The sequence below is a fragment of the Porites lutea genome, chromosome 6, assembly GCF_958299795.1.
Source record: "Porites lutea chromosome 6, jaPorLute2.1, whole genome shotgun sequence".
Classification (NCBI taxonomy): Eukaryota; Metazoa; Cnidaria; class Anthozoa; order Scleractinia; family Poritidae; genus Porites; species Porites lutea.
In genome coordinates, this window is record NC_133206.1 from 6,658,653 (window position 1) to 6,730,410 (window position 71,758).

The 71,758-nt window shown below is 40.4% G+C and overlaps 2 protein-coding genes, 1 long non-coding RNA gene and 2 pseudogenes across 4 annotated transcripts in view; 3 read left to right on the top strand and 2 right to left on the bottom strand.

Annotated features, from left to right (window-relative positions):
* Positions 1-9,240: 9,240 nt before the first annotated feature.
* On the top strand, positions 9,241-11,677 carry LOC140940504 (uncharacterized). 2 transcript variants are annotated; one of them, XR_012166355.1, is made up of 2 exons: positions 9,241-9,483; positions 10,315-11,677. It is a non-coding gene; the product is annotated as an uncharacterized lncRNA (long non-coding RNA). The 2 variants fall into 2 exon arrangements; XR_012166354.1 differs by having other exon boundaries at positions 9,241-9,469.
* On the bottom strand, positions 9,472-11,602 carry LOC140940503 (uncharacterized). The gene is made up of 3 exons (XM_073389484.1): positions 11,463-11,602; positions 11,207-11,353; positions 9,472-10,563 (listed from the first exon to the last, which is right to left on the bottom strand). Exons 1-3 carry the CDS (start codon positions 11,523-11,525, stop codon positions 9,880-9,882), a joined length of 894 nt encoding a protein of 297 aa, XP_073245585.1. The 5' UTR covers positions 11,526-11,602; the 3' UTR covers positions 9,472-9,879.
* Positions 11,678-16,336: 4,659 nt separating the features above from the next.
* On the top strand, positions 16,337-28,999 carry LOC140941565 (lipase maturation factor 1-like; annotated as a pseudogene).
* Positions 29,000-31,989: 2,990 nt separating this feature from the next.
* Positions 31,990-37,972, top strand: LOC140941818 (enoyl-CoA delta isomerase 1, mitochondrial-like; annotated as a pseudogene).
* Positions 37,973-39,479: 1,507 nt separating this feature from the next.
* The window catches only part of LOC140941819 (uncharacterized), a 62,070-nt gene continuing 29,791 nt past the window's right edge, over positions 39,480-71,758 (bottom strand). The window contains exons 13-26 of the mRNA XM_073390829.1: positions 69,394-71,758; positions 66,276-66,493; positions 63,931-64,319; positions 58,856-59,044; positions 58,437-58,574; positions 54,358-54,501; positions 53,857-54,102; positions 51,374-52,009; positions 49,254-49,478; positions 48,292-48,475; positions 46,708-47,927; positions 45,277-45,448; positions 44,161-44,391; positions 39,480-43,990 (exon numbers count right to left, since the gene is read on the bottom strand). The exon at positions 69,394-71,758 is cut by the window's right edge and continues 3,991 nt beyond it. Coding sequence (XP_073246930.1) covers positions 41,244-43,990; positions 44,161-44,391; positions 45,277-45,448; positions 46,708-47,927; positions 48,292-48,475; positions 49,254-49,478; positions 51,374-52,009; positions 53,857-54,102; positions 54,358-54,501; positions 58,437-58,574; positions 58,856-59,044; positions 63,931-64,319; positions 66,276-66,493; positions 69,394-71,758 — 9,104 coding nt within the window. The 3' untranslated portion in view covers positions 39,480-41,243. The remainder of the gene's footprint in view (positions 43,991-44,160; positions 44,392-45,276; positions 45,449-46,707; positions 47,928-48,291; positions 48,476-49,253; positions 49,479-51,373; positions 52,010-53,856; positions 54,103-54,357; positions 54,502-58,436; positions 58,575-58,855; positions 59,045-63,930; positions 64,320-66,275; positions 66,494-69,393) is intronic.

Below are 71,758 nucleotides of genomic sequence, written 5' to 3' on the forward strand. Positions count from 1 at the left end.
TAGTAATTGTTTTTTTTTTTTTTTTTGCGCAATATCAGAAATGCAGTACGTATTTTGGCAGTATCACAGGCTGGTGATTTTTTAATATATCCTGCAGCACGGATGCAAATTTAGTAGCTGACTGATGGTGAACAGTTATTTTGATCACCCTCGGTTAGCTACTAAATTTGTATCCATGCTGCAAGATACGTGCGACTAAATGTGTGCAACGGACGATAGCTTTGTATCAGTAAAAACTGTTTAACCTGTTCCCATTTTCTGTAATCGAGTTTTGTGAGGTAGTTATGTTCAAACCTTGGACACAGTATGTGTGATCGAAATAAGGGACTCTTTTTTTTTCCTGCGACATGCGCAACCTCCTTTGAGATTATGACTCCGTGCTTTACAATGTGTGTGAATAAATATTCTGCCAAGGACTCCGTCGATTTGGTTTATGCTAGATCGTAACGCGCTGCGCTTTAATTTCATTCTGTTGTAAGGGAAATCCAGGAAGCCAAGCGCAGTGTTATTGTTCTTTTTTTATCTTCTTCTTGTAGCGAGTCTCAGATTTAGTTTAGTGTATCTGTGTATTCAGTTTGTATTTTCTGCAACAGCCCTTCCTTTCCTAGTAAGATGAATAAGTAGATCAATCGCTCTGTGGTCTAAAGGCGCTTATATTCCCTCCTTGCATTTCTTTTGTGAGAAAAACCCTGAACCTTGACCAGTTTTTTTTTCGTCAATTGGCAAATGAAGACCTCTTTTTCTATAACGATCATGGGATCCTAGACGTCTGAAAATAATTGCAGTGGTCAATGAAGGTGCGAAAGTACTGGACACATGTACGACATTAATGGCTTGCCTGACTTAGGTTCTGCATGGTGGCTCGCCTCTTTTTGCGGAACCAATGTTTCCCTTCGGATGAGCGTTGTGTAACACTTCAACTTAGTGCATGTTAACCTCCTGACTGAGTTGCGTGAATTATGCTCTGGGTGGGGAATTTCCATTACTCCATAGACTTTTACAAGATATTTTCACATACGCATTGTTTTGCGGGCTACCCAGAGTTAATCTTTCCCTTAAAAACAAGATTCCCCATTATACTATTTCGTTTTCTTGAAACAAACGTTTGCTGGAACCAAAGTTCTTATGCGATGAATGTTCCGTTAACCCTTCTAGTTTTTTTTGCGAAGCTAACAACACTATTCCTCAAATGAAAACGCATTTCTCTCTTATCAAGCTCATAGGCATTGGAGCTTAACCTGTTCAAAAACTTTGCATTGTTCTGCATCGTAAAGAATTAGTAAAACTATCCTCCCCTCTTCACCAATTCACTTTTAACAAGAAGAAAACAAAAAGCTTCAAAAAAGTGAAAATTGTATATTTGACGATGTCGATACGTTAACGAAAATTAATGTAAAGGTAACCGTAAAAGCCAAAGCATTATCTTTCTGGATATTTGAAAAGGTACCGAACGAAAATTGCAGTCTTTTGACTGAGAAAAAGACCAAAAGCCGAAGGCAAAATAAGTCCGAAAATCCTGCTAGAAAAGAACGAGGAAAGGGAAAATAAAAAGAGCGAGGAGAAAGAAAGGAGGAGAAGAAAAAATGCAATGGCTGCACTCCTAGTTTTTATCTTGACTTTTTTGGAGATGGTTTTTGAAAGAAAAAGACTGTTTGAGGGGAGAGGACTATTTTGGCTGTAAGGTTATTAAAAAATCCAGTTCTAATATATATAAATTTTTCTTTCCCTTCGGGCTAACAGAAATCTGATAAAAAAAAAAGATATATTTTAAAAGCTAATGATTAAGTAACTGCTTTCATTTTTCAGGTTTAAAGCCTTACGACTAAATTTACGACTAGTTTTACAGCCAACAGTTCACTCTATTACTCTGTAAGCTTCCTGTTATGTCGGGGTTCCTTGAGTGGAACATGGGCTTCCTGTGCAAAAGCCAACCGTGTTTAATATCTATTTTATTTGAAAAAAAGAAGCTCTTCGTTTTAAATGTTTTTATCACCGAAAACTAGGTAGCAGTTATTCTTTCTTCTTTCACTTTTCCATAAAAGTAACAAACACATTTTGTGCCTTTTTTGTTAGAACGTGTAATTTCAACTAACGTGGGTGCCCTCTGTTAAAAGCTCAAAATGTTTAACGATTAATTTTGACATGTTGCACCTAACGGATTTTGGCGGGTTTTTAGTATGTTGCTAGATACGTCACCCGTACTTAAATGGCATTGAAAACATCAAAAATGCCTAGATTGACTGGACTATTGTTGATGTTGTTGTGAAGAGATCTAGAAAGGAGTGTCAGATACATAATCCAGAAATGAAAGGAAGTATTTTTTTCTCAGCGAAACCCACTAAAGGTAATTTGTTGTGGTAAGAAGGTTTAATTTCGTATTCCTGGCGGCAGGTCCAAACTCACTCACTTGACAATGTATGAAAACAAGTTATACATTTATTTAAGTAGGACATCTTGGAAAACAGCATGAATCAAAAACGAATCATATAACAAGAAAGCGCTTGTCCCTCATAACTGCGGTCAAAGCTACTATTTTTGTTATTTGCCACAATAGTTAGTTTGCTTCTTTTTAGGTGGTTTCGGTGTCCATGGTTTCTTTTGAGCTGCTCCTTCGCGTAGTTTCTCTTGACGTAACCAGTCACATTTTTTCTCTACCCAGCGTTTGCGAATTTCACAGTGGAATCTGTAAGTCAAACGTTAGATACAACAGAATAACTAACGGAATTAGCGAAAGAGAAAAGCATAGATTGTGAGAAATAAATAAGACCTGAAAATAAATTGTTTTGAAAACCACCGGTTGTTGGGCTACTGTTAGCTTGCAGTGCCGGGAACGCAGTGCCTGCGTGGCAGGCGTTTGAAAGGGAAGGGAAAGGGAGTTTTAGGCGCGAGAGAAACGCGAGGGGCGCGCGAGGAGGGAGGGAAGGTCTTGTGTCTGCATTACAGAGTCGTTAGCCTGGGTCACCGACGTAATCTAATCTCGGTAAGGACCGGTCATTATTTATCGCCTGGGCGAAGGGCGGAGGACTTTAGGGGGGATCACTTGATTTTTGGGGGAACAAAAGAGGGGATCAGCTAGTCGTGACTGATATCCCAAAAGGGGGGATCGCTGAAAACTTTGGAAGGATTCAGAGGAGGAACCACTAAAATTTGCTTGGAAAATTAAGGCATGGGGTGGGATGGGGGAACCGCGAAAGTCATCAAACGTTATTAGATGGATCACTTCAGTGAAGTAACATTCAAAGGGGGGATCGGCTAAATCAGTTTCACCTTGTTTAGCCTAAAATCCTCCCTTCCCGCCCCCCCCCCCCCCCCCCCCCAGGCGATACATAATAACCGGTCCCCATGAGCCATAATAGGACAGGTTTTATTATGATCTCTTGCCGGTGCCTTAGTAACGTCCTCCAGGCAGAGCCGATATCCTTGTTATTAGCCCCTACGGACTAAATGGGCGCTTTCTATTGAACAAAATTCCGGTTTGAAATTCAATTTCGGAAATTCCACGTGCCCAATGGAACGGTACTGTGACTCCGGTTGCACGGACCCGACCCAAGCCACCACGCGTTTGGTTATTGTTCTTGTAAGCAGGATACAAAAGAGCGGTACGGGGGACAACAGTTTGGTCAAATGGAAAGGAACATTTCGTTCCGACCGGTCACTACGAGCCTCAGCGCTCCGGAAGTTAAAAAATTTGTACCGTCTGGTTGCTATGAAGTGACGTAATCATCCAGTTGAGTATCCATCACCGTAACACTTTTGCGGTCAACTACCGCAGCGCTCGTAAAGTACTTTAATTAAAACCGTGTTCAAAACCCTGTAGGAAGTCTGTTTATTTTTGAGTCGATTGATGCACTGCTGACTTTCACGAGGTCAACTTTTGCATAAATTATCAAACATTCTGTTAAGCGGGAAATCTACCTATGGTTCGCGGGAGAAGCAACTTCTATAGCGGCGCAAGACAAATGTTTTGAGAGTCGAGGATGTGCTCACAAACTATTCACTATGCGACGAAAGGAGAAATCACTGGCATGATAGCTGCATGTAATGGTAATTTTATCAATCCAGGTCGCGCCGTGTTCGCTCGAGAACACTGTGACAACCTCATTTGGCGCGCTTCTCAATACTTCCAAAACATGTTGTAATCGGTAAGTAGACTTAAGCACTTAGTATCGCCAAGTCATTCGAATCAGTGTATACCCAATTCTTTGTCTGAAGATTCTCACAAACACATATACCAAGTAAATCTGGATGGAAGAGGAAATTGTCTCCCTAAACGCAGCCAAATTATATTTTGAAGGTTGGCGGCACAATTCAACGCGTCTTCCAGGTCAGCCCTAATTTACAGTTCGTAAGAGTATAAATTGCGATCTCCCTATTTTCGCTTAAGCTTTTTTTGATAAAACTTCAGTAGAAACAAAACAACGCAGACATGACATTCTCCTGCATGAGACACAATCGGCTGAAGGAAATATCTGTTTACAAGTCCGGTAAATTATCCATTCTTGCGCACCGCAAAATCAGCTAAAATCAGTCGCTGGAAACCTGGCATATTATTAAGCCTGAGCGCTTCTAAGAATAACACGTTTAGAACTTCGACGCGTAGAAAAAAAAGGCAGTTGTTCTATATCCTTTCTGGTTCATCCAGGTAGAAGTCCTGGCATATTATTATGCCTGAGCGCTTCTAGGATATATAACACGTTTAGTATTTCAACCCGTAGCCGTAAAAAACAATTAGGAAGTTGTTCTATATCCTTTCTGGTTCATCCAGGTAGAAGTCCTGGCATGATATAATTATGCCTGAGCGCTTCTAGGATATATAACACGTTTAGTATTTCAACCCGTAGCCGTAAAAAACAATTAGGAAGTTGTTCTATATCTTTTCTGGTTCATCCAGGTAGAAGTCCTGGCATGATATAATTATGCCTGAGCGCTTCTAGGATATATAACACGTTTAGTATTTCAACCCGTAGCCGTAAAAAAACAATTAGGAAGTTGTTCTATATCCTTTCTGGTTCATCCAGGTAGAAGTCCTGGCATATTATTATGCCTGAGCGCTTCTAGGATATATAACACGTTTAGTATTTCAACCCGTAGCCGTAAAAAAAAAATTAGGCAGTTGTTCTATATCCTTTCTGGTTCATCCAGGTAGAAGTCCTGGCATATTATTATGCCTGAGCGCTTCTAGGATATATAACACGTTTAGTATTTCAACCCGTAGCCGTAAAAAAACAATTAGGAAGTTGTTCTATATCCTTTCTGGTTCATCCAGGTAGAAGTCCTGGCATGATATAATTATGCCTGAGCGCTTCTAGGATATATTACACGTTTAGTATTTCAACCCGTAGCCGTAAAAAACAACAAGGTAGTTGTTCTATATCCTTTCTGGTTCATCCAGGTAGAAGTCCTGGCATGATATCATTATGCCTGAGCGCTTCTAGGATATATAACACGTTTAGTATTTCAACCCGTAGCCGTAAAAAAAAAAATTAGGCAGTTGTTCTATATCCTTTCTGGTTCATCCAGGTAGAAGTCCTGGCATATTATTATGCCTGAGCGCTTCTAGGATATATAACACGTTTAGTATTTCAACCCGTAGCCGTAAAAAACAATTAGGAAGTTGTTCTATATCCTTTCTGGTTCATCCAGGTAGAAGTCCTGGCATGATATAATTATGCCTGAGCGCTTCTGGGATATATAGTAGCAGTTTGACCCGTAGAAAAAACAAACTCAGCCGTTCATTTTGTAGGAGATATTTAAGCGTTTTTGTCTGTGTTAGCAATGTGATCGACTTTATACGCTGACCTTAATAACATGTTTTTTTCTTTGACGGCACCGAATAATTTTAGCCGAAACCTGAGCCGTACATTTGTTGAATGCCGCGCTTTTAATTAAATTTCTCGCCCTAGAATGATGACATGATGGCGCGAAAATTGACGCCTCTATCGTGTTAGATGCGAAATATGATCAGAGATAAATGGAATAGTGAATGTTACAAGCTTCTGAGTATCCAGCTGAGATAGGGGACTTTTAGTCCCCTATCTCAGCTGGATAAACAAAATTTTTTTGGTTGCTAAGGCGGTGCGGCTCGTTATGGTGAAAGTGGACCATGCACCTTCAAATTCCGGTCGGAGCAAACCAAAGCGGTCCGTTCCATTGGATGTACCAACCGAAATTTCCGGAATTTTGGGTCGATTGGGAAGTGCCCAATGAATTATTGGAAATGCGTTTCGAGTTTCCCTTCACCTGATTGGCACTATTGGCGATGGCTTTTTTAACTTTTCAATTATAGCGCGTTCTCAAATCTTGGTAAACATTTTTTAAGCCCAGAACACTTTTTCGGTACTTTTTCGCAGACTGACTTAACAAGAGGTTATTTCCGTCTGTGGCGCAAGCTGCAGAGTTGCTCGTATTCAGGTTTTAAGGATTCAATGAAATTTCAAATTTTTTGAACGAAAAGAGGTGTCTGTAATATAAATGTGTCGTTTTTAAAGAATGGCCGCAAGGAGAGACGGACAAGGCTAGCTCGTAATCTACTTCCCCCAGTGAAAAAACCTGGGAATGAAATGGTTGTAAGAGCCTATTTCTGCGGCGGCCCCCTCTTCCCCAAGCAATGTTGATTGTTATGAAAAAGACTCGAATTCATGACGTCGACACTGCACCGTAGAAGAAGAAGGGAAAATGCATTATTTAGACGATAGCTATTGCGTTAGCGTCCCAAGAGTTTTGAACAGGGTTGTAGTAACTTTTTAATAGCTGTAAATGGATATTTTTAAAGCGTGTGCACCTTCACCTGCATTTGGTGATGATATTTGTAACGTACTGAATGGTGAGGTATAAAGCCATGCAGCAATAATCAGTCAACCAAATAACACTCATCACATCAAACGTGTCCTGCCATGTCCAGTTCATTAATGCAGAGAGGAATCTTGCGCAAAAATGTAGTAAACGCAAACAGTAAGAGATAAATTCTGCAGCGGGAGATATACTGAGGTGGCCGATGGCCGTTTATCTGAACAGTGCTAAAGAATGTTGTTTCTAACATAACATTCGCGTTTATGTTTAACCTCCGATAATGCGTTTGGGTTTGAAACTGTGGCTGAGCGATTCAACAAAGAGATTGTCATTCAAGATTATCAGTGCTTAACTTGTCCATTTATTCATTGACATTTCTCCCGTTATAATGTCTAATTGACGCAAAGCTTGATAGATGACCTTCTATACCGTCAATAGCATACATGCCAACCCTCCCGGATTATCCTGGAGTCTCCCGGATACGACACCAATCTCCCGGTCTCCCGTACGGGTCGCTTTATCTCCCGGATAAAATCATCTTTTGAGCTTTTCTGTGCCTTAGTTTGAAATTTGGCCCATTTTTAGTTCAAAACTTGAATTTTTCTTGTTCGTAATACTGTTTCTGAGGCATTTTACACCTATTTAATCACTGACAAAGATTATTTCTGGCATCAAAACGATGATCGCGAATTTTTATGGTATCTACTTCATGTAAGACTTGATAATTATAATGTCCTAAATGTCCGGGGGTAGTGGGCTAATGGAAAACAGAGAGTCTCCAGATTTTAAATCTCCAGAGGTTGGCATCTCTGCAATAGTAGAGACCTTTAGATTAGCGGGAGTGGATCAGTACGAGGACGTGATTTGCGTTTTCGCAAAAAAAAAAATAGACATCCCAAAAAGCTTCAGTTTCCCTTTTGTCACTAGAAAAGTAACCACAATTATTTTTATTGAGGGAGGCCAAGCTCTCTCCCGGTTTTAAAGTGATAAAACTTCCAACAATTGATAACTTGTTTCCGTCACTAGGACATTTTGGGCGCTTTCCATTTAGAAAAAAACCCCGGAAATTTCGGTGGTAGCTAAAGTGGAATTTCCGATTGGTAAAAAGTTGTTCCATTTGGTCGTAAACCCCGGTACATGGCGGTGCCCGACCGTGGACCTGGAACTGGTACAAACTACGAGAAACGTAAATGGAACACGAGATTCCGTTCGGAAATTCCAACCGGGAAAACGGGACCACCTTTTTAGATTTTCCACTTTTTCTGGGAATTTTCCAGTGGGACGAACCGACGAAACGTGTTCCATTTACGGCCGAACCGGAAATTCCGGAAATTTTGAGTAAATGGAAAGCGCCCTTTGGCTATCAAAAACCCGAAGTAGAATGACGACGGCTATCTCGTTTTCCCGCCCAAATGACGCTAGTTCACGCGCAAGCGCTACGTTATACTATTATAGGAAAATCTGTAGCCTAGTCCTTAGGCGATCTCTCTTGCCTTGTTGTCCGCGCGAACCAGAGTTCAGGACGCCTAGGGACTAAGCTGATTAAACTGCTAAGGACCAGTTTAATGAGGTTTATCATTTACAAACATTTTCCGGGAAATCCAGTTGGAAAGTATTAAAATGGAACACGGCTATTTGGGTCAGTTCGGGAGCAACGGAACATCGTTGAAGGTAGTCCTGTTTTTCCGAATGGAACATTCAAACGGAAATTCGTGTTCCATTCACTTCAAAGCCATCTTTGATACCAGTTTCAGGGCTTCGCGGCCGTTTTTCGGTTATGCGAAAGCTCACAATTGTTATCACCGCTGTTTGTGGTTTATTTCTGAACATCACATTTGGGGAACACGCGTACGTTTAATTGGCATGGAAGACTGAGTCTACATGGGCAAACCGGTCGGTTCATGGTGTGGGTAAATGGTTCGCAAAGTTCAGGACTGGTAAATTTCGCCCCGGAATCGCGTTTACCATTTGTACAAATCAGTTGACGTTCCGTATGCTTGTCAAAATGCATTTTCAAAAGTGATCGATCTGAAGTGACAATTTGTCTTGTCATAATCTGTATACCCTAACGGTCACTTGAAAATGTATGTTGACTAGCATACGAAACGTCAAGTTTTTATGAAAATGTGAAAGCTCACAATGTTGAGCACCGCTGTTTGTGTTTTATTTCTTATTGATTTGCCACTATTACCCTGCGCCGAGCCTCCTTTTGTCTTCTTTTAAGTCTTTGCTAGCAGGGTGAATCCTCATTACAAACCTTTCAAGTTCACACCCAGTGATAACTCCCACCCTCCTCCAGGATTGGTCGGGAATACATTTGTCTTTGTGCGCCCGGCACTAACAAAGTGAATTTTCGCGGGAACGAACTTCGGTCCGCTCCTACAATCACCTCGCGCCATTTGTCGTGGCGCCATATTGTAAACCGGTCAGTGTAAGGGCCTCTTGGTCGTCACTTGTTTCCATCCGCCAAACTGACGTGACGTCATCTGATCTCCGGTGAACATCTTCGGTTTACGCGTCGGCTTCTTATCGTAAAAACAAATATGGCGGCCACTGTCTGGTCTAGACTGCTTGTCAGTATACCACTCAAACTAGCGAATGAAGTGAGATTATGTTTGCCAGGATTTACCTAACCGATCTACCTTGTGTTGTTTGGTTAAAAGGCAAATCTTAAGAGAAGGTAGGCCCGAGAAGGTATGATGCGAAAGCTACTATTGACATTTATAGTTTACGTTCAGAAAGTGGCAAGGAAAGACTTAAGCTTAAATTACTTTCTATCGAGCTCACTTCTAAAAGCGTTTCATATGGAGAGTATTCTATATAGAAAAAGATATTTCTGATTTATCAGCTTAATTCTCAAGCGACGTCATTTTGCTGGATGGACAAGGTTCCATCTATCAAACTGACGTGACAAATGTTGAAATTAACAAACCTCACTATCATTGTGTCGTTACAGAGTTTTCATTGAAATAGTCTATGGCATTACACGCCCAATTACTGCAGATTCTGTTAATTTTTCATTTATTTGGAGCTACATGTAATAAGAAACTTACACTTTAAGTACTGACTGCGTTTATTTGGCTATTAAGTTTAGTCAGGGGCACCCAACGACAATTTTTGGAAAAAATCTGTCATGAAAAATTGGGGCTTCCAGCTGGCATTCCAATCATGGAAGATTCCTAGTGCTTCCTGTATGGAGGCTGTAGTTTTCCGTTGAATTATGAAAGACCCCACAACTATGTAATTTACATTTGTCTTTACCACTAGGAAAAATAGAGGGAGCTCATATCTCATTGTCTTGTAGGTTGCATCAAGCAGGGTGATCTCATTTCCGTAATGGATCATGAGTTGCTTTTGCCAGGCTGTTTGATGAGCAAACAAAAGATCATCTCGCACACAATTTTGATCTGTTTCCTCATTGTTCATGCTTTCAGAAGCTGTTGATGAGGCTGATAGGGCACAGGGTCTAAAATAGAAAGAGTCTTGTGGGTTCTCCTGACACCAATTTTCAATTTTCTTTTCAAGGTTTTCCTGATCAGATTTGGACAGGATTTTTTTTACTGATGCCTGATACATGTGGTTCCTGATGTCCACATCTGTTGGATAATAGCGCCTGTTTGTTGATGCTGGTGGAGATTGCCCTGGAAATAGTTCAGTTTTTAGGAATTGCCTAAGATGTCTTTTCATTTCGTCCACAGTTTTCACACCTTCGCCAACAAGCTCTCCAATCTTGTCCACAAGCCGTTTGTCGATGGGCTGCAGAATGCCACCAATCTGGTTGTTTGATACATGAGGAGAAAAATGAAAATGGAATTACATTTTTGACAGAAATATTTTGACAGCCATGCTGATAGTTGTAGGCACTGCTGGTACAATGTACACTTACATGTAATGAATGAAATGTCACTTCTGGCAACAACAACATTCAAAAAACAAATTATTTGGATAGAATAGCAACGAATCAGTTGAAATAATAATTCCTAGACAATTTTGTTTATTTTTTATCAGCTTCTATTTTAGTCCTAGACACTACTTGGACCTTTTTTCATGATCATTACTTCATTTACAGACCTAGGCTATGATTGTTAACACTACATAGCATGTAGCCACCCATACACCTGTTGTACTTTGTGACCTAGCCTTTGAGTGGAACGTCTGACTTGACTTTCTTTCACATGCCTTCTTGCCTTTTCATAGGAAAGTAATACCTGTCCGAAACTATAATTACCATAGTGATTTAAACATGAAAAACTAGAAGGTTTATATGAAAATGACTCAACTCTTGTCCCACCCATTCAAAGTGTTTTTCCCTAAGCCTTCAACTATTACTCAAACAAAAAGAGCCAAAAACAAAAGTCAATATTATTGTTCTCAAGTTAAGGTGGTGTCCCAGTTCTTTCCATTGACATCAACAGACCTCTCCAGTGATGTGATCTTTGTGTTCATCCTCCTTTGGTAATTGGATATAAATTCTGCGTTCCACTTGGGGTTTCTGTCTGCTGGTTATATCAGTCTTCAGCTTTTTGGACATGTCCCTTCTTAGTCTTTCTGTGTCATCCCTGATCTAATAGAGTTAAAAGACAGTAATAAGTTATGAAATGAAGGGATGTATTTTACTGAGCGGAAGTATAATGTCAATTGCTATTATCACTATTGTGATGGTGGTGTTGTACCTTGTAATTGCAATACTTTATGACTTCTGGTAAACGAATACTTGCAGGGCAGCCAAACTTCATTGTGTCTTGAGGTAGAAACCTCCTCCTTTTGAATGAGTGATCATCAACCTGTAGTTAGAAGATTAATATTATAGATTCCTTACAGTTTAGTGCTAAAAGCACCAAAAAGGCTGTGGCTGTGAAATAAAAATGCAGATATTTTTTAGTCATAACCAACATACCTTCGCTTCAGAATGTCTCGCTTTAAATGACTTTTTCCTGTCTGGTCCATGTTGGCAGTCAAATACCTTGGTGCCAATTATACTGAATGGTACTGTACTCCATCAAATGGAATTTTGTCATCTTTGAAATAGACTTTTCTTTGTTTGGCAAAGGGATCTGTGTCATAGAAACAAGGAAAGTCTGTATTATGTTTATTAGGGCTGTACTCTAGCAGTCCTCAGAGGCCCCTGGTGACTTACTGTTGCTTTTTGGCAAGAAGGCAATCTTAGTTTTTGCCCAAAATTACTATGCTGGGCAGCCAGAATGTCAAAGGGTTAGTGTTTTGGGCTCCCCGAATTTTTTTTCTTAGAGCATAGTCTTGTTTATTATAATTTTGATTCTAATCTGGTATGCAACCTACAACACAGTCAAGCCAATGTATTACATGCACCCTTTGCAGATAGTACTCAGTCAACCATAGATTTAAAGATACCGTAAAATTCCGAAAATAAGCCCCTCCGTGTATAAGCCCCTCCAAATATAAGCCCCCCAAACTGGTAAAGCAAAAAACCCTCCGTAAAATCGCCCCTTCAAATATAAGCCCCCCCGGGGGCTTTTACTTGGAAAATTGCCCTCAAATACAAAATAAAACAAAGTAAAAACGGTAAATTTACTTCCAACTATAAGGCTAGCCCAATCGATTTTGAAACGCAAATTTCCCTCCCGTATATAAGCCTCTCCGAATATAAGCCCCTCCAAAAATAAGCCCCTCAAAAAGGGCCTTTGCAAAATATAAGCCCCGGGCCTTATTTTCGGGATTTTACGGTATTTCATGTCTTTGATTCATAAATTGTTCATGCCATGAATACCACTGTGTTTAGAATATGCACATTCTACTCCAGCATATTTCTCTCCCCCCCTCCCCCAACAAAAGAAAAATTTCTAAGATCAGAGCATTGTTTATTATAATCTTTTGATTGTAATCTGGTGTGCAAGCTACACCACATTCTACTCCAGCATTCTTAACCCTATTATGTTACAATGCACTGCTAAAATCATAGCTGCTGATAACCAATCAGATTCAAGAATTTTTTTATGACCAACTTATTGTTTATGCACTTATCAACTGAAATCCCCCCTCCTCCACCCCCAGGACAGGGTGGGGATTTGACTTCATGTCAACTACAATGGTGATTAACCCCCATGAGGGGGCACTTAAACTTTTAAAGCCCACACCTACAGTCCTGTAGGAGAAAAATAAAACATGGCAAATCTTGAGAAATCCCCAGCCCCCAACGGCAAAACATGCTGTCAAATTTTATCAAACACCCTTTGTTCCCCCACCTTGGCCCGGGGGTGAGGGGTCGGCTTTCAGTTGATAAGTGCATAATTATTTTGTTGCTTCATAATTATCTTACCTCCAGCACCAAACATTTTGTCTGATTTAAAACAAGAGAATTTTGTTGTTGTTTCCAGTTCATATTGTCTTATTACAGTCGTGGCTTCCTCAACTGATCCAACATAGCCAACAAACTTGTTCGTTGATCCTTTTAACTTCGCTTGCCAAGTACATACAGTAGCACTGTCTTTCTCACTTTTTAAATATATGCTTTCAGCTGTGCCGCTACCTTCTTGGGCATTTGCCGGCAAAGCCATAACAAACGACTTGTGCTGAGTACTATAAACCGAGCAGTCAACTTCCAGATCTCATACACCCGGAAACTTTATTATTGAGGGCCTCCCAGGGGGGGGTACATGTTCCCTTGTTCCCTAAAAAAAATTGGAGTTTTTCCCTTGTTCCCCAAAAATAAATTAAGATGTTCCCTGAAATTCACTTTCATCAAGTTCCCCTGTACCCAGAAATTCTGTTGCATGTTCCCTTGATCCCCAGAAATATTAATTAATGTTCCCCAGAATTTCAATCATATTTCAGTTTTCGATGGTCAGTATTTTCGTAAGTTTTACCTCGTTAGTCATAGTAGAGATAATCCTCAGCAAAACGCCTCTTTCGTCTCCTTGATGAATGCCGCATCACCTCTGGTTCATCAGCAGAAATTTCTGTCGCCTCTGTAAAAGTGAGGACATCACTTGTCTGTTGAATTTCATCCTGAAGTAGGATCAGCTCTTCCTCCTTAAGTTCCAAAACATCTTGATTATGTTTGTAGGTCGTCAAGATACAAATAATGCTATCTACCTCAATGTATTTCTCTGAATTTTCCGAAAAGCATATTGGGTTAAAAGGATCTTGAACAAAAATTTTGGCCATCACTTTTTTTATGCCAACTTTAACATTCTCCTTTAGGCAGGCGAGAACCAATGTGTTTTCGGGGCACCCTTTGTCATGCTTAACACAGACTATCTGATTAGACGTGTACAGAAACTCTGTCACTTCTTTCTGTGGCATTTGTTGCACTGAATGGTGGTCTCCTAATTTGGTTAAATCAAGTGGCTGGACATCTGGTGGGCCCACCGCATATAGATTAATCGGGAGAGTTCCTGGGTTGTCTTTGGTCGTCATATTGCGCACCGTTTTTTGGGGAACACTCTGACTGTGGACAGCTCTCCAATTCCTCATCTCGCGAACTTGTTGACTAGTTAGCTTGTTTGTCTTTGGGGGACGTAATTTCGGAAGGTCAGAATAGCTTGCAGATACAAAGGTGTGTGGGTAGTATGAACTAGAGCTAGTAAAGTATGAATATGGTGTAGAGCACTGTCTTTTTAAGCGTTCTTTGATTGCTCTACTGAACCTGTAGTCAAATTCAAGCTGCAACGGCATGTCACTGGCACCCGTTCAGGGGCACCCAACTGGAAATTTTGAGAAAAAGACCTAAAAACAACAACAAAGCGTGAATAAAGTTTTCTGAGACTATTTTAAGCATTTTGGGAGATTGCTGGAAAAAAAATTATCTGTTCTTCACTCCCAGCAAGACTGATGGAAGAGTTCCCAGCCAGCAACCTTACAACCTGCAACCTGACTTACTGGGAAGTTTCATAGGGCACAATTCAGATCTTGAGTGGTAAGCAACCCATACAAGTTACCCGTGGCAGCTATTCTAGACTTCAAATCCTCTCTGACACCCTGAATTATCTTTTTCCCAGCAACACTTTCCTTCCAAGGACTATTATTTCTCCACATCTCCCAGCCAGCAAAAATTTGCATGAAGAACAGATATTTTGAGGAACAGATCCATTGGGTGCCCCTGCCCGTTCTCATCTCAGAAAACGTGTTTTCCACAACCAGGGTCAAAATGCTCTTTATGTTAAATCTAGCACTCAACCCAGGACTAAACCGGTCCAAAAGGACCTTAATTTCACGTAGTGACTTAAGTAATCGTCTCTCGTCTTCAATGACAACTGAAGAAACAGTTCCTTGAGGGCCCTGTGTTTCACTGCGTGCCTGTTACAAGCTTGACATTGTCGACGCACTCTTGGTCAAATCGATGGCGAGAGGAGCTTCCTTTTTAAGGTGAAGTCCAAATGTCTCTCCGAACAAATGTAGGTACTTCAAATACTCCACTAATACTCTCCCAAGGTTCCCACGCATTCTAAACTCGTCCCCAGTCGTCACCAGTTCACTTGTGAAGATTAGTCGCCAGGCTTAGTTGTCGGAAATGCGTGAAATTACAGAAACGTCGGAAATGTCTTCATAAACAGTTAATGGAAATCTCTCCAAAAGTTAGAAAATGGTCGAAAGTCAATGTTCCCTTGTTCCCGAATATCCCTCAACAGTTCCCTTGTTCCCTAAAAGTTATTTTGAAATATCCCCTGTTCCCTAAAAGTAAATGGCGATGTTCCCTTGTTCCCTAAAACCCCTGGGAGGCCCTCATTATTTTCCTTTCGAAAATGTCCGCCAAACAACAATGCTTAGCGGGAAAATCTTCGGAATTCCGAGACAGGTTTTCGGTACATTATCGTCAATTTTCGTGCGCGTTCGCCTGTTATTGAACGTCAGTTTCATGGATGGAAAGATACGCTATCTGTCACGCCATCCATCAAACTGACGTTCTCCACTGTGGCAAGCTTTAAGGGTATAAAATAGCTTTACCCTTGTCCAATTTACCATAAGTTTTCAAAGGTTTATTGAAAAAAATCAGGACCCTGCTTTATGTGCACAGAAAAACACAAATAATCTGCTGGACACTCGTGGACCCACAAAAGATCATCCGCCATATTAGTTTTTACGATAGGGAGCCGGCGCGTAAACCGAAGATGTTCGCCGGAGATCAGATGACGTCACGTCAGTTTGGCGGATGGAAACAAGTGACTACCGGGCCTCTTCATATGAGCCCGGTTGACCGGGCTGGCCGGCCGGTTTCCGAGATCTCGCCTCACCTCTAAATCCTTTGTAAAATTTTCGATGTGTTCATATGAGAGGGCGGGCTGGCTCGGTTCCCGAGATCTCGGTTTTTCCAAGACGCAGACTGCGGACTGCAGACTGCAGACTGCGGACCAGGGGTAAACTGCAGACTGAGTGTAAAATGCAGACTGCAGACTGCAGACTGAGAGTAAAACGCAGGCTGGGAGCATAATGCAGAATAAAAACTGTAGACTTTTTTTAAACACTTGTGCTCCTTCTTCTCCAAATCGGTGAAGTAGCCGGTATCATTCATACACTTCGGCTTCCTAGTCTAAGTGCATTGCACATTCGCCAGAAGTTTCAATGAACATCCGAACAGCTTAAGTTTGTGTACCTTAATTTGCAATACTTTCATAAAAGGTCATCCAAATTTCCTGCAGATCATCTTTCTTTGTTGTTGGAATGATTTACTCCCGTTTTATCGCCATAATTCTTCCTGTACAGTATTTTGGGTCAGCAGCTTTCATTTAAGCGTAAACATCGTGGTGTTGTACTAATTCACGGTCCCTGGTCACGTATCTCGAAAACTTCGCGTCTAAAGTTGAAGCGTGAGGTCTCTCGGACAGGAAAAAAAGGTTCAAGATTGCGATTATGTTTTTGGGTCGTCGACGACGTTCTAGAGAAGAAAGTCCTGAATGGATTTGTGAAAGCACATGTCTTCAAGTAAGTGTTCGTTTACATGTATTTGCGGGATTTTTTGGCCCTTAAACCCTTCCACGACTACAGTTTATGTTCGGTCTGCATTTTACCCCAGCCTGCGTTTTACTCTCAGTCTGCAGTCTGCATTTTACACGTAGTCTGCATTTTACCCCTGGTCCGCAATCTGCAGTCCGCAGTCCGCAGTCTTTTAGTAAAAAAATTCTATCTCTTTACGGTGCATTTTAGCACAGCACCGTTAAGAAATTTTGATAAGGGCCGAATGTGCTATTTGTGACCTCGTTTATGTAGGAATATCTCCTTTCTCTTGCATTCCGTGTCTCGGCTGGGTGTAGTTGTTGGAGGGAATTTTAACCCAGCACAAGACGTACTTATATCATGCATACATTGTTGAACCCAAACTCTATTCATATTCGCTGTTTATACATTTGGAATGTAACAAGAAAGAACGTACGACAGCTTTAAGGTTCTGCTTGTGCCAGACCGGTCATTCGGCCTGGTTCGGCTTATGCCCTGTCCCGGGTTTGCGGGGGTCACTCCCTTATATAGGCTATATAGGTATGTGCGGTGCCAAAGGGTATGGTTTTTTAGCCATTTTGGTGTCTGAAATAGGGTATCAATTTTGACCATTTTAGTCTGAAATAGGTGCCGTAGCTGTTTCCCACAAAATTGTGGCTGGTCGGCTGCAATAGTGCTGACCTGCTCTCCAAGATCTCAGTTTGAGCAGTACATAATACATAAAGACAACAATGTTATAAGGAAATAATACATATGGCATGAGCCGAGCATAATGGTAGGGTTACAGGGGGACTTTCCCTTTTTTATCTCCCACCCCTGTTAAGGTTGACAGGTTTTGAAATGGGGCTTGGGACTCTATCTTCAAAGAAGCTGACCAAATTGATGTGGACCTTTCAGATTTTAATGCAGTCAAAGGTGCAAACAGAAAATGACAATTGACCCTTTCTGATGTCATTTCATTGAGGGTTTGATTTACAGCCAACTTTAGGGGGTGTGGATACAATATAAAACTTCCTGGGGGCTGATCCAATCTATGTTTTGTTGATGCCAGCTCTTTGATATCCTGCATGGCATGAAATTGAAAGGGAAAAGTTTATAGGGTTTGTTGTGATGAACAGATGACAACTGACCTTTAAACTTAAGGATTTAATTTGCTAATCTCTTACTATCAAGCATACAGGAAAACATGGCAGTAACGTGCAAAAAGCTGGGTCCATAAAATACAGTCACTGAATAGTCACTGACTGAGATTACAGGCTCAGAAGCACGAGTGACACAAAACAGTTCATAATGTCTCTATGTACAGCCACTGTAGCCTCTTTAGTTTCGATTATGGGATACAACACTAATATACTACAGGGTTAAGGCACTAGGGTCCACTGGGTGCTGCTGGAGCATATAGCCTTGCCAAAAAGCCACATGAGGAGCACCTATATAACATAAGTCTCTCTTGCTGAATAGTGTTCAGGAGGGGACACATACATAGTTTGTAGCTTTTAACATATTTTTCTGTTTTGTCTTGTTTTTTTTTTTTGTTTTTTTTTGCAGTTGTGGCCTTTGCCATTGCAGCTAACCAGAACAAACAACTTTTAGGCAAAAATGGGCTCCTTCCATCTGACCTATACTTGGAGAGAATTGAAAGTCACTTTTCAGATACTGGCTGGAGGAAAATTCTTCATGTTCCAACTGTTCTTCTGTACACTGATAAAAGTAGAATTGAGGAACATTTGGATCTACTAGCGTATACTGGGATGTTTTCTCCAGGAGTTGTTGTGGTCTTTGGATGTGCGAACATGTTTATCATGACATTACTTTGGGTATTATACCATTCTATTGTCAACATTGGGCAGAGGTGGTAAGTGTTTATAATTAAATGTATCTAAATGCCTGGCCTTCGAGGAACCAGCTACTGGCCCTAAGCTTAATCGCCAGCTGTTAGTCAGATAATACAGGTCAGTTTAATAGGTTATCTGTACCCCCTCATGAAATGTGGATATGCTTCTACTGCTTGCTGCTAAAACTATATATTTGTAGATGTGTCAAAAGTGCCCTGCAGAGTGTAACCAAAAAATACTATAAGGGGAAGTAAATTAGAAGGTAGATCATGTTGAAATGAAAGGATTAGTGTTCATCATATTGTAGGTGCAAGGCTAGCCTGAGAAAACAGCCGACATTTGGTGACGCTACCACTGGTTTCTCTGCCAAATGATGTCTGAGAAACAAATGCAGAAATTCCATACTGATTACGCGTCACTACCCAGATTTGGGTAGTGCTTCTGATTGGTCGTGCTGCGTGGGAAATTTGATTCAACCAATCAGAAGCACTACTCAGATCTGGGTAGTTTTCTCAGGCTAGTGCAAGGCTGAAACAAAATAGACTTTGAGTCTCAAACTAAAGATAATAGGGCAAATTCCCATTCACTGGGACATGGTTCTATCATTCTTAATTGGACTTATTAATTCACTGTCCTAAAACTAGGGCTCAGTTTTGTTTGTCAGTTGTGTGGTTCTTAGTTATATACCTTATTGATGTTAGCACTCAGCTTTGGCAGACAATAACTATTTTTTGTTGAATGAACATATCTGTCACTGATTTTTTTTAATACTGTTTTTCTTTCATTGCTATCTTGTTTGAGCAAGGTATTCATTTGGTATGTATGTAATTGCTTTTCAACCTTTTTCATCTTTATTTGTGCACCATATATTGGATGTAAAGTCATTTTTTAAAATTAATTGCTAATTAATTATGTGATAATGACAAATGAGATGGTCTGTTTTAAAAAATAGGAATTTACATGGGTTTTAAAAGTCTGTCAGTCACTCGAAATTATGATCAGCTCATTCATAAGATAATTTCTGTATTATTATAACAGAGCTGCATAATTTCTTTTGAAGATTTGAGTTTGAAAATAAATTATTGTGACTCGCCCTCTATAGTTATTGATTTGTAATGTTTTATGCTGCATGGTTGCATGTATATTTAACTGTGGCTTGATGATTATTTCGTTTCAGGCTGAGAGTCACAGCTTCTTGAAACAGGTTTCTTGGCAATCTTTCTGTGTCCAGTATTTAAAATGCAGCAAGTTCCTGTCCATACACCCACACCTCTTGTTGTCATTTGGGGATACAGATGGCTTCGTTATATTTCGTATCATGGTTAGCGCTGTAAGTTCTGCTATATTATGCATGTAAAGATGGAGGTGATTGTGTATTTTGACTGCCAGCTGGTATGAGCACTTGCATGGCATCTTGTTTTCATTATCACTGACCGGCAATTCTCTGCCGGTTAATTGTCATTATTTTGTTACAGGTATGGTTTGACTGAGTTTTTTAGGGGGTATACTTCCCCCCTTTAAGCATTTTCTTTGTCGGCATTAACAAATGTATCAGAAAAAGTTTACCACAGCTGTATGTAAGATGAAAATTTTGTATGATCCATGTTTTATTGACATGGGAGTTGTTCTGGCAGCATAATGATGCCATTACGTTTTTTATTTTCATTTGCATTTCTCGGTACCTGGAGTTTTTTTTCAAAAATCCCTTTAAGAAGCTTGTACCTCCCTTAGTTGGGTCGATTATGGCAAAATTTGAGCAAATGCTATGAGGATGTTTTGGAAATATTTTGAAATGTTAAGGGTTCAAAAAACAGTAAATAAACATGCAATCATCAATACAGTTTCGTCTCATAGTGGTTTGATTCCATCTAAAACTGTGGACAAAAAAGGGGGGGATAACTATGGCCGATTGCGAGAATTTGATTAGTCTAAGTTTGACTGCTTTCTTTACCATTTTGGCATGTAATTTGTCCTCTCCTACAAATTTCACGGTAATTTAAAAACTGATTGATAATTTTTTTAAAAAAACTTGACAATCCCAAGATTAATCATCAATTTACATCTCCTCCAAGTTTCAGGGACATTGAAAATAAGGAAGACAATTAAATGGGGCTTCAACTGTCACAAATCCCCCCCCCCCCCCCCCCCGCCCAGTTTTTTGTATTCAAGTTAGCCTCCTCATGGTATTGTTTTCAAGTTTCATATACACAGACACAACTTTGTCAAAAAACTAATTTGCATTCAAAATTTTTGGACCCTTGATTACATAGTAATCACTCAAAGTAGGGAAGTATACTCCCTTAAAAATCCATTTGAGCGAAAGTCATTAATATATAGATTTAGCCAGGGCTAAAAGCGAAGCTCTCGATAATATTTATAGTTTGTTCAAACAAAATATAAAATCGTGTAATGCTAAGCGGCGAAGGCAACGCCGGAGAATGGTGAAAAACAACAATAGGTCTAATTAGCAAAAAAGCAACTTTGCACGTGCAGCTCACTTTTTTTGTTCATTTCTTTGCCGTTGTTTTGGACGACTACAACGTGAAACTTCCAAAAACGTTTTTATGGAGGAAATGTCGTACGTGTTCTCGTTCACTTTTTTTTCACTGCCGCTCATTTTCTTCTTGCATTGGTGGCCGCTAGCATTAATTTTCTCATTTTGTCACCGCTGCTACAAAATTTTCATGTTGTTCTTCCAACAAAAAAATTTCTCCTTTGTTTTTTATCTCTCGCTCTAGATCTCTGTCGCCCTTTTTCTCGTTGAGTTTCGCTGGCCTGCCGCTTTTTCTCTTTTTTTTTTTGTCTTTCTCTGGCTCTATATTCCAAATTTGTGGACATGACAATTAATTTAAGCTTAATACTTTAGAAAACACGGATACAGAAACAATTTCCGCTTTCGTCTTTATTGAATTTTTGGCTGCCTCTGCTTTACAAGACGCGGGTGGCTATGCGATTTCCCGCCAAAATAACCTCGATTTGCATTTGGGTCGCCATACCTGTTGACTGAGTTATTTTACATTGGTCGGCCTGTGGTGCGGACGGACGGTCGGGCGTACGGTCACGTGATTACCAAATTTTCTCAGATGGGTAGATTACCACATTTTCTTACCCATGGTGCTCCGCTGCGCGCTTCGCGCACGAGAGCTCCGCTATAAAAAAAAGCTTCAAGCTGATGGTTTATCTATAGTTTTAGTTGCATGAGGTGCATGCATAGGCAACAAAAACTCCTTAAATGTATAGTGGTTGTGATAAATCTTAGCCTCATGATAAGTCTTATTTCGGCGGTAGTTGAAACGAAGGTCTTTGTCTGTGATTTAAACTAATTAACAGACCTACATGTACCATGGATAATAGAAAGACCCAGTCTTTCTATTATCTATGCATGTACATACACACATTGCATTGCAGTACCCCTGGCTTGCCCACCCTGACTGCCAAAGTAAAGGCCAATGTATTTTTAAGAACTTTGTGGATGGCAGATGAATTACAGGATTATGTTGCTGTGATGGCATGCTTGTGGCTCTCTCCTCCGAAGAGGCCTTCTTTTGTCGAAGGGAGGATGGGAGAATGGAAAAAGAGAGCGCACGGGGTACGATAGGCGCGCTTTCTATTTTTCGATTGTTGCTTTTTTGGGATACCTAGCAGGAGCCTTTGCTGAGGAGAGAGTGTTTGTTGGACATCTGTAAGGTCGTTGATCGTTGGGTTTTGTTTCTTTTTGTTTATTTAGACTCAGCCAGTACCAAATCCTATGAGTTACTTTATGCACCAGTCTCCTGAGATTTTCCATAAATTTGAGACTCTGACAAATAACTTCATAGAATTAGTGGTTCCATGTTTCATTTTTCTTACAAGACCATTTAGAATTACATGTGGCATTTTGCAGATTTTATTTCAGGTAAGGATCCTTTAACAATATTGGCCTCTTCACAACATTTTGATTAATTATATAACGCTGCGCCATCGTACATACCTTAACGGCCGCCCGGTTAGCTCAGTTGAAGGCGTGCCGATCTCATGAAAGCGAGGCTGTGATAATGGGTTAAAACCCCGGCCAGACCAACAAACTAGGTCTTTACACTAAACTGGTGAGAACATGCTAGCTGCGATTAAAACCACGTTCTCAGCGTCTTCTTTGTCTTTAAATGTCAGCATCAGTTAATCTGAGAGGACGTAAAAGAGCCCGTGACAATGATTCTATCTGACCTGTGTCGTCATTGGTCTGGGTGGGCGAGATGAGACAAAAAGACTGACTGATTCGGCTCCATAGTGCGCCTTAACTGGCCGACGTCCAACCTTACATCTATGCTCCCTCTGCAATGCGGCCACTGACTGTACGCGGGAGAAAACTGTATGTTCTAAACTTTGACGCATCAAGGAGCAATAGAATTCTACAGCACGCACCATCCCGATCTGCTCCTTTCCAGTACCACCAAATAAGCTGCAACAACGAAGGCGGCGGCCGCGAAAACGTCACTTCAAAAAAGTGAATTCGCGTTGTTTCAAACTTTATCGCTCTTACTCCACCTCGTTCCACTTGTTAAATGTTGGCGCATTTTTCTGGAATTGAATTGTAAAGGACTGTATCTAAGTTTATACAAAGAAAAAGAAAATCGTAGTCTTGCGTACACGTCCTCCATAAAAAGTGAAATTTAGGGGCTGTTTATATGATTCCAGAGTGAGTTTCATTCCAGAATGAAAACCGGAATGAACTCATTCCAGAATGACCTGTACGCGAACAAAATTTATTCTCGGTATCATGTGAACAGATGCAAAGAAATATATGGAGATGGCATGAACTCGCTTTGGAATGAAAGTAATTCCGGTAACATGTAAACAGCTCCCGGCCTCTTAGTTTCACGCCTTAGTCGTATCTCGACGGCAAAGAAATGTACGAAAAAGCGTTATGTACATGCAAAGTTTTTGGTTTTTCTGATCTGCTTTTTGGACGATCTTGTTGACGTCGCCGTCGCCGTCCTCGGTTGTTACTTATTAAGCTCGCTAATATCAAGTGTGAAGTACTCATTGTAACTGCATTTCTCTGCAGGTCATTTTAATAATCAGTGGTAACTTGGGTTTTTTAAACTGGCTGACCATTGTACCAAGCCTGATGAGCTTTGATGACAAGAGTCTGGCTTTTCTGTTTTCTTCGTCCTCAGCTATTAAAGAACGATGTCATTAAAATACAGCAATTTCAAAAGGCTGGTGCTGGACCAAGGCCCACATGGGGTACTGAATTTCATTTTATTCTACCAAATTAATAACAGATAGCGACCATTTTTGGTTTTTACCTCCCATAAGCACCCACTTTACACGTGTCTAATCTACAACCTGTGCAAATGGGATAATGCTACACCACCCCTGTTAGTAACCCCTAATGGAAGTGGGTTTCTGGGAAACTGCCCGCCTAGCCCTCCCCTAAGCCAACATTAACACTTTTGTGTCACTTAAAGCAAAATGTTGGTTTAGGGGATGGGTAGGTGGGCAGTTTTCCTGAAACGTATAATGATCCAGTGAAAGTTAAGCTCCTTATTTTACGTGAGCCATGCACGTCAACCGGAAGTGAGTTTTTTTCATCTTTTATAATGCTTTGACACCACCAAATTTGTATGGCTAAGGTTCTTTACTCTTACAGAGACGCTTTGCCCAAACGTTTGTTCAAAATCACCGCTCGAGTGTGCATAAAGTCCACTTCCGGTTGATGTGTTGAGACCGACAATGCGCTCATTTATCCCCTTATCTCTCCATCAGTACTCTGTTATACGGGTATTTGAAGCTACTTAAAGCTACACGGAAAGGAAAGAAGTCGAAACAAGGATTTGAGCTCACACCTGGAAATCGGTCTCGGGACCTTCCGCATAGAGGGGGCGGCTCACTAACCAACTGTGCTTTATCCTTGTTTCATGTTCGCTCTTTCATCACCACGTTTTATTTCAGATATCTAATTTGGCCTATGTACCTTTTGGGATGCTCCCAAATAATGTGTGCTCATTAGCTGAACCTTTGATAAGGAGGAAGGATTAGTGGGCGGCCTCTTGTGCGAGAGGTCCGTCGGTTGATTCCCACGTGTGACCTCTAATCCTTCTTTCGACTTCTTTCCTTTCATATAATGTAGCTTTAAGTAGCTTTTAAAAATACCCGTAAAATGGAGCAGTATTAGAGAGAAAGGGTGGGGGTCATGAGCGCACCGTTGTCCTTTCGCTATGTTCACTATACCGGGCAGATTTTGCGCCGGCACGAAAATCCTATAGGATAGGGCTTCTGTTCACACTCGGCGCGATTCCTGTAACGGAGCGAAGCTGTGCTGCGCAGATCCCGAAAAAGAAGCGTCACATATCGGGTAGGTTCTGTGCCACACTTTGATCCAGTGTGAACAGTTATTCCGCTGACCAGAATTGACTAAGTATGAGCGAGGACTGGAATCCACTGAGATGGAGGTAAATATTCGAGCCCTCTCGACCAATTACTCCGGCACGATGTTCGATGTGTGTGAACGACTCGTTCAAGTTCTGTGCCGATGCTGTTCTTACTTTTCCCGATAGCTTTTCGTGTCGACACCAAAAGCTGTGTGAAATAGTATGAACATAGCCTTTAAGGTGATGACTATTTTGAGCTACCCATGTAAAATAAACACTTTGTACTCCTCTTGTTGTGTGGATTACCGACTCGATATAAATAATGACACTGCAAGCCTTAAAACTTCTTCTAATAGCCAAAAGAGTGCACCTTTTTCAATTTTGGGTGATCGGCTATAAAAGATCCGTGTACAATAACGTAAACTTCTAGATTTTTAAATGGTTAAACTAGTGTATTTTCAGCAGAGAGTTGTGACTTTCACGATTATGTTGTAGAACCTGTGTTATCTTTTTTTTAGGTCTTTGTGTTCGTCGTGTGTTTGAGGTCATGCTTGGTATCATGGTAGCGTATTTAAGTATTCCGGTGGTGCAGAACCTGCTTTCATCTCGCCAGGCCATGAACACTTCATTTGATTCCTTCAGAATAGTGAACACTTACGTAGCTTTTGGAAGGTAAAGGAAGCAACAGATCGCGCAGCTTACTCTGCATGATCTTCGACAATTTTGAATTCAGTAAAGAATTAGAGACTAGAGACGAGTACTAGCCAACGAGGGCGAGGTTTAACTTAAAGTTTTTTCGCGTGTTCTAAAAAAATAGACACCCATAAAGCTTCATTTTACTATTTTTTCACCAGAAAAGTTGACACGGCTATTTTTATTGAAGGAGGTTATAGACCTAAAACTTAACTCCCTTCCGCTCAAATTCGTGGTAGAATGGCGACGGCTGTCACGTTTTCCTGCCAGAATGACGCTGGTTCACGCGCAAAGTATTGAGAAACGTGATTGCAAATCTCCAGTTTCAGTGTCCACGCTATGCTGCCATAATCTACCTAAATTACACGGAAAAGCAAGCAATTTGTTGATTTCGTTATATCTAATTTCCTTCTTTCTCTAGTTCTCAATTTTAACTGAATCAACTGAAGGCTAACTCGATATATACTTCTGATTGTTTTCAATATTTAGCATTCAGGCTCCAAATATTTACGAGTACAATTTTCCTTACTTTAATATTTCTTGTTTGTTTGTTTGTTTCAGTTGTGCTCTGTCAATCTGCTTTAAGCGCAAGTAAAGTTTAAAATGTTGAACTTCACGCGATTTATCGCAGGAACAAGGCCCAACATCCGTGTGATCAGGGAAAAGGATAATGCACTGTTTGACCTTTTACGTTGCTTTTCCAGCGTAACAAAAGAGAGAACTGAAGTGATATTTCAAGGAACAAGAAACTTAACTATTATTCCCGATCATAAAGGAGGCATTTGGGAAGAAAATCAGTTTCAGTGTAAACCTGGTGACCCAAAAAGGCGGCCATGTGTTATTTCACCATATCACTACAGACTGGACTGGCTAACGTGGTTTGCAGCTTTTCAGGTCAGTATGCTGTTAATGAGGCTACTTGCACATGGCTTATGGTCAAGTCGCCCGAAATGTGTCTCTTCTGAAGTTATGTCGCTGAGAGTTTCAACTGACTAAACATTTTGGGCGACATAACTCTAGTTTTGTGCGACATATATCTGCTGGCGAGATGACCGTTCGGTCGACTTGATTGGTTACCTTGGAGGACGGGTGGCTTAGCTCGTGGTAAGAATACTCGCCTCGTATTATTGCCTGACGTGTCAGTCCCAGACGTTTCTAGTCTCTGCATAGTGGCGCACGGGATGACTTCTCACCCCTCCATGCGCGTTAGGGTAGACGGTTGAAGACGAGTAAGTACTATTGCGACTAATCGAGACCAGGTTTGCATCAGGGAGGAGAAGCTTAATGTGGGTCGGTTTTTTATTGGTTCTGGCCCAGTTCTGAGACCTAAACCCACCCCCCTCCTCGGCCCCACCCTTAATCTTCTAAATCAACTCCACTGGATGTAGAATGCACAATAAGAAAACTATTTGTCTTGCCACAGGTTTGACCGTTTGTTGGGTGTTTTTCTTATACTGATCTTCCTTAGAGTAGTATAGTAAATAGCAAAACCCTTTTTTGCGAGGACGTCTACTTATCTTGCGCTTAAACGCACGGGAGCACCATTCATACCTGGTCATCCGGGCCACGGGAAGGTCTAGCTGTTTGCAGGGCAAAGGTAGTACCTACGTTTCTAGGGTGTTTTAAGACACTGTATATTAGCCTGTCCCGGGGTTTTAACCCGTGACCTCCGCTCTGCAGTAAAGCGCTCTACCGAATGAGCTAGTCCTTCCTTGGTTTATAAGTAGTACGAAACAAACCTTATACAGGTACAATGAACTGTCTGTTTTCAGAATTATCAATACAATCCCTGGCTGATTCACTTTGCGACCAGGCTTCTTGTTAATGATGAGCAGGCAACATCTCTGATCGCTCATAACCCGTTCATAAATGGGTACACCTCCAACGTAAGTTTCTTTTCAGGTTATTTATCACAAGGCTGGGGTTTCTATCTACTTGTACTACATGTCGACTCGGACTAAACGCCAGTTTCCATATTAACTTTTGCATAATCTCTATCTTCCCATTCGTCGTGACGTGTCATAAGCTCGATAGAGTCGACCGGAGTTGAAGGAATCAGACCGTTTCCTTTTCTTTCAATTCCGTTCATGACTTCTTTGAATAGACCTCTTTAGGGTCTGTTTACATGGAGTGGGGGACCCCGGTCTAGTGGGGTTGGTTTCTTTTGTTTTCACGCTCTGGGAGACACAAAACAAAAGAAACTTACCCCACTAGACCGGGGTCCCCCATTCCATGATAGAGTGTTTTCACTCACGTGGCCAGCATCTATGCAAATGTTTTGGAACAAAAGAAATCATTTGCATAAGAAAAGAGTTCATCTCCCACAGGACTGGTTTGGGACACCAACATGGCCGCCGTTTCATTGTTTTGGGACACCAATATGGCCGACGTGACGTCATGTGAAAGCACTCTATTGTATGTTTTGTTTTCCCAATAGACAGCCCAGGGGAACTTGACTCTTTGTCTTTCCGAAAATTATGGGTACATACATATGCACGTGAATAAGACGAAATTTGAAAGAAACAGTTCCCTAGAGTATTATCATATGACCTGTATTTGGGAAAACAAAACTGGAAACGACGATTTTGAAGGCAAACAAAACAGTTTCCGGTCCCAGTAATCATCGGAACTAGAGTAAACCAGTCACCGTGCTTGTTAATCGGAAGGCTGTTTTCACTAGATCATAACACTTTGCTCTTCAGATTCCAACTCCGTCATTGTGAAAGCCAGCCTTTTTTTAGTGATTGGCATTAAAACGGTTGACTTCAACTGGTATTGCATTTCTTGTCTTTTAGATTTATCCGGGGAGAACACTACCTCTACAAGTTCACCACGCTTGGCAGCCGAGAAGCTAGGGCTGGATATTGGTGGACGCGCACAAAGATAGGCTCTTATTTCCCACCAATTAACTTACAAGCTGTCAGGGAGTACGTCAGGTCTAATGGATGGAAAATGCCTAAGCTAAAGAAAAACCGTAAAAGTTCACATTAAAGTTGAACTAAGAATATTATGCAATTTAGATCGCAACAGTGTTTATAAACAGGCTGGTAGCCAACAGAAGGATACCTAATTATAGGGTATACACTTCGTAATTAGAATATTAAAAGGAACAAAAAACCACTCTTTCAGGAATTTGTTGATTTTGCATTCTACTTTGGAGTGTCTAGTTTAGTCTTTTACAGAGCTGCGTAAAGCTCCGACCAAGTCATTATTTTGGTCGGGCAAAGCAAAAATATGGTCGGATCAAGGGTGCATTACGCGTCTTCAACGGAACTTGTGCTTGGTAGATGAGGCGCTGGCAGGAATACATAGATTTAGCCAGGACTTAAAGTGAAACTCTCGTCAATAAACCTGTAGTTTACTCAAGCAAAAAATAAGATCGTATAATTCAGTCTAAACGGCGACGGCAACGAGAACGGCAAAAAAAAGTCAATAGGTCTATTTAGCAAAAACATCAACTTAACCAGCTAACTGGTTATGAAAATGTCCACGTGATCTGTCGCGCCATCTGTCACGAAAACCAGTCACGTCATCGTCTATTGCATGGACAACTGATTATAACACCCACTTGATTAATGAAAACGTCAATCACGTGACTTCTTAGCTTTGGTATACAGTGGAACCCGGTTAATGCGGACACAAAGGGGGCATTCCATAGTGTCCGTATTGTCTGGGTGTCCGTATTAAGTTGGCTCTGAGAAAAAATGTCACGTTTTTGCCCCCGCGGGGGGGACTGGGAGGCATCCTAGTAGCTCGCGCAGTTAAACGGCGGGTAAACTGGGGGAAGTTGGAGCCTATCCCGGCTTGGTTGATTTCGGTTTTACTGTATAACAGGTGCTTTTTGTACTTGCCTAAGTTCACTTCCGACTCATCTACAGTCTGTAGCATACTGAATCCCTCAATAAGCCCTCCGAGTGCTCACTCATTCATTTATTTACTTTCTTATTTTAATACTTATTTATTTACTGATTTGATTTGCAGCATTTTAGTTCTTGATCTTTCTGTTTTGTTGTTGTTGTTGGTTTTTTTTTTTTTTTTTTTTTTTTGCAACGTTCGCTTTCCGTTCAGGTTAATGTTGTTAGTAACTTAGATCTGTATGTGTTTGGAAAAATCTTTCCAGCGATAGTGCAACAGCTTTCATAGTGGCGGCCTGGGGCGGATGTGACTGGAATTCAATCCTCCCCTCCTCTCCCCTGAAATGCTAGCTGGTCACGAAATTACGCCGCGTTATCGATAATAACCTACGTATAGCCGCAACAAAGGAAAAACGGAGAGAACAAAAAACAGTTGCTCTTCGGGCAGTTCTGGAATGCGGAACGTTCCAAAAAAACTTGGTTCAAAGCAGCTTCCTAAGTCTATTTCATTTGCGAAGTAAGCAATCTCGCCGCCATTTTCCCGTGAATTTTACCATGTGCTTCAGTGTTTCACATTTCACCCAATGAGCGCCTCCGACAGAAATCACGAGAAATGATCGAACGGGCAGGCAATGAAAAGCTATTGTATATTTTCTTGCAAAAAAAGAGTGACGTCATATAACACGATTTCGGACAATATTCGTAGACGCTGGGTGCGGTTGCACGTAGGCTATTATCGATAAGCATTCCCCCATCATTGCTTTCCTTTTACACAGCCGGTTTCTGGTCCTTGGCAATGAGTGGCTATTATTGTCGCAGTGAAGATGTATCACCATTCTTGTTAGCTTCACCGGCCAGGATCAAACGGTCGTTTACTTTCTCTTCTCAGGGGCGGATCCAGGATTTTTTTGGGGAGGGGGTGCACTCGTCTCTTGCTCTACTTCAACACCAATAAACCACATAGTTTTTTTTTTTGCAGAACAGGTCAGTTGTATAAGAAAACCGCAGGTCATCTCAGGGAGGGGGGGGGGGGGGTGCGCACCCCCTGCACCCTCCCCCTAGATCCGCCCCTGCTTCTTTGACCACAGTTGTTAAATCAAACCGCTCTCTCCCGCTAACTCGAACCCTCGCGCTAAACCAAAGTCGATAATCAAGCTTTGTTGCTTAATTTTTTTCAAAATATCAATCTTTTGCTGCCCTTGAAGTGAAGTGTACACGACACTTGCATTCCCTGCCCATCCACTTGCTTATTTCCGTTAATATTTCCGGTCATCTGCTTTGAACTCTCGATGACTTGAACTCCCGAAAACTTAAACTTTTCTCGATTTCGGGAGTCGACAATTCGTGTACCTTGTTTTTTTGACTGCGGTATTGCCGCGGTCAGTAGTAATCAGGTAACCAGGCAAAGTAGAGTCCAGTCCCCATGCGTCCTTTACGAACAGCAAGTGGAAGGGATGGCTGCGGTGCCCGGGGGGGTACTTTAGGAATTTCTGGGTGGGGATGTGCCGCTGGGACCCTGGAACCCTTAACCTATACCAGAGCTAGTTCAGCTGAATTTTGCTACCCTATACTAGAGTAAACTCCCCAAATCCCCCTATCCTAGAGTAGCTATTTCCCTTGTCTAGATAAAATCTTCAACCAACTGATCAGTTTCCTGAAAAATGATAACCTATTCTAGACCCAAACGCTCTGATTTACATACCCTATCCTAGAGTAAACTGCCTGAAAACCATACCCTTCACAGCGGCACATACTTATATAGCCCATGTATGGCAGTAACCCCCCCCCCCCCCCCCCCCGGGCTGCGGCGTGAGATTTCGTGAAGGTCTTTCTAAAGGTAAAGGTAAACCACTCAAGTATTGCACTTTTTTAATATCAATAATCTTGTTTATGGCTTCAGAAGTTATTTATTAATAGTATCCCTTTTCTTTTTTCGAAAAATGTTCGCCCCAAACCTCTCTGACAACAGTCACGTTTTGTAATTTAATATGCTCATACAAACTTGCACAGACCAATTGACCAGACTGAAATTTGTAAGTCTCAAAAGTTTGAAAAAATTGGCCTTAAACTGCCCTAAATTTGAGCTCCCAAATGTTTAAAGAAACGTACAAATATATACAGAGGGGGGAGGGGGCATATTTGTCCCCTACCATAAATTTCTTTTAAATATATGAATATTGGTAAGTTTGAATACTCACATCTCTGAATGTTTGCAACATGAAACTTAATTGGCAGTTCTAGTGTGTTCACTTTAACAATCCAACCAATGGAGAAGGTCTTTGCAGGAACGTTCTGTGTGACTTCAGTAGAAAGGTCTTGCACTGATAAAAAGGGAGTTTGAGCAAACACCTTTTTGAGTGACACGTGTCAATCAGAAGTGAGTTGAAGCCTTTTCCCTTTTAGTATGACATGATGCTACCAAATTTGTATTCAACCACAACAACAAATTTTATTTTTAAATGAAAAGCGATTAATTACAAGTAAAGACTACCTGCAAGTATTCCCAAGTGTCTTTTTCTCATAGAGATAATTTGGCCAGAAAATTTGCTCAAAATCATGCCCAAGATTGCAAAAAGTCCACTTGCAGTTGATGAGCGTCGCTCAAAAATGTTCCGCAAACTCTTTGATATCATTCCTGTTGTGGGGGAGGTGTTCGCTGCTATTGGCAGAGGTGGAAGTTTTGATCAGAAAGCATTGTTTGAAGTAACTTACAGGAGTTTCAACTGTAGTATGATTAGTTATACCTGACTGCATGGAGGTAAACTCCAGATAGACAATGTCCAGCAATGAGAGACAGTTATTTGCAGTTGATCTGCTATAACGTGCTGTGTATGGTGTTTTATTAACAAGGGGAGAGGAAGGGGAGAGGTCACCAGCACCTTAGGACCCCTCACATTACAGAATACTTTCTATTGATCTTCGTCAACGGTAAAATTGCAGTTCCCATGACTATTTGTGGGCTCACAAAGGATTGCCGCGGCATTTCGTGTCCTTTGACTCTCTCAGTGAAGTGTTAGCTTATTCGTTTCCATGATGCAAAGTTAACTTAAGCAAATCGATAATTCAAAGCTTTTGTGCTACTGTCTCCTTTTATTAGGAAATGCAATCGCTCAACTTGTTAATTATTTTGACTTTATAAAATATTTTAAGTATTTAAGCCAGCGGAATGTATAGAATTCCAGAAAAACAAATGTGAAGTTGAATGGTTTTAAATTGCGCTAGAAGTTGTTTTGATCAGTATGCAAATTACTGCTATCTATTGTTTCCATCAAACTAAAATAGCCTGGCTCTTTTACGACTTTTTGATTTGCTTTGTTTCATTTTATATTTTTTTGTGAATCATAATTCTTTCATGTGAATTTATGCTTTCAAAAGGAAAACAACTTTGAGGAAATGTTGCGTTTACAGCCACAGCGATACATGTCTATTTCACTTCACTTGCTCTTATATACAAATTACCCTAAATCATTCAGTGGATTTGGGTTTGACCTCACCAACCTATTGTAGCTTGTTTTTTTTGTGTGCACAACCTCCCACAACCATTGCTCATATTAAAACTCCAAAATTGTCGTAGCCCTTTAAATGTACATGTATACAACTGGAATCTCTAGTAATTTTACAGCCACCTCTTATAAGCAACTTGAACCACTTTCTAACCTTTTTTCGTGTATTCCATTGTTTTTAAACTCTTTAAGTAGCTGTTCAATGCATAGACTGATCTCTTTGTTCACTGTATATAATACTACACTACTCAGCCTATAAGATACAAAGAACTTTTTTTAAAGTGACAACATCCTCTATATACTTGCAAGGCAAATCTACCCAGGCGGCCTTAAGGAGATATTCATTGTGTGAAGCAAATTACCTTTTTTATTGGTTTTGTTTGCAGTACTATGCATGGGCTGTCATCATGTGAGGAGAATGTCATCACATGTAAATGTTGAAAAACAAGGGAAAGTCGCTGTCCTAGAGCTGAACAGAAAGCCAGTTAACAGCTTTAGTTTAGACTTTTTACAGGAAATAAATGAAAATTTGGATCAAATAGAAAATGATCAAGACTGCTGTGGAATTATCATCACCTCTGTAAGTAACATTTAGTCAAATAACAAGCCAATTAGTAATTTAGGTAGTATACATGTAGCCAAGTAAAGTTTATGTAATACTATAGATAGCAATGACAGATCTTAATTTAAGGTGATTAAACTTGACGACAAAGAGTCTCTCCAACCTGATATATACCTCTAGATTGTTGTAGTTAAAATTTTTCTCCTGTGTGACATTTTGAGGTGAGTGAAAAGGATGCTCTATTCTGTGATTAATGATGCAGTTCATTTTGCTAATAAACAGTAAATCTGTTAACACAGTCATAATGGTGAAAAGGGGGAAACAGTGCTCCATTGCATGGCAAGCAATTTCCATCATCAGGGTTTACAATGTATTTCCCTGGTGCTACAGTATTTTTGAAGATCTGTGCCAGATCCGACAAGTCAGGCAGGTTCAAAACTTAAATTGTTACAACGGCTATTTTACTCCTCATGGTACTTACAAGCTGAAACCTCCAGACCGTGTGCCAGCACTTGCTTCTTAAGAATACATGACAAAATTCAAAATTTTCATGTAAAGAGTTTGGAAATAATTTCAGTCATAAGCTATAAAGCTTGGGGAAGTTGGTGGAGAGTGGCCACCAGCTGCACTTACATAGCACTTTATGGAGCCTTTGTCAGGGTGATGGACAAAACACTGACCCCCCAGTCCTTGGACTACCCATATGGACCACCCGCCCTTAAGCATGGACTACACCACTGAAGTTTATTCATTAGTGTTAGGAAACTGCGTGAATCAAGTTTCAGGTCAATTTTCCCAGTAATGATCCTGGTGAAACCAGATTCGCTCACTGTCCTCACCAGCTTTAATCACTACAAAATGTCAGTGACATTAAAAAGTCTATTTTAGGGTAGTCCATATGAGTAGTCCATGGGGGTAGTTCGGCATGGACTGAGGTTCAGTGTTTTTTCCACCACCCTTTGTCAGTGACAAAATCAATATTTAATCAGGGCCTTCCCAAAGTATCCTCTACTGGCCTTGATCTTGTGAAAGAAGTTTACAAGCCTTCTAGTGAGAAGCAACTTTCAACTTTTTGGCAAGCTTTCCAGGAGATGTGGTTCGCGTGTATGGCTCAAGACTACTCACTGTTGCTGCAATAAATGTAAGTGTATCTCATAGACATTATTTAGTTTAAGCGGGAAATTAACTCTGTTAAGAACAGCCATTTTTTTCCTGTTACGTCCAGTTTTACATTTGCGCTTTTAAGTAACATGGCCTTTGGGTGCAAGCAACAGGCTATATAGCAGTAACTTTGTTTTGGTAAAAAGCCTCGGCATTCTAACGCATAATGTGATGATGCTTTTCATCGAAAATCAGTCACATTCCAAACAAAGCGGGGCCATTTCCAGTAAGGGCAAGCAAAAACAGTATACAACTGTAAAAATGGTCTATTGACTATAGAAGAAAAAGTCACTCTAGGGTAAGTCATTATGTCTAGGTCTAAGTCATTATGGTTCTTGATCAAAGCTCTATGATGTAGTCTGCAAAAACTGTTAGAATTATATGTGATATTGTTATTTTACTGCCTACTTACTATTGTTATTTTTTTCTTTACCCTTGTTGTATTTTGAATTCACTTGTATGACATTAGGACAAGAAAAAAAAAAATAAAAGAGAAGTGGATAATTGTGGCATTTCTGTTTTGATAGGGACATGCACTAGCAGGGGGGGTGTGTTTTGAGTTTAGCCTGTGATTACCGTATCATGGCTGAAGGACCCACAATTGGACTAGTGGAGACAGAGGCAGTGAGTTTTACACAAACTGATGGCTTAGTTTAACATGTAGAATAACTTGTACTGACGCTTATTTTAGCATCGCCCCATGTAAGGGAATTCGAATTCCGAAATCTGGGAACGTTTTGCTTGTGGGATCCGGAATCCTGGGCTTTGGAATCCGGAATACTGCTCAATGAATCTGGAATCCCACGGAAAATTGGAATCCAGAATCCAATTTTAACTTTCAAAGACTGGAATCAAGTATCTGGAATCCAGAATCCACGGTGTGAAATGCAGAATCCAAGGCTGTCTTGGATTGCCTTACATTGGTCAATTTAGCAGTTATGTTATCTAACATGAGTTTTATCACCTGGTTTGTAACATGTGTGAGACAAAGTGTTGTCCTTGACTTTCTACTTCTTGACTGATATCATGTTTTTTTATTTTTTTTATTTTTGCAATTTCTTAATCTTTTTATTTGATTAATTTTATTTATCTATCGTAGTCGTTAATCTTATCTTTTTTTTTTTTCATTTGTTATTTACTCATTTACTAACTTTTGTCTGCTGTGGGGAGACCAGGTGGGAGGAGCTAAGATATTACTCCCGCCATAGCTAAAAATTGTAGCCTGCTAGTGGCCAAAAATTTTATCGAATGTCACAATACTTTTTTTATACTTTATTCAACTTTTTGTTTTCTATTTTAGGGTGTTCCGCCACCTTTCTGGTAAGTTTGTCAGTAATGGCAAGTACACACTAGTGAAGCCGTTTTCTAGTCAACATCTAGCGAAAAAGAGAAAATGTTTTCGCGAAAGCTCCGAGGATCGTGAAATTATTTCAAAGGAAGTACAAGTGAGAAGTAGAGTAAGATTTTCATCGGAATCTTCCGGTCGAAGTGACATGATTTTTTTCACTTTCTCTGACCCGTTTGAAAGAATCGCACTGATTTCAGTATTGTTTGCAAGGTCTCACCCCTCTGCACAAGTCGGGTTTTCAAAGTTTCCCATAGGGTTTAAAATTGATGACGTCATAAGTGGTACAAGGGTGTGGTCCAGGGGTGCATGTGTTGATATTTTTTGAAGACTAAATAAACAAAAGTAGAGTTTTATTAGCTTCTTTTAAGCTCCAAGTTTTCTGCAAAACCCAACGATTGTTGGGGTATTGAACAGGTCTATAGTGAGTAGAGGAAAATCGTGAAGATTTTCATCGATCTTGCGTTTTGTGTTTTATCAAATCTTGTACACAATAGCCTACTTTTTGTTCTTAAACTTGTTAAAATTGTCTAGCTTGTTTATTAAACTGTACTTAGTATTTATTTATTTATTTACTTATTTTTAGGGTTTTTAACAATCTTGCAGCTGTTGTTGGCAAAGGAGCTGCTGAAAAGGCGATCTTAAGCAGTAAGCGATGATACACTGCTAAAGAAGCCCTAGATATTGGAATGATGGACAAAGTTGTACCGAAAGAGAAGCTGATAGATGAAGCCAAATCGCAACTGAATGAATTGACAGTGTTTTCTTGAGAAATGTTCTTAAAACAGTTTAAAGTAAAAGCAAGCGAAACGATTTTATTGCACAAGAATATGACCTAAGACTAAAATTCCCATGTTTTACCAGCGTGACACCATTTTGAATAGTTCTATGAAATTTTTAAGGTGGTTTAAAGCATTCGACACAAAATAATGTTGCCGGATTTTTAACTAAAGAAACAACCGAAAAAGAGCAGCAGGCGAGAAATTTAAAAGCAAAAATAGGCGATAGTCCCAATATTTGCATGGAGTTTGTGTTATACGTCTTCGTTTTTTTCCACTCTCCTCTTTACTCGCGGAAATAGCATATTCCTTCTACTGTTCTTCATTAATTTTCCTCATGCAGGGAGGAACATGCAACTGACTAAGATGGTTATGCGTAAAGATGCCGTGGAGGCTTTGGAAAACAGGCGCGAAGAGGACATCAAAGAGTTTGTTGACTCCATAATGGACGAAGAAGTCCAAAAAGCAATAGGCCTTCAAGTTGAAAAATTGCATAAAAAAAAGTAAATTATGTCCTGTAAGGGCCTGAGGAAGCTCTGTGAAATTAAGTGATGGTGTAGGCGACGTATTTCCCCTTTGCTAGACTGCAGAACAGTCTGTACTTTTGCGTAGGCCAAGACAGCGCAAGCGGTCAAACGAAAGTTAATCTTAGGGTGGGGGTGAAACGGAGTGTTAGATTGGGAAGAAACGGAAAAAATTTTCTCGCCTAACGAAGCTTGCGTGCTTCGTGGAAAAGTCACATATCGGTCCCTCACCTTTGAAAAACTGATTTTGAGCAAAAAAATAAATAAATAACGTTTGTTTTGCAGTCTAGCCAGTTGCTTACGGCCGATGCTTTCCTTGGTAACTAAGCCTTTAGTCAACGTATTTAAAATATTTCGTGGCTCAGTTTTATCTTGGTATAGAAGGTAAATTTTATTGTGGAGCAAAGAATACTTTTAAATTGGACATGAATTTAAGGCTAACTTGTGCAAAATTTGCCGGTCCAGATACCATACATTGCTGGACCAAAAACAAACGAAAATTAAGTTTTGAATTGTCCTTACCTGAAGGGTATTTTAGACGTAAGCATTAGCTAGAGCTTTGTCGATAAACCAGTGTCACGCAAATAAAAGCACTCCAGGATCTATGTTCGTACTCATAATACTAAGTGCAAACTCAAGCAATAAAATCATAGAATTTTTCATAACACTCCACGTTTCCTACCTTGTCGGGTTCATAGTAGAGCTTCCGCACACGAAATGCGCGCAACAAAGTCCCATTGCATTGCTAAAAACATCAATAGAAACCATTCCGTCCGTCTCTGTAGACTCTGGGGCAAGGGGAGGGGAGATTCGATAAGGGAGGGTGAAGGAACTTATCTAACTTAGGCTTGCTTTTTCCTTTGCGGAAAGTTAGCCGGTCTAGAGGCAACCAATGCAGTGGCTCCGGTAAAAAATCTTGTAGTTTCTTGTGTCTAACGTAGGACAAAAAACTTTTAAAAGTACTTTCGAGGGCTTTGCTTTTAGCATGGTCAAGCTCTTCGACCAATCCTGTCTCAAATCGGTCACAAATTTGCGTAAAACACCCTGCGAGAAGAAGTTAGTCTTTCGTGGTATGTTCTTGCGAGCTCACAGTACATATCACGAAAAGAGAGCCTCTATTAGTACATTTTCAGCATTTCAAAGGTATCGAAATTTGAAATCTCGTTAGCCATTCAAAAATTAACGAGAATTCCATGCAAAGTGTCGGCTGCCCCGGTTCAGTTCGTTTCGACGAAGCCTAAGCTATTATGCACCTATCAATGTAAATCCCGTGGGGGGGGGGGGGGGGGGGGGAGGAGTGCGGGCAGGGGGAGGGGATTTGATGCCTGGGACTATCCCCGCTGTCGGGCTTTTGATCGTGTGAAGCGACCCCGGGGTCGGGACATTTGACTTTGACCGACAGAAGCCTGGTATCAATTCAGAAGCAGTTACCCAGTCCGTCCCTCGAGGCTTCCTGAAAGTCACGCTGTTGGAGAAAGGTATGAAGTTTTCATTTGTTTTAATCGCCATAATCCGATACTTTACACTGTCATCTAAACAGATAATGTCTATTTTGAGAAAGTTTTTATCTTCAAGTTCCCATCTGATTGGAAAACTCGATTGGAATCAAATTCCACCATGAAAGTCAGAAGATTTTTTATGGGTCACTGATCCGACCTGTTCCGACATGTTGAGCAGATGTTATAAAGCATTTTACGTTTTATTAATATTATATAGCACGGTCAATCTCCCTGGAGTGATTTTGTTGTTCAAGATAAGAGATGCTAGTGGAGAGAGAAAATACTTAATTACAGCGAGTAATTTAATGGAACTTCCGTTAACCGTAAATAAAAGTAGTAACAACGTGTTTGAAATGTTCTTTTATTCGTTTTACATAGTATTATAGCATTGTTTGTTTAGATTTTTTCCCCTGGGGTAGGGGCTTTTTTGACACTTTTGATTGACCTTTCGTTTCCCACCTTGGGGAATTTGATCGAAAAATTTTAAAATTTGTCAAATCGCCACCCCTTGCTCTCACTCCCCCCCCCCCCCCCCCCCCACACGGGGTTTACATTGATAGGTGCATTACGGCGACGACAGCAGTGAGTGAGAATGTCGCTGAAAAATGTGCTTGCCTTATTTGAAACTTTTCTAATTTTAAAGCAATTAAAACAAGATAGACACGCGTAAATATATTTTCTATTTAAGTTTAATTACTCTAATAATAACTGTTTCTACAATGTCTTGCGAAATCTTCTCTTCTACGTAAGTTATGAAAGTTCTGGTTTTGGCCAAAGATCTGATTTTTGTCGTAATAACGTTTCTACATTTAAGTGATCTCTGTTATCATTACACTAGGCATATTTTGACCACATACATTTCTACAAAAGAAAAAACAGCTTCATATCGTTCCTTGATGGTACTTTCCACCGGATTCTTTTACAAATGAGGTGTATATTAAAGCAACGACTGCTTCGCTTGATGATCTCAACTAAAGCTTTAGTAAAACGGGAAAGAAAACGTGCAACTTGTTTTACAACATGCAGCTAAAACGAGTTGAAAAGCTTTGCTGCGCGTTTTACCACCCACGTTCAAACATTTGATTGGTTAAGATTACGCGGGAGTTGCGTCACTTGCTGTCAAACAAGTTTTTCCGGGGTAGCTAAAACGCGCAACATCAGTACAGGTTTTGTTTTAAAAAGCAGAGGTACGGTCGTATTCCCTACTTTCTGCAACAAAGTTTTGCAACCATTTGTTGCAGGACAGGTTTGAACGTGGCTAATAAAACGCGCAACGTCGCTTCTCAACTCGTTTTGCAGCAATGTTTCAAAACAAATTGCACGCTTTTGTTGCCCGTTTTACCACACCTTGAGCCTAATTTATTTGCAGCATACGTGTACATTTGGCACATTTTTAACGCGTACCTTGTTTCATATAAAGTTTTCTATAAGCTCCCAAAACAAACACCCCTTCAAAACGCGGGCCTCTTTACAACGTTGATGTGTCATGTGTACGACAACTGTTCGGTTCAAAATTAAGAAAATCAGCGGTTCAGAGGGTAAAAAAAAATTAGCCTGTTCCAGGCTCCGAGATAGTGGTGAAAAGTCGTTCAGTAAAAAGAAATGCGAAAAACGCGCGGGGGCTGGGGAGAGACAGCCATTTTTCCCGCCGCCACTGCCCCCTTTCCCAAGTCGCGGGCGTCTTATTTTAACTTTGCTCCTTTTAAAACGTCCCCACTTTACTATTTGAGAGCCTGGCACAGGCTAAAAAATATGAACAGCCTCACCCATTTGCAAAAAGTTGCAAATGTCCGCTCAGTGATATCGAGTGGATGATCGATCTTAAAGGGGAAGTTGTTGATGTTAAACGAATATCCTGCCCGACTTATCCCTTTGTTAATCCGTCTATTTAAATGGATGGATTTTCTCTCTGAGACAGATGATTCTAATCTGGTGAAAACGACCAATAGCTTTCTCCAGAGTGTTTTTGATCGCCTTTTTTAAATTCTAACTTTAACTCCCGTCAGTTTACAGTTGAAAGTTGACTTATCGCATACCCCATGCGCCTACCGCAAAAGCTGCTAGAAAACTGGTGCTTGACAAATTTCTAATATACGTGTATGCTACCAATAAACTCCATTTGTGATGTTTTCAGTGGGGAAACATTCCCTTGGGAATCGGACGTCACATGAATTTCATTGGAACAACGTTGCTCACAAGCAAATTCAGTCTGTCATAGCTGACGTAAAGCCTTTGTTTTGGTGCTACGATCAAGGAACGCTTGACTAGCTTAAGACAAAAGAGAACATTTTCCTTCGCGCGAACATCAACAGGCGTGAAGGCTAGTTAAATAACAATTAAAAAGAAGGAAAAAACACGAGATGTAATCCTTTAAAAAAACGCACGCTATGTTTGAAGCCTTGAAAAGTTCTGCTTTATGTCACTTAAACAGTAATGTTCATGCTACGCTTTGCTTCCTTTCAACACTGGATTCGTCCAACGAAAACTTTCTTTCTTTTTGCTCCTCCCCTGTTCCATAACTAGTGCCGCCAGATTTAAACAAACTTGACCCGTCTTCCCCTTCCAAGACCAATTTTTTCTTTGCTTTGCCTTTTTTCTTTATCTTTTTTAGCCCGGTTTGATCTTCGCAGCTAGAGCCCAACACTTCTTCAAACATTTCACTGAACTCGTTCGAATTTTTCTTTGTTTCTGTTTCCTCGTCGACGTCTCCCTTTGTCTTTTCTTCTCCTTTTTCTTTCATAGCTTCTTGTTTCTTTTTTCTCTTCTTCCTCCTCTCACCCTCTCTCGGTCTCTCTTCGTCTGCTGCGGATATCTCCATGCTTTCCTTTCTGGATTCTCTTTCGACTTCCTCCTCGCTGCCATTCTCGCCGTTGTCTTCTTTGGCTTTTTCAGCTATGGTTTTCTTTTTCTTTTTCTTCTTTGTTTCCTCAGGTCCGGTCTTTTCTTTTTTATCCCATTCGCCAATAACCTCTAAACTCAGCGAAGCTGCGCTCTTCTTTTTCCTCTTAGTTCCTCCACCGTCTCTTGTTTCTTCTTGCAAGTTATCTTCGGCACCCACATCAACTCCATCTTGACCCTTTTTCTTTTTCTTTTCAGTTTTGTCTAGTTTTCTTTCGCCGTCTTCTACGGCACTCATATGGTCCTCTCCATTTTGCTTTCCTTTCTTCTTTACGCGTTTGTTTTGTTTCTCCTCTACTTCAGAAGCAGTTTCGGTTCCCATTTTGTTTTTAGCTTTCGCATTTTGTTCACCATCCATTCCCTCTGTCGTATTTTCGTATGCGTCGTCGGGTTCTTTAGCGGTAAGACTTACGGTAACCCAAGCTTCTTTGATCGTCTTTTCTTCGACTGGCAATTCTGCAGTCTTCTTTCGCTTTTTCGTTTTCTTGTCTGCGAAGGAGGTTTCTGGATTACTGTCGCATCTCCGTGGAGTGAACGTATCTTCATATAAAATGCTGTCCAACTCCGCGTCTGTGGCGCACCGACTTTGTACATCGCGCTGTACGTCCTCAAGAATTGCCAAAAGTTTATTGTCAGACACTCCCTGATCAGCAAATGAACTTTTCCTCCTGTTTTCCTCAACATGTTGTTCTAATTCCACTACAGTTTCTGGTCTCACATCAGTATTTATTAGAGCAGGAGTCAACACTCTAGCTGCAGTTCCTGGAACTTTAGCTGAGCTCGTTGATGAAGTACTGTATGTTGAAGTTGACGGGCGTCGGTCACTTTCGGCATAAGGCTCAGTTTCCAATCTATTTTCGTCGTTACTCGATTGTTCATCGTCGCTTGTATTATCATGGCCGTCGCTGCTATCATCACTGTCACTGTCGCTTTGGGAGGAGCTATCTTCACCATTGATTTTATCGAATACCAGATCCTCCACCATACGCTTTTGTCTATAGGACTGCAGCATTGCCTCCAATTCCTCTTCGCTACGTTCGCTAAGAAACCGTTCAAAAACAGGAATGGAATCACAGAGCTCATCTTCATAATAATCCCAGTCCACTTCCATTAACAATCGTATCAGGTTTTTCTTCTTTTCAGTGCATTTTTCGTTTTGGAACCATCGAGTTTTACGGAAGTCTTCAAATGTAATGTTTCTCATAAAATGGATGACATTGTCGGCGTCGTCGACGATTTTGTCAAACTTGAGCTCCAGATCAGACTTTGGCTCTTTGTAGATGGGATGAATGGCGTGGCCGACTGTTTTGCCAATATTTTTCTTCAGGCGGTGAACCATAAAGTCTACTATTTCATAGTCGTTCGACTGCTTTTCTACATCACTGCGAACCTCAGTAAAAGTATCATTAATTATGGTGACAAACATGTTGATGAGGATAAACACTATTGACACTGTGTAGCTGTAGAAGAAGATGGGTCCAATGATACGATTGGCTTGAGACATTTCTTTCAATGCAGGCTTACCGAGTAATGTGTCCATTAGAGAAGCGCAGCTATCCAAGAACGTTCCAAAACCCTCCATGATCTGCCCAAAAACAAGGGTTGCAAGCAATGCGAATGCGAGAAACGCTAGGGCAAACATAATCATAAAAGACATCAACTGGGTGAAACATCGCTTTAGAACTTGCTGAAGCATTGACATTCGTCGGTTGAAACGCAGCAAATGAAACACTTTCAGGAACGAGAGGAAAACGATGATCCCGATTATGCACTTGAACCACTCGTCTAGGAACGCAGTGTAATGGAAACTTACAAAGCTTGTTCCAAGATTATTATTCATTGCTTTTAACGCACGCTTGGTGAAAGCCAGCCTGGCAAAGTACAAGCCCACTGCAGTCAAGGAAAGGCATGTCAGGAAGATTTCCAGTACGCTCCACGGGTTCTTTAAATGTTCCTTGCCTTTCTTTACAAACTGTTTTATCTCCTTAAATACAAAATATATACAAAACAAGAGGTATACAATTTCGCAGGTCAAGACGAAGTACATTTCACCACCGACATACCGGAAGAGACGGAGCGTTAGAATGCTTGGGTAGGGCGTCAGACTTCCCGTTGGCAGTTGTTCAAATAATAGAGTCACCACACTGAACAAGTTGGTATTGGCATTGTAAATGGCAAACTCGGAGAAGATAGCTCGAGTGTAACGGTCCAGCCAATTAGTGTCGTTCAGGTTTTGGATTGCATTTAGGGCCTCGCTTTCGTTATTGGGTAATTCCTGGACAAAACCTGCAGTGAAATTGAACGAGCTTTAGCAACATTGAAGTGTACTTTATCAATTTATTTATGCGCCTTTTCTCAATATGTGAATATTAATATTAGTGTCGGATCTAAGATTGGAAGCCTCCTGCTTCCTAATTAAGCTCCCTAATTACCACACCATAACAACCTTATCTTACCCCCGGCGCTGTATGTCGCCTTGTAACCCCAGTACGGATACGTGTTCAGTTGTGAGCCCGTCTGGTACATCCAAGGGTCTGGTTTACTGTTCGTAAGCAGGCTTTGATTTGATGTCATAGGTTTGACTTTCCAGCCAGGTAGATATGAGCCTCTGTCCTCCTCATCAATGCTATAGAAATCATTGCACTCGTGGATGAAGTACAAAAAGTAACGTTTGAAAACGCAGGTATCTGCAACAGAGATCAATATCCCGAGATGAAAACATTGCAAGAAGATTGAGATTAAAAACGAGTATTTAATTCAAGACTGAGTTGAAAAACACGGATGGGAAAAGTGGATTGCAATTGGGATTTTTGAGACCTGTCCAGTTAACAAACCTTTTCAAAATCTATATTTTTTAAATCTAACTGTAGATATTAAGATGTATACTGTCCAATCTGGTTTCCAGGTTCTCTATCCTGTTCTCTATCCCTTCCCTACCCTCCGTAGGGACGGGTAGGAGAGATCCCTGGGAACGAGGTTGGTATACTGTCTTGTTTCTCAAGAGGCTGAGGTTTTCTTGTTTATAAGTAATTTCTTGACAAGATAAATAAGACTGCAATTTTTTACTCATCCCCTTTATCAGCAAGGGCTTCCGTATTAGATACCATCCACCAAATGAAACTCGTTGGGAAAATGCACTGTATACAAGATAAGACATACAACTGGAGGTAAGGCCTTAAATCTTTCTCGCCAGAAGAAGAGAGACCTTGGAGGAAGGATGGTCTTAAAGTGTAGGCGGCCCGGTTGGACGTTTAGAGCACTGGACTTGAAATCTGGAGGTGCTGAGTTCAAGCCTCGCCCTAACCACTTGCTGGATTTGTTCAGTCCATGTTAGTCCCGAGTTCAAATCTCCGGCTACGCTTGTAAATAGCTAACTAGTTTGCCTCCGGCCAGTTCACGGGGGTTTTCACCCTCTTTAGTTTGCTTTAATTTATTTGCTTGGCCCCACTGGCAAATATAGTGAAATATCTGAGCTATAAATACTGCCGTGGGTAAACTGGAGAATCCGCTCTTAACCCCCATGGTTATCTTTTTTTTTAGTAAAAAAAGTAAATCAAATCACATGTCCATACCTTTCTTGATTCTGAGCTGCCTGAGTCGGACCACGCCTAAAAGGAAGGCCGTTGGAGTATCTGCAAGGAATCTTCTGTCATAATCTGTTTTGTTATTGTAGTATTTACGAGGCATCAGATAAGGTATGAATATAGTTCTAATCCAAGTCCAGTAATGGCTAATCTCGTGCACCTGAAACCAATTGAATTAAACACATATAAATATCAATGGCCATTACGAACATGATCGTGATCGTGATGTGATCGTTTTTATCCTTCAGGAATTGCCCTCACTGATGAAATTCGAAACCGATGCAAACCTTTAAAGGAAATTTTGCCCGAGTGATCTTTGAAACCAGTTTACGCGTATTTTATTTGTTGCCAAATTTTTACTTCCTTGAATTTTTATTATAAATACTTTTGGATTGTTCTCGGCTTTGTTCCGTCAATAAGGCCTGCCAGCTCCGGCAGCCACAAAATGTCACTAGTAACAATATTGTTAATTTTACGTATACTAGCTGACTTTACTAGCTAAGTGAGAATGTATTTAGCATCAAGTGCTACAGACGACAAAGTTTATGTAACTCCTAGGCCCAGTTGTTCAAAGGCCGACTAGCGGTTAAATTTAACCCTGGTTTCTTTTTCTTTTGTTCGAAAGCATTTTCTCGGATAATTTTCTCTGTTATTTTTAGAACTTCCAATCATCATCTTGCAGACTAAAAGAAATAAAACTGACATGTTTTTTAAGCTTTCAAATCTTAATTCAAATCTCGCACTAACCCTGGTTATCTTAACCCAGCTTTGAACAACTCGGCCCTGATGGTGACATAATTACTATTCTATTGCTACGAGATTATTGCAATGCGAAGGACAAGCCATGTGCAGCAGTGAAAAGCCAACATCTACCTTCTTCCCAGTTTTTTTAAAGGCCCTTAGGACAAGTCCAGCTTCTGTTATCAAACCCACGAGCTCCCGAGGTGCAAAGGCTTAGGCTGTGTCTACACTTTACCGGAGAGCATTTCGTGTCGACAATAAAAGCTATCCCATATGGTATGAACAGCAAAGGCCTGGGTCAAACCGTTTACACACATCAAAATCGCGTCGGAGCGGTTGGCCAAGAGGGTTTGGTACACCCCCGGATCAATCCTAATCGCTACCCTCGAATATTTTCTACCCTCTCAGTGGCTTCCAGTCCTCGCTAGCTGCTTATTCACTCCAGCTATAAGGAATATCTGTTCACACTGGACCAAAGTACGGCACAGGACCTATCCTATATGTGACGCTCCACTTTCGAGATCGGCGCGGCGCGGCACGCCGCAACGTCGCTACGTTACAGAAATGCGGTTGGAAATCACAGTTCTTATGTGTGAATAGAAACCCTATCCGTTATGGTTCTCGTGTTGGCCCAAAAGCTATTCGGTATAGCGTGAGCTGAGCCTTAGAAGCACTTACCTTTCCGTATGTAACGTTTTCTCCATGAACGCTATCTTCAAATGTGTCCTTCATGTATTTAGTCACCTTGGAAGTTGTCAGATCTCGGTTGCCATAAGCGATTGTCAGGAGGACCAGTAGGAAGATAACATACCATGCAATTTCCCGAATAATGGATTCCATTTGTCTTTCTTTCATTCTTAACTTGCGCTCTATCTCTAGCTTAGCCTCGTCTGGAGGTTTATCATTTATCAGTTGCTTGAGGGTTTGTTGCGTTTCGGGATCGAGATCCTCAGTGTTTTTCTGTAGCCACTCCTCATCGTTCGCGAGGGTGTTTGCGTCCGCAAACGACTCTTGCTCGGCCTTTTTCGGGTCCTTTATAAGAAGGGCGAACAGGGTTGCCATGATGAACACTTTAATAGGCTGTGTAAAGAGCACGTCTTGTATGAAAGATATCGTTATTGATGAAAGCCACTGTGCAGATTTTTGTGGTCCGAACTCCATTCCATACATGATCACAAATGACGCTGATGTACAAGTGGCGATAAATGCGATGACGTATGCTACGTACACGAACCAGTGTGGTAAAGCAAACTTCTTTGGACTCTTTTTCTTTTCCTCCCCGGCCTCGATATCTACATCTTCGCCTTCAATGTGTCCTGACTTCACTTCATATTGGCTTGCCTTTGGTTTGGCTTTTCGGAATATGGTCACAATGATTAGATTTGCTGGAAAGACGATCATGCTGCTCATGATTCCAATGGAAACCTGCCGGATGGAAAAACTAAATCCCATTATCCTGATGGCATTTTTAGGCGTTTCGTTTTCTCCCACTTGGTAAAACATAGCGTTAGCAATCAGCGTCGTCATGAGAATCGACAAACAGCAGGTCAAACGTTGCACGCGAGTAAAGTTACTTCGCGCCGGCCGGGCAACAACTGAAAACCAAATATGGCCGTCAGTTAGGTTTTTCCTCACTTCAGATGTGAACAGTACGTTAAACTTGGTCAGGTCTTTGTTGGAAGCAGGATACAGAATCCTCTCGATTTTGCCATCGCCTTCATCGACAGCCAACCAATCGTCACAGACGAACCACCATCGTTGATCGGTCTGCAGATCCTGAATCATTACCCTGAGGAGATTCCACGAGGGGTAATTCCCACCGTTATTGTGCCATATCCGGATGTGCTTTAAGCTGCCAAGTGACTGGGGCACAGTGAGTAGGAAGGGATCCACAGAGCCTGAAAAGCGTAAGAAAGTTATCAATTGACTTACAGTCAAATCTCTCGACGTTAACAACATTTTATGAAGTTAAGAAATGATTCCACGTCTCTACTTACGACTAAAACGGTGAAACCTCTGAAGGTATGCTCTCAAGTTGGGAAATTGAATATTCACAACTGAGATCAGGGACTGACGAGATTAGGTTCTTTGGGGTGCGCTTAACCTACTGGGCTATGGAGACCCTAAGAGGAGCAAGATTTAAGATTCGACCTGTTGGTGCTTGTTTATAGGGTTTTCCCTTTCTTTTTTTCGTTCTGAGCTCCATGCATGTACTTCAAACATCGTTCAACTTAAGTTTAGATTTTACGAAAAAATACAAACCTGTTTTAAAATTTTTCCTGTTTGGGTCTTTCAAGACTCGCGGCTCGGTTTCTTCAAGACCTCCGGTTAACACAATTGACACTTCTGCGCTTGTTCCTGCTCCGCGAATAAATCCTGTGTGGACGTGTATCTCATAACAGTACGTATCTCGAGAATCATTGTCTGGAAGTGGTGTGACTCCAGTCTTCAAGTATTCAAAAGACATAAAAGGAAAGAAATCGTGTTAAAAAAAAAAAAAAAAAAAAAAAAAAAAAAAACATCAATTAAAGCACAACCAGATGATAGCTCGGTCAGGCGAGTGACCTTCTACCCAAGATATGTTTTCTTCATATAAACGGGGCTTAAATAACTCGCAAGGAAAGCCGGCTACAGTAGATTATTGTTGCCATAATACCGACGGTTGTAGTTTATTGTCAGGAAAAGAAACGCAAAAGCTGGACATTGTTCAAGATAACCGCTATTTTTGCATGTGCATGGGATGAACGTAATGTCACATGGTTTGTTTATCGCTTTAAAGACCACGTGACATACATACATTTATTGCGCTTCCTACAGAGGGCTTTTCAGCAGCGATGTACAAAAGTGGGTAAATGAAAAACTATCATACTAAAAATCGTGATAAAATTGAAAATGAAAAAAAACTATTTACGGTGTCTAAATGTTTTAAGTTCACTGTCGGTTTAAAAGCAGTTTAAATAGTTTTTTCTTAAAAGCCTTTTTTGCTGAAGGAATAGTTCTTAAATTGACGGGAAGTGAGCACCAACGTTTTGCTCCCAGAAAAGCAAATAAGGCCTCTAAAAAGGCGATAATATGGCAGATTGAGATCAATATTAACGGCAGATCGAAGTTGCTTAAAAAGTACTGTGGAAATGCGATCTATATTCAAGCAATTCTTAGCATGCAAGTTTTCAAGATAGCCGTCACCTGAAAATTGATCTATTGCTCTACCTATGACAGCCTACCTGAAGCGCATCCTTCTTATCTGCTCTTCTTGCAGGGATAAGACATACCAGGTAGAGGCCCAGGATCACACAGACAAAAATCAAGGCGTGTGGGCTATCCAGTAGCTGCTGCACGCTTAGCTTGTCAAAGTTGATCTTGTTTGGTGGAACGAAGAAGCTGCTTCCGAATGTTGTAAGATGTGTTGTTAAGCACTCGGTAGACCTCAAATTAGTTTTAGGACCCACCTTGAGGAATTTCAAACAAAAATTAATAAATCGACATCACTAATGATTCTAATATCTTAAAATCGTAGGTGTGTTCTTTGTTCAACGAGCAGTAATGCTATCTTAAAAACATTTACTCTAATTGTTTTGTGCGCAGTACAAAATTTCAAGTCATCCACCTAGCGTGTGCGCCCGGTTTAGCTGCCGGCTCAAACGTTGAATTTGTGGCGAACCTAAAATGCTACTATGCAAAATCTGTTGTTCTTGCTTACTAGCAGATTAAGCTAATAAAATCGCATTTTAATGATTCGTTGCATTGGGTTTAGATTCACAGACATCAGAGCCACATCAGCGCCGGGTAAAATTAGAAGAATTGTTCGGACATTTTGTCTCCGCACCAAATTCGGTGACCCCCTTGCCAATTTTTACATTTCGGACATAGATAACACATTCCATCAAAAATTAAGGACAATTTCAATAAACTGAAAACTGAAAATCGGTGTTAGAAGGCTTTCGAGTTGACGTCTGTGACAGTCGCAATGTGTAATTGCCCAGCATTCATGGCAAACGTTCGCACAAATTATAGCAAAATGGTACTACTAATGATTAGGTACCCAAACTGTGAAAAAGCAACATTTATGTTGTGAAAATGAATAATCAGCATGTCACGAGCGTGGGACAAAGAATATTAAACAGGTGATCATAGGTTCGAATCCTGTCGGGGACTCAGATTTTTTCTCTGTCCCACGCTCGTGACATGCTGATTATTCATTTTCACATTTGTCTCACCAAGCTTAAAATTTACCATCTCTCATTCTTTCACCAGCATTTATGTTGTACATGTGAGCTGATTTGTTACCTACTTGGAGCAGAGTTAGTGCTAGCTCATCTGTAACGAAATAAAGACTAGGGCCTGGTTCAAGCGCTGTACATCGCATGCACAATACCTAAATTTTGGTTTGACCATAACTATTAAGTTCGCCGTTAGCTCAAATATTGTCGAACTAATTTCAGTCACTTTTTTTTAAAAGCACGCGACCGGTCGTTTTTCTCAGCTTCTTTACAAGGCAAATTAATTAAAATTAAGTTCGGTTCATTTGAAAGCGTGTTTGAGCCTGATTTTATTTTGGATCGGATGAGTGGTTTGTCACGCTTTCTTCAGCCGTGAACAACGTCTCAGCCGACCAAAATATAATCAGCCGACCTTAAATAGGTTAAAAACTGCACTTCTCTAACCTGCGAGTAATAAGGCTCCTTATTTGGGGGAGTCGCGAGAAGTCGTGCAAGAACCACAAGTCGGAAAGGAGACGTAAGTGCGATGGGCTAGCTCTCACTCGCGCGTTCCCTCGCCTCGCTTGCTATTACTGGAGAGCTTAGTTACATGAACTGAGTTCGGCTCTTGTGAGGTACAGCTTTTGAGCCTGGCCTAGGGACTCAGGAGGTAAAAATATTGACCCCAAGGACCCAGAAAATTAAGAGTAATAACATGAAGCTCCAAAGGCATATTGCGCCAATTTATTCTTAACGCAAGAATTACCAAATTCAACCTTACAACCGAAAGCCTACTTTGAACACACATTGGGACTCCATTCGCAAAAAAAGCTGTTTCAAACACTGTCTAACACATATGAGTTACGCCATTGTTATATTTTACGCCTTAACTGTGTAACCGCGAAAGACTGTTTGGTTAGATACACTGTCCAACCTTGCGAAAACATATGAGTTACGCTATTTTTTCTTGCCTCCCTGCATATTAAGAGAATTTTTTTTATTTTTCCACTTAAAAATGATGTCATAACCACATCAAAACGTTGTGTAAAACGTTTTTCGCTGATTATTTTTTATTCTCAAGTCTGTAATCAGATGGCGTGTAATATTTAGAAATAGGAATACGTGATAGTCCTCCTCAACCTTACCTTAAGCCCGTCTGTTGACCACACGTTCTTTTTTTCGTCATAGAACATACACTTGGACGTATACATGGAAAAATTGTAGGGTACAGTGTCATCAGATCCAATCTTCTTCAGCTCTTCCAGAGGTAGAGAGTCATTTTTCGTATATCCCATCATCACAAAATACTGACCAGCGGCAGTCCAGTTTAAATCATCATTGGATAAAAAAAGCTCACAACGAGAGAGGTTCGTCGAGTGATCACTATAGCGCCCTCCTAAACGAAATGTTGCGTTGAAGTCGTAAACACCTTCTTCTGGTTTCGGTCTGCTTCCTTTTTTGATGTAAATCTGCACCGCAACACTGATGTTCCAAGCTACTTGAAAAGTCACAGCAGATGCATTTTCTGTTAAATTAAATTCACGTATACTGTACTTATCAGAGCGCAGACTTCCTTCTTGTACCGGAGAATCTTTAGCGGTATTATTTCTTGGTAACATAACACTGATTTCCTCCTCCAGACCTTTCTCTTTGCACTCAGCACCATCAACGTCATCACTTCCGTCATCCTTTGACCCGGTAAACGACAAGCTTACAATCTTGTCTGTTACTTGACCTCCTCCCTCACCACGTGAGTATAGATTTTCGTTGGATACTAGGATCTGAGAAAACAAAAGGTTCACCCAATAAATTTTCCTATTGTTTTTACTTGTAAAAGCGTCCGAGCTCTTAGAATAGATGCTAGCTGGTTTTTATTGACCATTGTTTGTCTTTTCTTTTCTTTGTTTTGTTTTGCTTTGTTTTTTCATTTGTAGGTCCACCATCGTATCTTTATTCCTGGTTTATAACAAAGAGAAGTCTATTTTCAGGTTTCCCTTGGCATGGAAATTGGGTACCTTCAACTTGACCTATCAAAGACAAAAGCCTCGCCAAGGATGAAATCCCAGGGGTACTCTCATACGTTACAGGTGTGTGCCGCGGAATAGCGGAGCGTCCGCGCACGCGAAGCGAGGCGTGCGCAGCGCAGCCCCATGGCTTATAGAAAATAGAAACCTGATGCCAGAAAACTTGCTTATGACGTCAGCGTTCACCGTTCGGTTGCTCGTAAAGACCCTGGGGGTAGAGGTAAAAAAACCTCATTTGGGTAGGGAAGGGAGTCCCAGACATAAACTGTGCCTTTCGTTTTGGCGCAAAATTAACCATTTTCGAGGTAACAAAACAGAGGTGCTTGAGTAAAAATCTAGATTGACGTTTCTTGTGGTCGGCTAAAGAGAAACCTTTTGGAAATATAATTCTAAAGCTTTGCTTTTTGCTTGGTCACGGTTTTGGTCATACTCTAGGGACAACCTTATCTCCCCCTTGCCCTCTTAGTCAAAATTTTGACAGGTGAATTCATGCGTGAAAACTTATGCAGCATCTAGAAATTTGTTGGCCGACAGACGAATTGCCGACAACTGCAGAAGCCTCTTTTCATTTCAGTTAAGTTTTAAAATTATTTATCGTCTTTCCGTACTGCCGCCTCTTTTTCTCGAGGAAAGTGTCGCGAAGAGGTTCATCGATGACTGCGTTTGTCTGTTAGTTCATGCAGGCTCTTACGGCGGACAACAGGGAAAAATCTTGGACATCTCAAATTTTTACTTATTCGTGTTCTTCCACTCGCCACTACCGCCATAAATAAATTGAAATATTGCTGCTATCAAGATTTTTCTGTTATTCGAAGAGTTCCTTTTTTGGGCTTTGCAATTGATCCTTCTAATAGTGTTCCCGCTTTAAATTCTACAAACTACCTTGGAGGAAATGGATTCATTAGGCGTAAAAACATTAATAAAACTCCAGATGAAAAACAGTATCCTTGTTTTGAAAGAGAATAAAAAACGCCTGATTCCAACAGTTCAGCCTTGATTATTTTTTCTCAAATGATGTGCATTTTTTCTTCGGATTTGAGCCTAATAAAGTGTACGAAGTTTCAATTATCCGTTCCCTTTGAATAAAGCCGGGAATAAAGAACCTTCGCTGCACACAGTCCCCCAAATGGGTAGAAACTTTCGACGCAACGACTTCTGGGATCCCAGCGTTACATATGATTGGTTAATGCCGGCTTGCTTTGAATACCATCGACCAATAATAGCGACGTCAGCCCAAACGATCATAAAAACACTACACTCAAAGCTTGAACCTGTTTTCAGTGCCCCTTAATTGTCACAGGGATATGGGCATCCTCGCGTTTTGAGCACCTTCTTTCCCAAAATCCTAGTGATATGGGCATCACCTCTACACCTTCCCTTAACACTAACCCAAATCGCTAAGGCGGGTAATATGAGAAGGGGATGCCCTGCATATCACCAGGGTTTTATTAATGGGGTTGCCCAAAACGAGGAATGCCCATTTCACTGTAACACCCTTTCATCTTGGTGCCAAATAAACCTGGTCTCGAGGACATGACAGGGTAAGAAAGAGAAGAAGATAAAGTTTACAAAACAATGGTTTGAAGGAAATTGGCAAAACATACCATTCGATTAACACTTGAATTTTGATTGCCGCAGGCTGTAAAATTTACAGGCAAAATGACCTCACTTCCATTCAAAGTGATGGTTTTATTGCCCGTGTCCTCTGCGTTATATCTCTGGACTCCCAGGGCTAAAGATTTCTCCTCAATAGTTATTTCTTTTTCTCCAGCAATCAAAGTGGTCAGCATAGCTGTTCCAACTGTTTTGATTGTACCGACAGCTGCTTGCGTGTTATTGCCATCTGAATCCTACAAACAAAATTTTGTGATTAGCTTCTGAGACTTTTTCCTCTTTTGGGGTCAACTCTTTACATGTAACTTTTGAGGACGATGATTTATTTTTTGTATCATAGCGGAGCTCTCTTTTATTTTTTTCGTCACAGACATCGCTCCCTCTATATCGGTATTTACTAATGACAGGCAAAAGACAAAAAAGGTTGTAAAGAATAAGTGTGTAGTAGTGGTAGTGGTAGTGTTAGGGATAGAAGTAGTAGCAGATCGTACTTTGTTTGAAGAGTCGGTCAAAATGACGTTTATTGCTGTACCGACCACTGACTTTGAAGCACTCTTAATAGCTGTACTCGAGGCGGTCTTGGCTTGGCTTAGAATTGCGTTCCCCGCGTTCTTGATGAAATTAGAAACTTTGTTCTGTTTGAAAAAGAAGCATAAAATATAAGTACATTGGAAAAGTACTAATCGTAAAGTTAAAGTTAATTCGATAAAGTTCACTCCTGCCAAAAGAGGGTTGATCGTTCTTGCAGATACTGTATTTACAGAAAGGTCAAGGTATTTTAATGAGTTAAGAGTAAGCCCAAAATTTAGACAAAGATTTCTCACATAGAAATGCGCTAGTCGATTATGTTTTACGTTCACTAAGAGACCCATTTAAGAGAACCTAAGTTAATGGCCAAAAAAAGAACGTAAAACAAAATCGTGGTTAAATTATAACATTGTAAACTTGGGTACTCAAGCACTACCTAGCCATCAAGCAACTAAGAATACAGATCTGTCAATTGCAACGTCTAACGTTCGCGGTTCCACAATCAGTGTGAAGGCTAAAGTCTGTTTTCAGTTATCGTCGTTCATCTGTGGTTGTTGACCTGATGTTGGAAATAGTGAAATCATTATGTTTTATCTTTTATACCGCCCCCCGTCTCGTGAAAAACAGCAAAAACAGAGTTTTTGTGTGGGGGGAGAAATCCAGTGCACACCAAATAAATCACAGAAAATCTCAACAGGATTAATGTCCACAATCCTATCCACAAGCACAAGTAAGAAATAGTAGAAATCCGAACAGCAATGAAGTAAAAACGCTTCCGTTAGGTCTTTTTCCTAACCACGAGGTCTGCGAAAAATACTCTAAACGAGGCTACAACAAAACAATTTATACAGTAGTCACGAATGTTCTCAACGATCTCAACACCCTCCCCTCATTTAAGTGTTTCATTAACTTAAATAGCAGTCACTTTGTACATAAGTTGCAAAGGACGTTCGACAACATATCTATTTCCCCTTCTCAGCTTCAATCCGTGAAATACTCCGTCTTTGCCAATAATCTTGTCCACGACTCGTCCAAAATTTCACAATGCTTTATCCTTTGCTTCTCTTTTCACTAACACCACTGATCCTCTATCTTGAATTTTTGCACTGCTTGCAGCGGCCTCACTCTTTCTTTTTCGAAGGGCATACGCGTACTTTTTTAGAAACGTCTTATGAAGCTGCTCCTTGCTTTTCCGGAAGAATTTCATTCGTTTTGTTACTTTGTCTTCACCAGTTTCCTGAAAATCTTCCTCCAAGATTGGGCTTGGTTTTCCCCTCAGCAAGGTGTTTGGGGTAAGCACTGGTTGCTCAAACTCTTCCCCCTGATAAAGAAAAGGAGGGTTGTTCATGCAGTTCTCTAAGTCCAGCAAGACATCTTCAAACTCTGGATAGGTCAGGAGGCTTTGGCCAAGGCGTTTTGAAAGGGCCCTCTTCATGATACCAATATGAAGCACGCAAAGAACCCTCCCCACCATGAGGCTTGGGCTATGTTAAACTTAGTCCGGTTTACGTTCAGCGCTCCAATGTAACTTGCAAGATTATGATCCTTCTTGAGGGTAGATAACCACGTCCCAGTGGCCGAAGACGTCTTTCTTACAATGGTCTGAGGGCATCCACCCCTGGCAATAAACTCTTTTAAAGCTCTTTGAAATCCAATGGAAGAGAAATCACAAAAGAGCTTAAGGTCCACTGCACGGGTACTGGCACACGTACATAGTGTAATGTAAGATTTACCAGTATTAGACTTCTTCTCCTTGTAGTGAACTGGACCGGCAAAGTCAACTCTTCTTATTGCAAAATGATCAGACATTTTAACCCTAAAAGCTGGCAGGAATGCAGTTGTAACACACGAGGCAGACACAGGTTTCTGCCAGTACTTGCTGAACCACCATAGATGGGGTTGTTTTTGAAAATTACAAGGGCTTCAATATTATTTTCCCGATTGATTGAGCAAGAAGCAATAGTATCATTCCTCCCATAGCAAGTGCTGCATTGTCGCGCCAACGCGGGCGCTAAGCTTGAATATTCACGTCGCGTAGTAATCCTGCCAGTTTGCGGTCATGGCGAAACGTAAAGGTCAACAGTGTTAGTTGATGAGCGAGCGATTATCGTGCGAACAAGAAGCCGGAGTACCCGTTACCTGCAGATTAGCCGATGGCAATTTAGGGCGGATTTGCTTCGCGTGGAGGCGCGTGGAGATGGTCCGTTTGTTTTGTAGCCAGCCTTTAATTCTTCTTTAGTGGATAGTACCTACGATTGCAAAACTCAACAAAATGCCGCTTTAACCGGCCAGGAAGAAGGAGGAGTCGTTCAGTTAAAAGTATCTTAGCTTTTATTTTGTTATATTTTGACTTTTGGACCATTTTAGTTCATGGGAGTTTCGACGACACATTCCATTTTATCCATGTGAATATTAATATGTTGACACATACTACGTCTGGGCAGCCTGTGCTTGAACAGCGGTGCGATATTTTTGGTCTAATATTTCTCAGTTGGCGATCGAGCTTTCGCAGTGAGCTTCCGCTTGCGTATACGTACCCCGTTCACAGAAGTCATTCCCGGCTAAACTTTCAAATGAAACAAGTTTAAGATGGACAGTATTTTGATTTGCACTCGCTTGTTGATTTGGTAAATCAAAAGGCACCTTGTTCGCGGTCAACAACTTGCGGAGGGATTCAACTCCGCGATACAATCACATTAGTTTCGCAAATAAAGCAAATCCTGAAAAGATATGAACAACCATCTGAATTTTCTGAATTGTCATGGCACATGTTAAGGCATATTTTCCTACCATAAGACCATAAAACAATAAAAAAAGACGGCAAAATCGATCCTTCTCTCCGCCGATGGCGAATCATTCACGAAAACAACCACGCGAGGAATAAGCGCTTTCGAACTTCCGTTGATTCCAACAGCCAATCAGATCTTATGACATTGTTCTAACAACCAATCAGCGTTGCGGCCAACATCTGGCCGCAGTGAGCACAAATTTGTGAGAGTTTGTATCAGGCCCAACTTTTAGCGGTAGCTGTTAGAGAGAATGCATGAGAACTGCCAAAATTGGGCTTGATATCAGGTTATTCTGAGCTTATCTAGGACACTACCTAGAGACCCCATCATGTTAACATGAGCTAGCTGGCAATTGCCAGTCCATCAGCAGAAAACTCAATACTTGTGCTTCACCATTTTCACACTGAGCGTCAATAGGCCTTCAAACAACTAGGTCAATTGTTAAAAGCTTATCTTTACAGTCGGTCGTCAAATATAGAGTTGTACATGCTAAGATATACAACTTACGAATCGCAAAGTTTTCCAACCACTCCAATCCCTTTATTCCCAGTAGGTTCTTGACAAGGCTAAGCCGTTAGTGAATACAGTAAAGACCCGCGACTAAGAACCTGTATTTTCCCTAGTTAGACTAAACAGGTTCTTACGTTAAATGGTAATGAGCGTAAATTTAGGCTTTTTAGGTTCTTAAATAGGTTCTTGTTTTCAGAACATCGAGAAGATGAGAACTTCGCGTCACGGGCTACCCATCTTGCATGAGTGTCAAAACTACCTTAGCTATAATCCCCGAAGTGACGCCCGCCCCCTCGCGATCCGTGCATTTGAAAATCAAGATAGCCGTGACGGTAAAAGACGCGGTATATCTAAACGATCTCACGAAAAAATAGGGGACTGTGAACAGTCTATCAGAACAAAAAACACATTGTAGCCAAGAGCAATTATTCGCATTCGGCTTATTCCTTTTATAAAATCTGCATACTATTATACTGCAGTTGGACTGTAATAGGCACCTTTGTCTCCAAAATGGATCATGAATGTTGGCTTATCTTATTTTTTAAAATGTACAGGATTTTATAAAGATTCTATAAAATAAGAACCTGTTTCAGATTTTAGGCTAAACAGATTCTTTTTTAGATCGGGCCTATAACTGGCAAAGTTTAGCCTAACAGATTCAAACCAGGTTCTTACTGTATATCATTGATATGTCAGTCCGTGTTAGCATGGAATCATGTTATCTATTTTTTGACTTTACTTACGATCACATTGGGAGAATTCTGTTTGGCTACGGAAGTAGCATCGCTGAGAGTCCCGGACAGTTGAGTCACATCAGCCAAGTTCATATCCTCTTTGACTTCAGTATTGTCAAGTGCAATAGAAACAAGCTTGTCAACGAACTGAAAAAGGCAAAAATAAAATACTTATTCCATCCCCAAATCTCCAAAAGACACTTAAGACCTATAGTAAACACCCGCAGTAGTTTTGCAAAGCTTAATATTATACCAACCAATGTCCATGAAATAAAAAATTGGCTAGTTGTATATATCCCACTGGAAACGAAGGGTTTACCTTAAAGTGCAAAAATGTAAACTAACCCGTGGGAAACTACTACGCTTTGAAAAACCAAACATACTATATATATATTAGTAATAACAGAACATCAAACAAACGTAATTACCTCTTTTTTTGCCTCGATATCTTCTTCACTTTGCTTTTCAGTACCTTGTTCTTCGTTTAATGCTTGGGCAAAACTTGATACAAAAGACAGTTTCAAGTTTAAGTTGCCACCAGCAGCTATTTCGCCCAGATTTTCGTCTAATAGTTTTGTAAGATCCTCAGCAGTCGTTTTGTTTTTATTCGGCATAACCTGTCAAAGAAAGATCAAAGCTCTTTCTCGGGAACTGTCCTGGGTAATAGCCCACGCTTGATATACTAAAATTCTAACATAACTCCGGGGCTTTCTGGTCATATTTGTATATTTGGTTTGGTTTTCTGTGCGCTCAAGTCTTTTCGAGGAATTGCGAGACAATGGAGTGGTGAAAAGTTTGAAAACCTTATCCTATCCCTTAAGCCTCGGAGTTATGTTAGAATTTTGATATATCGAACGTGGGCTATTTGAAGTATCAACGAAATTTTCCCCAAAGTTAATTAACCTAGGAAAAATAATTCACACTCAAAAAGGTGCTTTCCCGTTGGCAACAGCCCGATTTTCCATGAGTAAAATGTATAGTATACCCGCACCTAATGTAGGGTATGTGGTACGAAAAGTACAGCCATTTACGTGATATTTAGCCTCACTGCTCACTCACTTGATAAAATTCAGCAAATTTTAACCTGCAGACGATAACTTTGGCTGTAAATGCCTGGGTATAGATTAACTGGGGAAATGTAACCGTGATAGTTATGATAAGATTAGATTGCTTAGATTAGAACAAGAACAAAAAAATTCGCATATTTCTCTTTCTTTCTACCTCATGATCAATCAGAAACGATGAATACGTTCATACACACCTTCGAGTTTTCTCCAGAACCGTACCCGATTTCAGATCTTAATGGGCAAAGTCTATATACCCGTTTTTGTACCAAAACGGCGCAAAGACCCTACCCTTGGTGGCGGCACATACCTACAATGTATATGGCCTGTACATATGAGTACCCCCGGGCCACGCGTACTGTGTCCGGTTTTGCTTGAAAAGAGAGATCTTTCCTCCGGTTTAGCATACCTTCCACACGTGCCCGGTAAGATAAAAACGGTCACAAAACGCATCTTTTCAGAAACTTTCTCCAGAATAAAGCGTTTTGAAAACTCTAGCTTCTCATTTTCGCAGTAAAGGCAGACGAAATCCGAGCGAGGTTCTCGAATATTATAGACCACTAGCATCACGCATCTCCTGTGAGGGATGCTATTGTTTCTGTCATCGTTTTAGTGTTTCCGTGTGAACGGGCAAAAATCATTCGAAAACGCTACGAGCGGACGCTTTTTCTTTCTTTTTTTTTTTTGAAAATGGATAGATAGAATCTGCATGCGTTCATCCGGATACTTGTATACGGGGACAGAAAACACCAAACCTAGTCTAGACTCTTGGCGACGTTACGATTCACAGTATGGTTTAGGCTTGTTCAATCCGAGCTGGCCTAGCGCTTGGCTGGAGCCACCCACGCCGTTTGGTACAAGGAAAGAACGAGATGTCAATCAATTAGAACGACAACAACAACAACAATAAGCTATATTTGCATGACTATAACAAAGTATTACAGTATTGCAAAAGCTACTTGAAATTACTCATTGATTCCTTGTAAATTAAATATTTAAAATAATTTGAAACTTATTAATCATTGTTTATTTCTAACCATCAGTAGGATTAATTATTCCGGAGATAAGTTTGTCTCTCAATTCAAAGCAAGTTGATATAAATGAAATTAATTGGATGTTAATGAAATAGTCAGTAGAATTCATCAGATGTGATAATAAGGACTCTTGTGATTGTAGTCGCAGAAACGGTATTTTAGGTTCTAGTTTAGAGAAGAACATATCTCTTATCGAAGAAAAACTTGGACAATCTAATAAAAAGTGAGTTTCATCTTCAATTCTGTTACAATTGCAGAGATTGCATAACCTTTCGCCACGTGGTAGATTGTCGTATCTACCTGTCTCAATCCTAAGTTTGTGACTGCTTATTCTCAGTTTCACTAATGTTTTCCTAGAAGGGTTCTTTCTTGTTAAATCTAGGTAGACAGAAGGGCTATAATTCGTTTTGATTTTATAATAAAAGTTACGTTTTTGTGAATGTTGAAGGGTATGATTCCAGTAAGTGATATATTTCTTTTGCATAAGATCTACGTATTGCTTAATTTTACATTTATTCAGTAAATTACAATTAAAGCCTGGGAAATCATAGTGGTCAGTCATCTTCTTAAGACTGGAGTAAAAACTATTTTGACCACTATGATAAAGGTCAACAGATATTTTTAAAGATTGTTTAACTATAGAATTTTCATCTTTTTCTTGGAGATAGTTTAAGTAATTAAGTATCTTGTTATTTATATCAATGATCAGAGGGAATCTGCCAAGTTCAGATCTGCATGCAACATTGGATGACTTGTTATGGACTTCTAAATATCGTTTACAGAAGTGTAAATGAGTTTTTTCGATTCCGGAGTTATCCCATGATTTAAAATCTGATTTCACAAAGGCACGCCAAACTTCACTATTGTAAGTTAAAATCGGTGAGATCATTGTGTCAAAAGTTTTATTTGCAAGGGAGGGTTTCAGTTTACTAAAATCAGTGTGGCGTCTTAGACTAAATAGAGCATGAAAGGCTTTTATATCAAGCCATTTTTTCGGTAAGAATGGCGCTGAAAACCTTGCATTGCGTGACCAAGGGCTCTGCGTGGCGGCGCGCTTGTTTGCTGAGGAGATAAACACAGAGTCGGATTTGGTTGGAGAAAATTTAGCCACCAAAGGTGACGAACTTTATTTTCAAGATCTGCCAATATATAATAAACTAAATATCTCTTCAGCAAAGGTGGGGGAAAAAACCGCCACCCACTAAGACAAGAAAGAGAAACAGACTAGGAATTAATTCGCAGGCAGGCGGAAGGGGAGGTGGTGGAAAATGCTGAAAATTGGTTCAAACCAGCGATGTGAACAACGTGATGGTGAGCGATCGAAAGGGGGCGAGCACATGGAAAAGCGCCCCTAAGAATGATAAAGTCCGGAACGCCCTAAATTCTGATTGGCTGGAAATAAGATAGGCTTGGAACCTGCCGCCTTGGCCTGCAAACCATTATCAAATGCCTTGTCATAAAATCCCATTATGATGTCGTCATAACGGTGTCTTTTTTGTCGAAGATGTTCAAGTGAGAGTGTAAAGTTTCCGGGAGACGAGATGCGAGTCCCTAAGTAAGTATAGTCTTTTACAATGTCTATCATTTCATTGCCTATGGGAAAAACATAATCACATTTCTTTGTGCCTTTTTGGAAAACCATTATTTTCGTTTTCTTGGGGTTGGTTTTAAGCATCCAGGAGTTGCAATATGAAGACAATTTGTTTAGGCAATTTTGTAATCCTAGTTTCGATCGTGAAAATATAATAAGGTCATCAGCATAAAAAAGAGAATTGAGTTTGGTGCCATTTGGTAGCACAAACGGATCAGATAAAATATTGTTGAATGAAAAAGCTTGATCATTGACGTATAGGTTGAAGAGAAGAGGGCTTAAAATGCAGCCTTGACGCACACCTCTAGTGTATTGAAAAGGTTGTGTTTGGTTATTTCCAATCCTAATAGAACAGGTAGAATTTGAGAATAAACTTTTTATGACTTTATAGAAGTTTCCTCGGACATTTATTTGTAACAGCTTGTATAAGAGTCCATCGTCCCACGCCGAATGAAATGCTTTTCTAAAGTCCACAAAACATGCGTATACTTTCGTTTTGTGACAGTTAACGTATTTGTCAATTAATGTTCGTAGTGTAAGAACATGGTCAGCGGTTCGATTATTTGCTAAGAAACCTATTTGAGATTTATGAAGTATGTCACGCGACTGAATTTGCTTGAGAAGTCTTTGATTGAGAATAGAGCAAAATAGTTTCCCAAGACAACTAGAAATAAAAATTCCACGATAATTTGAGGGATCACTTTTAGTCCCACTTTTAAAAATTGGTGTTATAAGGCCACCGCACCATGTTTGAGGCATAGTGCCTGACGTCAGAACAGCGTTAAATAACTTCAGATAAATAGGCATTAGTTCATTTAAGCTGGATTTGATCATTTCATTTTTTATTCTATCTGAATACGAAGATTTGTTGTTTTTGAGTTTGTTAGCCGCTGTGCGTATTTCGAGTTCAGTTATTAGGTAGTCCAAGGCATGCGATTGTGTTGTTGCGTCTTCTTATCTTGTTAACTCATCGATAATGGCTTCTTGGTGTGAATTAAGAGGCCCGTTTGAGTGTAGTGACTGGAAGTGAGACAACCAACTTTCTTCTGAGATTGGCGGGGTACTAGTTTCCTTCATAGAATCATCCATAGATTTCAAGCAGTTCCAAAAATTTCGACTGTCTGAGTTATCTTTCATGTCTTCCAGTTCCAAAATCTTAGTATGATAGTGTTCTTTTCTCTTCTGTTTCAGAACGTTTTTGTACTGTTTTAAGACAGTGTGATAGTTTTCCCTAAGAGTAATATTGAGGGGATCTCTGTGGTTTAGATTAGCAAGTTTCCTCAATTCGTGTCTCTTAAGACGACATTCTTTATCAAACCATTTTTTGTTAGACGAAACAGAAGATAATCTAGTATATCGGCTTTTAACGTTCTTAATTTTCAAACAATGTTTTGTGGTTGTAAAAAGAATCCGTTCTACTGCATCGAGAGAAGAGTTAATGTGTTTGTCTGTCCTACTGTCAACAAGAAAATCATGTATCATTCTCTGTATGTCTCTTGTTTGCAGTGCTGTTTTAAATTTTTGTGATGAATCATTTTTCCATATAAACTGTTTGGGTAAACGAATTAATGTATCATTGGTATTTTCTGTAGCTAAGTGGGTATTTACCTAAGTAATGTTAAGCCATGTCATTATTGGACTGTGATCTGATAAACTCGACGGCTCTTTGACAACAAAATTCGCGATAGAGTGGAATAAGTCTTGGTCGCATGTTGCATAGTCAACAACACTAACTCCTAATTTACCATGAAATGTTGGCCTTCCAAAAATAATATTGAGAAAGATAAGGGCCTGACTGACATGACGATACCCACCTTAACAGTCTCGGGGATCTCGTAATCGACAGATGCTCCTAATTTGTCCGTTACCTTCACGACAAAATGATATTTGTAATCGTTTTTTTCCAGACCACTTGATAAGCGGAAATCTTTGACAACGGGACTAAGGCTCTGGTCTAAAGTTGATAGAGGACCTCCTACGGCTTTCTTGTAGAAGAATGTGTACGTTAGAGGCACTTCTGGATCTTTGAAGTCTTTACAAGTTATGGTAAATAGAGTTTTTAGCGGTCGCGGTTCCCCTTCTTCGTAAGATACACTACATTCGCCTTTTTCTGGAGGCTTGTTCACCACAACATCGTAACTGCTGTTGCCTGTTGCTCCACCGGCAACTTTTCCACTCAGTGTAACCGTGTATTCTGCATCATCTATCAAGGAAAAAAGGTCGGTAAAGGATTAGAAACACGAAGGAAAGGGCCTCCTGTAGATAAAAAAAGTAGGGTTATCCGGCTAGGACTGCTGCATAACTCTAATTTACATGCCTGTCATATGCGCAGAAAAGCTAGCGGGTAACTTTTGAGCTGTGGCTACTAAAGATGGTGAAAACCATAGGAAGGGAAAAACAGCCAAATAGGCTTAAAAGCCTATGTTCATTCTACACCGGACAACTCTCGTGCCGGCACAAAACCATACCGGATAGGGCTTCTGTTCAGACATAACTGCTCCAGTGATTCGGAGGGATTTCTTTAACTACAGCAAAGCTACGCCGTGCCGATCTGGAAAGTGAAACGTTACATATCGGATAGGTTCTGTGCCACACTTTGGTTGTCAGAACAGGTATTCAGATTATGGCAGAATATGAGCGAGGACTAGAACCCACTGAGACGAAAGTAAATACAGACTAAACTCCTTATAATCTCCACGTGCGACTACCTCTCGTAAGCGATCGCCTCCGATAAGCGACCGTCCATCCACAACACAAAAGTTTTCCCAATCAAAGCCTTAAAGTTGGAACCTCTAGTAAACGACCACCCCCTTTAAGCAACTGTCACCACTTTTTTAGCCTAACGGTTAATGATTTTCCCTTTTTTAACCTCTTGTAAGCGACCACTTGACGCATTCTCCGATCTCTATTTTCGCTGTGTGCACTATGTTATGTTACTTAGGATATACGAAGACCTTTGGTTAAAACATGGAACTACAAATATCCTGCATGCAGTAAATTATCTTCCATAAAGTACTACTGGCTTAAAATGTAAAATGTAAAATGCAACAAATTTTGCTGAAATTTGCTTCTTCGTGGTGTATTTACGGCAGGGAATTTCACGTTCTATTCGACTGCAGTGACGGCAAAGAAATGTCCAAAAAGTGTGCTGCAAGCGCAGAATTGTTGTTTTGGCTTATTACTTGGCTTCACCACTAGAAGCTAAGTTAGTTTCAAGTAAGCACTTGATTCAATTGCACTTAAAAATCTTAGGTCGCTCTGCAGAAAACATGGCTTCATACTTGTTAATAAAGTATATTTACTTGAAGTACAAGCGGTCAATTATGTTTTGCACTAAAATCATTTATGCGTATCACAAACGTGATTGCTCGAGTCAAAAGTTAAAACTATGAGGCCTTTGCTCAGAAGAAGAGCTTTTTGTTGTTTAGTATTTATTTTTCGTTAGTTTTTAATTCAACTCAAAGGGTTTCAGTTTAGCTGTAAAAGAGATGCTTATGTGCTTCATGTTTTACAAGTACTTAGAAACGGCAGGAAAAAAAAAAAAAAAAACAAGCGAAGTCTCTCTCATCATTTCACTAGAATGACTGACCAACGCTTTTTTGGCAAAAAAAGATCGAGATAAGTTCTGGGCTTGGCCCCTTCCGCAAAGGCTCTTCACAGACCAAGACATGAATGTGCATCTGTCCAGTTCATTAGAATCTTGAAACCGCTGCTCGTGCACATCGTGCGGAATAGCTTCCTTTTCTAATTGGTCATGTGTGGTGTAGGCCACCGCTTGGCAACGAACACCGGCTTCTTTGAACTCAAACGTTTCCATGGTCACCAAGTAAATTTGAAATAGGTACATTTTACCCCTTCACACTCAAACAAGGTTCCAAGTACACTTGGATTATACTTGAGTAATCTAGTGTGAAACCAACAATTAAAGCTATTGCGTTTTTGACGTTCTTGTTGCCGTTGCCGTTGCCGTCGTCGATGTTGAAACCCCATATTTTCCCTGGTCTGCAGTCTTCTTTCTATCACACCCCCTGCGCTTTTTGAGTAAGAGTCATGGACAAATTTAAACTATTCCGATAAAAAGAAAAACATAAATTCGTCGGCAAAAGTAAAGATCATTTTAGTGAAAGAACCACATTTCACAACCAAAATTCGTAAGTACCTTTAAAATAATCCGGCTTTATGACCAAAGTCTCTGATGTCTGATCTGGCACTGCGAGGAAACGCTGTGGGATAGAATCATCTGAACAGTTGACATCGGATGTACATTTTTTAACGCTCCACTCGTAATGTATCTTTCGGTTTCCTCTGGACTTCCCTTTTCCTTTTAATGAAAATTTCTCCGATGGGTTTAATTTTTCCTTACAGTTTTTAACACACCTGAAATTAAAAGCAAGCAGCGATGAAAAAGTCATGAAGGGTGACCACCATTAAGTTAGATATTGAAAGAGCAACGTACAAAGTAAATTTGGAATTTGGCGCAGTCCAAGTCAGTATGTTAGTGAAAAAAAAGAGAAAGAAGAAAATCGCTCTCCTTTACCATAGTCAAAATCTTTGATGAGCGGAAGATACAACTTCAAAGACTTCAAAAGACATCAAAACAAAATGGCTTAAATTTGAAGAGTAAAACTGCCAAATGTACCAAACTGAACACTGAGAACTCCTTTCATTGTTGGTGGTTGTTCTTCCAGTTGATTTATAATCACTATAGCCTTGTTTCCGCGCTACAATTTCCCAGCAACCTTTACGATGCAACTGTGCCTTAAAAAGCGACAATATGAACTATATTTTTTACATTCAACTGACAAACAAGAGCAATATTACCATCAGCTATCAAACAATAAATTTTCAAACTGCCAACAGCAAGCAAGCAAGCAGAAAAAACGATGAAACACTCGGCTTGGTCAGCGTTTTCTTTCCTTTAAAATCACTTTCTAATGCTTTTTTTTTGCCGCGTCGACCCAATCTCGGACCCAGATTTCTTGTTTACGAAGCCCAAGGCGAGATCTTACTGTTTAAGAAAGGAAATTTAAGTTTTTTGATCGGCTAGATTGTGAGCGAATGACGTGAGTGTCGTCTCCTACGCGCTATGGCGTGTGCAATTCATTCTTTGCAAGTCTTCAGTTCTGCTCAAATAAATGTTTTCACTCAAGAAGTAGTTGATATAACTTGAAAATCCGTTTTTGTCTCATCTTTAAAGACTTTTTAGAACTCTCTCTCGGTATCAAAATTAAGAGTTTTGAAAAGGGTAAAAATAATTCTCGCGTAGAAGTTGATGCGTACTGCTTTGAACTTTTAGCGCGAGTGATCATAATAAAATTTAACCTAACTAGCTGTCACTTTGAATTTGATGTTACAAAGAAAAACAACAACAACTTAATTGGTTCATACCTAGGGACTGGTTAAAAGGTACAGGGAAGGTGGGCCGGAACATTTGCAAGTGTGGTTGATTGAAAACAAATGTCCTGCCCACTCCCTTCGGCACAAAAATGACTGACCCACCCCCAAAGCAAGAGTGGAAATTACATGACCCACCCCCGAGTATTAAAACATGGATTTTTGGTTTTCTCTTAATAATCCAATAAACCTCGTTCTGTGCATGACAAAATCATAAGTCTCTAGCCTCTTGCCTTGCTTCATAAGGTTGGAAACAAAGTGTTGACAGGCCAAACACGACTCATACGCTCGTGATAATGTGAAACGTGTCCTTAGAGTTTGCTTGGGAAAAAGGGAGATTTTTCTTCTTTTCTCACTCGCACGTAGGTCACTCGCACTACACAGCGCATGGAACATTCTAAATTCTGACTAAGTAGATATCATTTTTGCCACACTATATAGTCTTACAAATAGAGGTCATGAAGCTGGTTTGTTTCAAGCACTTTGAGTAATTATTTCCTGTGGTTTATGCTTCTGTAGGTGTTTCTGATAGGATTTGATCTCAGATGCAGTAGTATATTACTCATAGTGTCTTTGATTTCTTCGAAATGCCTAGAACTGAATAACTACATGCATGTAGTTTCTTTGTCCTTGAATGTGATTATTTCCTGCTATATTTAAGCCCTGCGCTCAGCTACAAAATATTGTTTCCAGGATGTTGAATTTTCATGCGAGATAGTGTGATCTTCAGATTTGAGTTGTAGCTTAGACTACACCTTCTTCATGAATGGAGATTTATGCTGTGCGTCAGCCAAGATCATTCTCCGAAGGGCGCTGATACAGTCCACTTAGTTTTTCTTAAGATAAACGAGTCTTTGGACAGGAGCGCGATACATCTAATACTGCTATGTAAAAGTTTCTGATATTTTGAATACATTTGTTAGGTTTGCGTTAATATTTCTGCTTATTATTGATACGTATTTCTTTCGAGTTTCTTTCTTTGATTCCTTTCTAGAATATATGTAACAACATAGGCCGGGTAACCACACCAAGGTACCAGGATTTAAAACAGCATTGAAATGTGAAAAAAAAAGAAACAAAAATCATGCATTTTATTAAAATTGCATTTTAAAAAGGACGCAACAAGTTTGAGAATATTTTTAACAATAATTCCATCTGGCTGTGTTTTATATTCTCTTTGGCCCATCCCCTAAGGGTAGCTGAAAATTACACTACCCACCCCTTGCACGAGGCTCAAAACCTCATGACCCACCCCCTCTCTGCTCTAGCCCACCCCCATACTTTTTTACCAGTCTCTTAAGATACGCGTATAACCACGTTTTTTTTTTTTTTTTTTAGAGAAAACATCATGGCTCTATCAAATTCGTTCTTTAACACGTCTAAAACTGAGGATTTATTTAGGGCATGCGCTCTTTCATCGCCTGTAACATTCCTGACAGGTTATCATGTGTACAAATCGGATATGACCTGATCTCGCCTTCGGCTTCGTCATCAAGAGATCTGGGTACGAGATTAGCGTCAACCCTCACTAGTATGAAACTGGAAACAAACCCATCGGACTCCCAGTCCAACAACGCTAGCGGCACACATTTAAATTCATTGGCTTTGACATCTTTTTTTGTCTGATCATGTTCCGTTGGTTTCAGTATTGCGCTATTTCTTGAACTAATGTTGGAAAATTAGATAGAGGATATAGAGAGGAGAAGTGTGACGTCACAAAAATTCAAATGTGTGAAATTATGGAATTGGTTGGCATATTCAGAAAGAAGAAGATGAAAAATGCGCCCTTGCCAAAAGAAAGCCGGTAAGTGCAAATTTGTGGGGGATATAAGCAACGTTTAGAAAGTCCATAGTATAAATAAAAATTGATATGATATACTCACTCGATGCTCATATCAGGAGGATCACCAGGAACAAGGATAATATTTTGATCCTTAAAAGACTGTCGACCACTTTTTGCCATGATAAATCTGATAGTATATGTTGAGTTAGGAATCGCCATGCTTGTATTTAACTTTATTATTTTTGTTTCGTTAAAATCCGTAAGTTGACCTGAAGCATATCCGAAACAGCTTCCATTACTCAAGGGATTTTTTGTCTCAGTAGAGGATATATTTTCCGGCAACTTGGAACCATTAAAGCTACAGAACCAAGCAAACTCGAAATTGCTTCCTGGCTCATCTGGTTCATCTTGTTCATCTGGGTCCACTGACTTAGAAGCATCAATTTGCACTATAACGTCACTGCCTACAGTCCTCTTCGAGCCGCCCAAAATACTTGCCACGAGAGGAGTTGGGATAATTTTAATAGAAAATTTCTTCTCATTGTAAAATCCCTCTGCCCAAGTCATGTTGATGGAAAACTGAAATTCAATCTTTGCGCAAATACTAAAATTCCTCGCGGGAAAGTCCAATTTGGCTAATGGTGTGGTGAATTCAGTTGGCATCGGATCTTTTTCATCAGTGCGGCATCTCTTTGTAATCTTCCACCTGAATTCGGTAGTATCATTGAAGCACTTAATCTCGTTGTCAGTCTCAATAGTTATCTTCTCTGAACGTGTGAACGTATTTGTTTTACCGGATTCGAATCCAGGAACTCTAATTTTGGGTATTTCGCAGTATCCCCTCCCTACTAGCACTGTTCGTTCTAAATCTATGCAGGATACTGAATTGTTGGCTCTAAAATTAACAGTATAACTCCTGGCGTTTTCATACGTGACATTAAAATGTTGAGTACAATTATTGCCAGTGCAATTCGTCAGACTCCCACATTTATTCTCTTCATACTGTTCTGGATAGTTAGCGCCATGTGCATTAAGTAGAAAACAGGGATTATGCCCCATCTGACCCACTGTGAGAGTAAAGTTTACTGGCTTTTTCTGTACTGTAGGCCCGTCGTCTGCTAGGTTAACACCAGGTATGCTCTTCATCAGCGTGATTGTAACATTACGTGTCATCTCGCTGACTTTATTCTGTGCCTTTAGACGAATGGTGTGATTTCCACAAGTACTGAACTTATGCAAGAAGGTCTTATTCGGGTAACTTTTGTCTCCATCGTTTTCAAAATTCCAGGTAAAAGTTACGTTGGTACCGTTTGTGATAAAGGCTTTAAAAGATACGTCATATTCCACGGGATACGTATCTTTGCGAAGAGTAAAATCTGAGCATGATTGATTATCATATTCCGTATGTTCAGTGATAATTTCAAGTCCTTGGATTGAATCTTGTATTATAACCAGGCAAGTGTAGCTGACATTTGAAGGATTTCTGTTGAAGAATGTCACCGTAATGTTGTATTTTCCTGCAATGGAGTAGTGATGATTGGTGCTCCATCCCGAAGTCGGAAACTCTCGGGGAAAGTACAACGATTTATCACTTGAACTATCTCCAAAATTTATCGCCACGTTTAAGTTGGTGCCATTTGAAATTGTCACGTTCAGCGTAACAGAATCATTAGTAGTAATGTACAATTCCTTGTTACACAGTTTTTCTTGGGCTTTAGGAGATTTAGTACGCCATAAAGCGAGTCCTGGGCCCTTTGCTGGCGTCTCCACATATACTGTGGTGTTAATCGTTTTGCTATCCACGCGATTACTGGCATTAATGACCACGAGATATTTCCCAGGCTCAGTGTAACTGTGCGTACTATTTGCTTCAAAACTATCGCCAACTGAACGACTCCTGGTGACAATTTTTGGGCTCTCATCACCATAGTCAATGGAAAAAAGAAGTTCAGAGCCTTGGGTAAACCTCCAGTGTATTTCTACCGGAGCGTTCACTGCTACGGAATGATTAACACTAGTATATTTTAAGCCTTCGATTACGTCCTGGACTATCAGCAGCCAAGTGCAGCTGGCATTTGAAGGATTTCTGTTGAAGAATGTCACCGTAATGTTGTATTTTCCTGCAATGGAGTAGTGATGATTGGTGCTCCATCCCGAAGTCGGAAACTCTCGTCGGAAGTACAACGATTCATCACTTGAATTATCTCCAAAATGTATCGCCACGTTTAAGTTGGTGCCATTTGAAATTGTCACGTTCAGCGTAACAGAATCATTAGTAGTAATGTACAATTCCTTGTTACACAGTTTTTCTTGGGCTTTAGGAGATTTAGTACGCCATATAGCGAGTCCTGGACCCTCTGCTGGCGTCTCCACATATACTGTGGTGTTAATCGTTTTGCTATCCACGCGATTACGGGCATTAATGACCACGAGATATTTCCCAGGCTCAGTGTAACTGTGCGTAC

Excerpts from the sequence above, each read along its gene's own strand:
- LOC140940503 (XM_073389484.1), bottom strand. The coding sequence starts at position 11,525 with ATGAAGTTTGGCTGCCCTGCAAGTATTCGTTTACCAGAAGTCATAAAG. Across the intron at positions 11,354-11,462 it reads TAAAGTATTGCAATTACAAG|ATCAGGGATGACACAGAAAG; the intron begins GTACAACACCAC and ends TAACTCTATTAG. Across the intron at positions 10,564-11,206 it reads AAGATCACATCACTGGAGAG|ATTGGTGGCATTCTGCAGCC; the intron begins GTCTGTTGATGT and ends TCAAACAACCAG.